Here is a 70093-nt window from a genome sequence, read left to right on the forward strand (position 1 = left end):
ATTGGAGGTCGGGAAAGAGCTTGTGTATCCCGGTATGTCCCAACTTGAAGGTGTTCAGGTCAGTGCATTGGTCTTTGCCTCTCTTTTCTTTTCTCCTATTTCTTTTTGTTTTTTTTTATTTTGGTATGTACAACTTGCTTGAGATTTAAAGGCTTTGTTGTTGTTGTTGTTGCAGGTCAGGGCTGATTGTGCTGTGGTCAAGATTGACTTAATGCATGAGTTTGCTAAGAATATCAAGCTGGATGTGCCACCAGATGACATGACCACCACTTTGCGGGATGCAGTTGCGAGAAGGGTTCAGTGGCGGAGAGCTGGTATTCATATTGATCCAGCAGATGCAGATTCAGTACCGACCACTGATCCTCAGCCACAGAGTGCTGCAGTGCCACCGACGTTTTCTGAGCCATGCCATCAGCTGCCGGATACACGGGAAGCGTTACCGGATCCGCATCCTCCTGTCCCTACTCAGCCTCAGGTTACCCCCCCTCCACCTGTTCTGACAGAGCCAGCTACCGCTCCCAAGAAGCCAAGCAAGGCTAATCCTGTGAGGAAGAAGCAGAGTAGGCCGATGGCGACGAAGCGGGAGATCTCAGAGGGTAAGAAAAAGGTGGAGCGGATAAAACAACCGGTCACAAGGGTTTACACTTCTGAGAATCCAAAGTACAGGGTTGGAAAGGCCTTGCTTAGTGTCTCTGAGCTTCGGGAAGCAGGTCAATATTGTGTGGACCTGCACAACTACTACATGCGCAATGTCAATCAAGCCGAGGAAATCATGGTGTCATACGAAGAGCGGCACTTTCTGCAGCTTGAGGGCAAAGGCAACCTCTTTATTGTTGCCTGGAGCGATTTGTTCGATCTTTTCAACCTCGACGCTTTGGATCTTTCTCTCATTCGGTGCTTTGCATTGTAAGTCGATTAAGACTTGTTTCCATTTCAATGCATTTGATATACGTTCAACAATTTAAGTCGTTTCTATTTCAATTCATATGGATCGTGTAGGCACATGCAACAAGAGACAAGGCGTCGAACCGGAAAGAAGTGTGGGTACATTGACCCACAGATGATGACGGTGACATTTATGAATTCAGATAGAGATAGCTTGGTCAGGTGCGCACATGCAACAATTAAACTTGTTTTCATTTCAACTTGTAGCCACATGTAGTCACTTGTTTCCATTTAACACATGTAACCGCTTGTTTCCATTTCAACTTGGTTAGGTACATGGTGAAGTGCATGCGAGTACATGCTGACAAGGAGCACATTGTGGTGCCGTACAACCCAGGCAACCATTGGGTTACACTCATCATCAATGTCAGGAGCAAGCAAGTCTTCTACCTTGACTCGAGCATTCCATCAGATGAGTCGGGCGCGCCTCAGATACGTGATTATTCTCTAGTCATCTCAATCCTTGACGAGTAAGTTTGTTGTTTGCTTTAGTTTTTTATCATTTGCCCATTTCAGAAGATATTGTAATATAACATCCGGATGTCTGTGTTTAGGTCTCTTGACAGGCATCTTAGGGCCAAAGAAGGATACAAAGAGCAACGTCAAGCTGCGTTTACACCTCACACCGCGTGGACGGTAACTACTATAACTAAATCGCTTTACTATTACGATGTTTTCTTGGTTCTAAGTGTCGCAAAATGCTAATTTCTATCTATCTTTGACATGTAGTGCACACGACAACTCTCGGATAACTCATGTGGGTTCTATGTTTGCCACAACATGCTTCTAGTTGCACAGAAACCGGATTTCACGGTAAGAATTCTCACGTGTTCTAATTAAAAAATATCTGTCTTCATCTTGTATTCTAACTGCTTGTAATTATATTTCGAAGGACGAAGATGATTATTTCAATCAAACGACGCTTGGTAACGTGAAGGATATCCGAGAGAGGCTAGCGGGGTTCCTCGTGATGGAGGTGATCAACACAAAGGGGGAGTTCCATTCACGATAGCACGGCAGGCGACATTGAGCTAGATTGAGAGACTTGCTTTGCATGTACTCTATTGTTCTTATCGATCATTGTTGTTTTGAGTTAGGTTGAGCCTTGTTTTGAGTTTTGGACGAGGCTAATTGATTGTACATGTGTTATATAATACTATCTTTCCTTGTGTGTATCGCACTGTGTGAATTGTATTGATGCGTGCGATGATTGCGGTGAATTCTGTGAATTGAAATCTTTTGCAGGTATTTGATTGCAGCTGCCAAATCCTGACTAGTTCCAGGATGCAGCCGGGGAAAAAAAAGACCCCTGTTGGAGGTAGACTAATGCAAGACGCGCCTCGCTTAGGCCGCGACTCTCAATAGGCTCCCAGGGGCGACTGTGTGAAGCCAAGGCGAGACGTGCCGTAAGTGAGGCGCATCTCGCATATGTGACTAATGCGAGACCCGCCTAGCCTAGAGCGCGTCTCGCATTTGGCTCCCAGGGACGCCTTTGTGAAGTCAAGGCGAGACGTGCCTTAAGTGAGGCGCGTCTCCCATCTTTGACTAATGCGAGACGCACCTAAACAAGAGCGCGTCTCGCATTTGGCTCCCAAGGAAGCCTGTGTGAAGCCAAGGCGAGACGCGCCGTAAGTGAGGCGCATCTTGCATTTTGGTAATCTGAGACGCGTGTGAGGCGTGTCTCAGATTTATTTTTAATCTGCGACGCGGTAATGCGGGACGCGACCCCTGCGCGTCTAGCATTTTGCCTAGGGCGCGTCTCAGATTAGGGCTTCTGGCGTAGTGTCTTGGCGTCAGAGTTCAGACCCACCTGTCAGTGTGTTCGTTTGTGAGTGACGGTTGAACGTCTCCCGTTCGGAGTTGCCACCAACTGCAAAAAAGAAAAAACGACGGTTTCCTCCCCTCCCAGTTCGAACTTCGAAGCCATCCATACACCCCGCCAGTTCGCGCGGTTCCAGAAAAATCCAGACTTCCAGAGCAGTTGCCCAATCCGCGATCCCTTCCGCTCCACTCCTCGCCCGCCGCCGGCAACCGCCGCCATGCCTCCTCCCCGCGCCGTCCTGCCCGCGCTCCTCCTCGCCGCGCTCCTCGCCTCCGCCGGCGTCGCGGGCGGCACGGAGGTCCTCGCCAAGTCCCGGCTCGAGCTCTGCGAGCGCGACTCCGGCGAGGGGGGCCGCATCTCCTGCGCCCAGAAGCTGGTCCTCGACCTCGCCGTCCCCTCCGGCTCCGTGAGCTCCTCGGATGTCCCATCTCTACGTACTCCCGCCGCCCTCGTCGTCCTCCTCCTCCTTCTGAGTGTCTTGGTTGCAGAGCGGCGGGGAGGCGTCGCTGGTGACCAAGGTGGTGGACGTGGTGAACGGCACGGAGCCGTCGCGGAGCCTGCGGGATCCCCCCGTCATCACCATCAGCAAGAGCGCCGTCGCCGCGGTCTACGACCTCATCTACATGATGGTAAGCCCTCTGAGATTTTTAGTTGTGCCTTGAGTTGTGGATCAGCTTGTGATCGACAGTTCATTCGTTTGCGATTTTTTTTACCATTTCCCCACCAAAACATCCTGATTCGTAGTGCTAACCACTCAGACCTTCTTGTCACTCTTTTGCCTTGCAGGATGTTGCTTACAAACCTGAGGAACACTATGTGGAGACGCGCAAATGCGAACCAGATGCTGGTGCTGACGTTGTTGGATATTGTGAAAGGTAACATATTTCGTGGCTCCTAATAACGATATAATTCATCATGACCTCTCATTTTTCTAGTTAGTAGATGATTCAAACCACATTTATTTTCATCCCAAGCACAATTTCACTAGATTCTAAAAATCTGTGACGGTCTGACCACCATTGCTTAAAGGATGTGGGCCTTTTCGGATCCCTTGCTGTACTCTGATGGTTCTATCTATGGAATATTCTTCTGCTGGACTTTACTTCTAGCATTTCTGATGTTGTACCAACACTGTTTTTTCCATGACTATGGTTAGGTTGTGGAATGCGGACGGTACTGTAGTTCCGCACACAGAGGTGAGAAGTATTCTACTTATATGTTTCTCATTGTCTCAGTATTGATTGTGATAATAATATAATATTGAATCTCCTATCCTGCACGGTTTTGTACATTCTTCCTTACTCAAAATTCGACTCTGAAATAAGCAACCATGCTTTTCCATGTGCCCATGTCATCTCTAAAACTATCAGCCCTCAGACTTTAGTTGAATTCAAATTGAATGCTAGCCATCAGATCTTTAATATTGAAAAGAGATTATTGTTAGACACATTTTGGTTTGGATGGCATAATTAATGCATGTATACATATTTTCATGAAACGGTAACTCTCAGAAAATAATGTTTCCATGGCACCATTTAAAATACCATAAATAGGTAGAGAATTGTTAAGTGGCAGTAGGTATAAGAGACCTGGCAGGAAAATGTGGGACATATGCCAGTAGTAACAAAAACAAAGGAACATATTATGGACAAGCCTTTGTTTATGTAGTTACTTCTATATCTGGATATATAATTTGTAATGGCCTTATGACGCTCACCTTTTCCTCTACTGTGGCTTGCACTAGCCTGTTTGCTGTCCCTGTGGGCCTAATCGACGTGCACCATCATCTTGTGGAAACATTTGTAAGTTTAGAAATAATTCTTATGTCATCTCTTGTTTCCTCAGTACACTACCTAACACTTCTTTCACACTCATATAATTTGTAGTTGACAAAATAGTCAAAGGAAAACGCAATACAGCTCACTGTCTACGATTTTCATCTGACTGGTACAGTATTATTTGTGATGTACTTGTATTGTATATTAAATTGTTATCATTAGTTCAATTATTCCTTGACCTAGACACCTAGTGTACCGAGTTAACTGAAATATGTTTATTGTCTTGGTTATGACTTTTGGACTTGGCTGTGAATTGTCTGAACTTGAATAGTGGCTTCCTAAGTTACCCAATCTATAATATCTGTTATGTTAGGTAGACATCATCTTGTTTGTTTCTGACGTTTCTATCATCACTGAACAATTCGTTTCAGTTCTACAAAACGGAGTATTTCTTTCATCTATGAGAACCTAGTTTTACTTGTTTTAAAGTAGGGGAATACTTCCTCATTTCAAAATTAAATACTTTCCTACAACTCTGCGGGTATCCTTTATTTGTTCAGGTTCAGTTATTAACAAGTGGCCATTATTTTAATATCTTATGAACAGGTTCCATGTTTGGGGCATAAGAGAAAAATCACTTGGATTCAGCATCAAAGTTCAAGTGAAGAAAGGATCTTCTATATCGGTAGGATTTGAAATTCTACATTCAGACACTACTACAGAATCCCTCTTCGGTTTTTGCCTTTAGTCTCGGTTGAAATTAAGCCCGGAACTAATGTTTTCATTAGTCCCGGATCCAATGGCTAGATGGTGGGAGGCTCTTTAGTCCTGGTTGGAACCTCCGACCCGGACTAAAAGCTTCTCTTTAGTCTCGGTTGGATGCTCCATCCGAAGCTAAAAGTCCAGACTTTTAGTAACCCCAATCGGGACTAAAGGGTTACCATTTAGTTCTGGTTGGAGCCTCCAACCGGGACTATTACCAACCAGGACTAAAAGATCCTCCACTTATTCCTTTAAAAGGAAAATATCCTATGTAGAGTCATATGTGCTGTGTAGGCCGGGTGGTAAGTAAGCTATACACGAGGCAAGAGGTCTTGAGTTTGAATCCTGTGGACCGTAGGGTTAGGTGTGACCAATTAATTTTTTGGACTAGCAGGTCCTTTGTCCCGATTGCTGGACCCGAGACTAAAGACTCGGGACCTTTTAGTTTCGGATTCGTAGTCCCGGTTGAGGAACCGGGACTAAAGGGCTTTAAGAACCGGGATTAAAGAGCATTTCTATACTAGTGAGAGTTCCAACTAGTGTTATTGATGATTCTTGAATAATAACCAGATGAATGCGTATGCCAATTCTTTCTTAAACATTCATTCCATAATCCATGACCTGGACCACAGAAGATGTTAAAAGAGTTTTCTTCTTCCTAACCTGCAATAGATTTTGGGTATGTCACTGACTTCAGAGGTATTTCTCTCCCAATTGCATTGCAGGAGGTTGTTGTTGGACCAGAAAATAGAACTGTCGTTTCTAATGATAACTTTCTCAAAGTAAATCTTGTTGGTGACTATGCTACTTATAATAGTATGCCAACATTTGAGAACATGTATCTAGCGACTCCACGGAAGGTACATCATCAGATCGTGATGGATACCCTGACACTTATTATAGATTTGCAATGTTCTATGATGTGACTTCTAAACATTTTTCTTTAATGTCCTATGTTGAAGGGTGCTGGAAGTGGTCAGCCGCAAGACCTTGGCGATGAACATTCCAAGTGGATGCTGCTGGAGAGAGTTCGTTTTGGTCCTGGATGCAACAAGATAGGTGTTGGTTATGAGGCTTTCCAATACCAGTCTAGTTTCTGTTCATCATCACTTTCAAGCTGCTTGAACGATCAGCTTTGGAACTTTTGGGAGGTAATTAAAGAATTAATGTAATCAGCTGCTGGGTTTTTCTTGATCTTATAGAAGACCACAAAATACTTTCTTGGCCACCATTGTAATGGAAAAATTCAATGTCGTATGTGGGCCGTACTGAACTTCTCTCACCTTATTGTATCCTGAATCATATTTTAAATTCAAACTGTTTCTGTTATTAATTTCATTTTGTTCCTGCGAGATCAGCATAACAGTGTATGTTTCAAGTGCTTACTTATAATCAATGATATACATTCTTGAATAAAAATACTCACAATATGCTCATTTGAATCTTGAAAGATTGTCATCATATGTTTCAGAGTGACAAAAGTCGGATAGACAGGAATCTAGTGCCCGAACATATTGTGGAGGGAAGGTTTCAAAGGATCAATGAACATCAAGTTATATTTCCATAACTTCTCTTGTATTAGTTCATATTTTGATAATGCTGGACAAAGCTTTTTTTTACACGTTCTACAGAATGCAGGTGCTCATACTTTTTCTGTGGGAGTCACAGAAGCCATTGCTTCTAATTTACTGCTAGAGCTGAGTGCTGATGATATACAATACTTCTATCAGAGGTAGTAATGATACTTACTCATTTCAACTTAACGATTACAGCCAGGCTTATATCGGCGGATCACTGTTCACTGCCCTACTTTTAAAATCAGATGCTTCCAAATGACTAGCTCTTTAAATGTAGGGCATGCTTGACAAACAGTAGGAAAACAAATATGTTACTCTATGTTTTTCATGTCTAATACTGCACATGCACATTTCTTATGTAATTTATTTCTGGAGAAATTTTAAATGCATATCAGGAGTCCAGGCAAGATAATGGACATTAGCGTGTCAACATTTGAAGCCTTGAGTCAAGTTGGTGTTGCAAAGATCAATACTAAGAATATTGGCGAACTGGAAGCTTCTTATAGATTGACAGTATGCATCTATCTACTCATAGAACTTACAACTTTGCTCTTCTTGATGTTGTGTTGTCAACTAATTTTCCATTTTACTAGAATTATTCAGGACCAAATACCTTGCGGTATTATTATCCATGCACCACGTCAATGCTTCTTGATTCTTTAGTGGTCCCTTGGTAGAGTGTGAACTATTGGGTCTTCTATATAGTCAAGGTTCAAAGTAGTAGCTGAAACTTATTAACCAGTGTTTCGTTTATTTGTAGTTCAACTGCGTACCTGGCATTGGTAACTTGGAGGTAATATTTGTTCTGATCTGCATATTCGGTACTTCTTTGCATTCTTGGTTTCCAGACCTGTACTCTGATTTTGGTTCTTTCCAATTTTTACTTACATGTAGACCCACTTTTATGTGATTTTAATTATTTGAAATTGTTTTATTCAATCAAGTAAATGTAGAATATCATTTGATATAATCAATAAAGACATAAGTACTATTCTGGAGAGTTTATTTTCTAAGAGGCATATGGGAACATTCTATTTCCTACTTTATTATATAAGTTTTATGCCTATCTTAACTGTTAATATCCATCAGCATGCTTCCTTTCTCTGTGTATTATCTTATTGGACGCATTCTCCTGAAATTTGCCTGACGTCATTTTCAGGAGCAGTACTATGTCATGAAACCTGGCGAAGAGATCATCCGATCATTTGACTTGCGTTCATCAACAGAGCAAGGAGAAAAATATCGATGTGAAGGTGGGCTAGAAATTGTAGTAGAGCTAAATGTTACCGTGTTAGGACTTAACCTGACTTCGCTCAATGCTCCATTTCAGCTATTCTGAAGGCGTCAGATTTTAGTGAAGTTGACAGAGTAGAATGTCAATTCACTACTACAGCTACAGTTTTCAATAATGGATCACAGGTTATGAAAAGTTTGTGCTTTCTTAATTATTCTGCTAGAATTGGTTAGCTTTGTTTCCTGTTAGAGTAAGCCCAGAAAAGCACTACTATTCCAAATTTGCAATCAATGTTAAGTATCAATCTATAAGCCCCTTTGGGCTAAAAAAGAACTTAAATGATTTACACCGCCATGTTTGCGTAAACTGATCATCTATGAATAAGAAACTCAGCTACAATATTTTTCCTTTCATTGATATAAATCTTTCATTGTGCCCTGAACAATTGAATCCTTCCATTTTTTTTACCCAGCAAAGCTCTGGCACCTTTCTTTACCCTTACAAGGGTGCCCTGAACAATACGTTGCCTTCAAAACTTTGCAGATTGGTCCGACGGATGAGCCCAAGAAGGCCAGCTTGGGTTTCTTCGACACCATCAAAGCTTTCTGGCGCAACCTCTGGGATTTCGTGACCAACTTCATTACCGGCAAATCCTGCAGGTACTTCGATCCCTTCCAGTTTGGTTATCTCGTCGCCTCCGATCAGTTCCCGTGAACAGCAAAGATTCAATTTTTGTTCCATACTAATGATCTGTGAGCAGCTGGAACAAGTGCTCGAGCCTCTTCGACATCACCTGCCATTTCCAGTACATATGCATCGGCTGGATCGTCATGATCTTCCTGGTGCTCGCTACGATACCCATAGGTACGCACGGTTTTCGCCATTTCGACGTCGAGCTGTTGAAGATCCGGTGACGTTTGCCATTTGCTCGGAGAACAAATTTTTGCCCATGTGTTGGTTTGTGCAGGCGCAATAGTCCTGTGGCTTCTGCATCAGAACGGCTTCTTCGACCCGGTGTACGACCTGTTTGGGGCGGAGACGTACGAGTACGACCGCGCGCGCCCTAGGCACAGGAAAGGCGGCCATCATCATCACCACCACCACCACCACCGGCGGCACTCGCACCACCACGGCGACCACCACCATTCCCACAGGCGGCACCACCACGCGCACCAGAGCAGCGAGCCCAGCCACCACCACGTCCTGCACAGGCACGGCGGCGAGCAGTGGGAGGCGGCGGCGGCAGAAGCCCACCGGCCGCACTGGCACGACCCGGCGCTCGGCGTGCAGCACTGGGCCGGCGGTGCTGGGCACAAGCACCGGCACGGCAAGGCGGCGGCCGCGGCCGCGCTGCATCTGGAGGACGCCGCGGAGTTCAGGGAGTGGAGGCGGGACGAGGCCAGGCACGCCCAGCACGGGCTGCAAGGCCACGACCGCCGCCGCTGATCCTTTGACTGCGCAGGCTTTGTGCCTTTGTACGTGGTTGCACTAGATATGGGGCGGATACGAAATTTATCCGTGCCCACTCTTTGTGGTAGCCATTCTTCTTGCAAAAAGCAACGGTAAAAACAGGACAGAAATACAATCGGGCTATTCAAGCAAGGGTAACATAGTGCCAATGTCATAGCAAAGAACATCCTTTTCGGTCCGAAACTGATAATGCGCGTGCCTGACGGAGCTGCAGAATAAGTCAAGCCAAAACCATAATCTCAACTGAAATGTACATGTAAGCTTCCCATTTATACAGAGGGGAAAAACCTCTGCTCTGGGACACCAAAAAAACAACAACTCAGGTGAGCACATTAGACACTAAGTCAGGAGCGTTTTGGGCATTGAAGAAGAAGCTAGAAGTGACAAAATATTTGGGGCTTCAGATTCCAATTGGTAAATCTCGAAGAAAAGCTTTTGATTACATTAAAGCATTTGTAGAAAAAGAGCTATTGGTCCACTCTTAAAATACCCATACCGGTATTTTAACCTACGGAGGACTTTAGTACCAGGTGGCCACTCGGTTCTCATTAGTACCGGTTGGTACTACCATCCGGTACGGTTGAAAAGTATCTTTCTTCCTATCACAAGTATTATGTACGTGAGATGGTAAACAAGCACCACGAGAGGCAAGAGGTTGTGAGTTTGAATCCTCGCACAACACGCGTGCATATTTTTCATAAAAAAATTGCGTAACTTGTGACCTCTTATGTGGCCTCCTCCTGGTTCAAATTTTTTTTTAGCACTTACGCTTCGGTACCGAGTGGGAACACCACCACCCGGTACTAAAGAGTCTTTTTAGTACCGGGTCATGCACACGGTGTTGATGCCTGAGACTTTTAATTTCGGCTGCGCAGTGCCTGTTGCATAATCAGTATTAAAAGCCCTTTTTAACCGGTACTATAAACCCTTTTTCTAGTAGTGAAGGAAAATTATGGGCAACAAGATTCTCTAAGGTTGAAAAGGAAATACTTGTAAAGGCTGTACCGCAAGCCATCCCAACATATGCCATGTCATGCTTTGACTTGAACATGGCGCAAAAGTTAAAATGTTATATAATTGCACTGGGAAGCAATCTTTTGAACATGCATGGGGCTTGACTATGGGCGCTTGTCCCCAAAATATCAACAATTGTCGCTTCAAAGTTGAAAGTGCATTTTGGTCCCTACGTGGGTTTTGGTTGATCATATCGGTGACTAACGAATAAGGGAATAATGATTTGAATCAGTCTATGAACAGATTGTACTCCCATTGGAGGAAAAAAATATAAACATTGGATACCCTCTAAGAATGAATGAATAAAAGCTTTATGGCATATTGCAAGAAACTCAACCACCATTGTATTGGTTGGAATTTTACTAGTGGTTGGAGCCTTCAACTCTTAGTGAAAGTTCTCTGAGTCTTTGTAGGTTTGAGCCAACAACCGGTAGTGATACATAGCATTATAGCATCACTATGGGCCTGTTTGGTTCTTGGCTAACTCCTAGCCAGGCTTCCCACAGTCGACCAGCGGATGTTTGGTTGCCTGTTTAAGCGCTTTTAGCTAGGCTCCACCAATGCAAGGAGGGGGACTTTAGCCAGGCTTGTCGGAAACTTGAAGACCGAGCGTTTCCACGGAGCCTGGCTCCATTGATGCATCTTGTCAAGCTATAGCTCACCTCCCAGTCTCTCACCCGGCGCTCTCGAGTCGAGCTCTGCACGCGGCTGCGGAGCTCGTCGGTGCCCGACCGTGGCTGGGAGCTTAGCCGCGGCCCGCGGAGACGCAGCTCGGTCGCCCACTCGAGGCCGGCGCGGAGCTCTCCCGCTGGCGGCGGCGCGGAGCTCGCCCCCGACAAAGTTCGCCCGCGGTGGCGATGCCCGCACCCGGCGGCCAAGCACGCTCGGTCACGGCGGAGCGCGCCCGCGCGGGCCAGTGCAGCTTGCCCGCGGGGCTGCTGCCCGCGCACAGTCCCGCTTGCGCCGCCAGGCAGAGCTCACCCGTCGTCGCCGTTGCTTCTGCGCTCTTCCTCTTCCTCCGTACTTCCCTTAGAAATTGATCTCTTCACGGGCTGATTTGTGCTTCCAATTGCACTTGCTCACTGATACGAAGAGCAATAGAACTGATTCAAGTCAAATCAATCACACAATGGTGAGGAGGCGGAGCTCACTCTGGCTTGCTTGGAGGAGGAAGCTGTTACCTGGTTGCTAGCACGATTTAAGCAGATGAGTGCCTTTGTGGCTGCTTGTGATAGAGCTGCTTGTCGTCATTTGTTGATTATGTAATATAGTTCCTAGGATTTGTGAGTTTGGGACCCTGCTCCTAAACTCCTTTGTACGGACTTTATATTTCTTTTTCCTCTTAATAAAAAATGTGTCCAGGCACGGTCGCGAAAAAAAAGAAGGCCGTGGACGAGTACGAGCCAGACCTTCTGGGCGCGGCAAGGATGAGCGGATGATGCAGTTGGAGACGGGCCTCCCGGCGCCGACAAGCTAACTCTGTCCCAGCTGCTGGTCGCCGCACAGCTCGGCCGTCGCATTGCTCACTGCTTGCAAACCAGAGAAGAGAGGAAAATCAGAGAAGCGAGGAGGTGAAGGACAGCAACAGCTCACATCTCTCACAAAGAAGAGGTAACGCCACCCACGAGTACAACGAAACCAAACACAACAAAATCAAACCAGGCTCCACGAATACATACAACCAAACATGAGCAAATGTACTAGTGAAGCCAGGCTTAGGCTGACCTGGCTCCAAATCCTAACCAGGCTAGGATAATCCAATGAACCAAATAGACCCTGTAGGTTCTTCCTATCTTCGTGACTGATTTGTCCTTGTGTTGATGTGTCACCACAACTAGTTAGTTTCCAACGGGTTGTGATGGGCAAGGAGTGATGCTAATAATTTTCTATTACTCTCTCCATTCCAAAATGTAAAATAACGTAAAATATTCTAGTTTTATCAAATTTATAGAAAAGACCACCATGAAATTTCATTGAATCCACCATAAATTGTACCTGATGAGGATTACCTCGGATTTATGAAATCTTGAATGGTCAGGCGCGCTGTTTATTATTTGTCCTTGACAAGGATATTTTGATGTGATCTTCTTTGGTCAGGTTTATTTGGTCATCAGGATTACCCTCTGGTGTTGCTTGAGGTAAATTACAATTAAATGAGGCCGGAAGACCTAAAGGGATGACATTGCCATCATATGACATATCATGACCTTGAATGTTCATATTGTTCTTACTCTTTTATTTCCTGATATTCAAGAACACTAACAATTTAATTTAAAGCCATAAAAATCAGCCTGTGGAAACATATACTAGCCTCACTGTTGTTAACTTCATCCATGTATCAGTTACAAAAGTAACTAACACAAAATGTAAGAACTAAAGTTGGGCCAGGACCTTCCATTAGGCCGTCAGCTCATCTTTTGAAGTTCCCAAACTTAGGGCAACCAACTTCAAGTCCTTGCTGTTTTTGCAATATGTGATGATGTCATCTCTAGGCCTGTTGTATGTTAAAATCGTGAGTTGCTTCATAGTGCATATATTTTTGTTTATCTCTTCAACTGAAAATTGAAATTTCACATGCACTTAAAACGATCTCACAAAGTTCGAAGATGATGTAGTTTCTCCATGTTCAGTTTTTTTCTCGAATACGCAAAAGATTTGCGCATCTAATTAAGGTAGAAATATTTGTTACAAACAACGCGCTTCTGGTGAGCGCCCTAGGAGGTCTACAGGATTAGAGCCATGGGCTGGACCATCCTAGCATAGAGAAACAGATTTCGATATTACATAAATGATAGACAACCAGAGAAGGCAGCGAATCAGCCTAGGAAGATGGCTTGCGCTTTTGCCTCTGCCGGCACAACTCATTCCCGACGTCGTCGTTGAAGAGCGCTGCTAGCGCCTCGACGTTGGAAGCGTTGGGCTCGGTCTCAGTCTCGTAGAGGTCCTCGTAGGCCTTCATCGCCGAGGCACATGGCGTTGACAACCCGGTGACCAAACCCAAACGCTGCATGACTAGATAGGATCTCGCCTCGCTTAGAAGCAGGCACCCGAGAGAGGCTTTGAGCCGCTTGGCGCTCGCTTCGCTGCGGTAGCACCACCTTTGCAGGAGTTTGCTTGGGCGGCTCATGGATCAGCGGGGAGGCCCTCTTACTCGTCACTTTGTTGATGAAGATTTAGAGGTGGCGGTTGGCGGAGGCATCGTTGTCCATGGTCTGGTGGGCATCCACCGGCGGTGTACTGGGAGGGTCACCGTCCGCCGTGGGCTCGACCAGACCGGAGCCAGATGGGCAGTCCTCTTCGTGCCCGTGGATACACTGACCTGTGTGCGCTTCATGTTCAGTTTTAAATGTTGCCTAACAAGTTATCCAAGTTACTTCGCATGGGTCTCCTTTGATTGAGCTTTACCAATTTCAAGTTAGGTTCAAAGAATTCAAAAGAATGCAATAAATTCTCAAACAACGACGCGGGGTATTGCCAGCATATATCTAGAAGAAACAGCTTAACCCCGGCCCATGAACTTGGCCCAATAGGGGTACTCGGGACTGGGCCTTATGATGATTAATTACACTATACTGAGATCCATAATTACCCTGTCCCAATAGCCTGGCTAGAGATCCATAATTTCAATTATTAAGGCAGCAGTCGCAACCCATGTTATTTCAAACTTTCAATAGCATTAAAAAAAAGCCTGCCAAGTCAGCAGTTTGCTGATGTGGCAAGAGAATTAAAAAAAGAAAAGGAATGGTTTCTTACATAAGAAATCATGTTTCTTACATAAGAAATCATGTCTATGCCAGGGGATACGGAGAGGAAAGGAGAGAGGAGTAAAGAACTAAAGATTGGATGATAATTTATTTTGACATGGTCAGGACAGTTTGTACTGCATGACTCACTTCTTTTAAAAAATTCCTCGACTCTCTACTTAACTGGTAACTGAGTTTAGTATGAAAAGGGGATTATTTAAGTTTGATAGTACTTCTTAACCTCCCATGTTGTTACCCTGAACGGCTTGACGTCTGGTTCAAACATAGTGTATCTCTGGAATTGCGGGAGCAAGCTAAAATTCATGATGTCCTCAAGCATTCCATACTTGTAAAGCATTCCCTAAAAAGTTATCATGTGGAGAATGTTACCTTCCATTTTAATTGGATGTTCCTCCTATTTATTCTCTATCTACGATATGAGTTTCAACTCACCCCTTAAAAAAGTTCAATACTTAATCCTCAAGTGGTATTTACGTTGTTCAATTTTAGGCCTTTATCGCGCTCTCCATGACCTAACTGTTCGACATGAGTTTTCAGTTCTAAAACAATTTTAAGCTAGCGGATTCATCAGCTCGTTGAACCCTACTTCGTAGAGATCGGGTTGTCACTACCCATCCCTCAAACAAACGTGATTAACATCATTAGAGCAACTCTATCAGAGCCTTTAAACAATCCTCTATTTTAAATTTAGAAGATTAGACTAAAAAGTGCACTCCAACAAACTCTTACTCGACCCTCCATTTCTGAAAGGCCTCCAAAATCCCTCCTCCACGCTTTATTTGTAGAGGATCTTTAGAGCAATTCCAGCAATAGTCCCTAAATCAGACTCTCCAAATGCTAAATGGGGTTGCTTCTTCATGAACTTCGAAATTTGCTTCAACTTGAGTAGTAGCTCTCAATTTTAACTTAGGCTCCCTAAAGACCCTATAGAAATAGAGGATGAAGGAGGAGATTTGGATGCCTTTCTAAAATAGAGGGCCTAGTAGAGGATCTGCTGGAGTTATCTTTTTCGTTTAACCCTCTGAAGATAAAGATCTATTTAGATGCTATGCTGGAGTTGCTCTTAGGAACTCTCTATTTATAAATTGAAAACTATTGCTAAAATTGGATCTAATTTTGATTCTTAAAAAAATAGATGCAAACTCTATTTAGTATTCGTAGGATCTGATTTTGGAACTACAGGTGGAGTTGCTTTTGAACCAGCGGTGAACCAAAATTGCACACACTGGAGCAACTGTCGCCGTTGGATCAGAATGGACGGGTGGATCATGGACGGGGCGGGGAACGGCGGACCGCGCCCGGAAGCTGCGATTGTGCGGTGCTCCCTCCACTTCCGGTTTTCCTCCTGCTTCCGTTATCCGTTAGCCGCCTCAATCTCTCTCCTGGGAGACCAAAAAACAATAAGAATCAAAGATCCTCGCTTCCGGTCGCCCTCCTGCACCGCCGATGGGCGCCGCCGGTCTCCTGGCACCGGTATCCGAACCTCTTCCTTTCTCCTTCCCCAGCTCCCTTTCCTTTTCTTTTGGTTCTGTTCGTGGAACTTAAAAGTAGCAGGCTTTATTGGTTTATTTTTTCGTCTTCTTTTTCTTTTTCTTTTTCTTTTTCTTTTTCTTTTTTGAGGTTAGAATGCCAGCCTTCTCGTGCAATGGAAAGACACAAGTTTTTGTTAGTCTTGATTCGGTATCGTAGGGATTATATTTGATAAACTTAGGAGTGAACAGTTATTTTTTCAATCCTTGATGTTGTAATCTCCGAGTACTTTATTCAGGCGATAAGCTCGTCATTGAACATCAAAACATGACTACATTGCAGGGATGGGCGCAACAGTTCAGACATAGTGCTGATATCAAAATATTTGGTTCAAATATGACTCTCCACGGAACCCACTATGCATTCAGTTTTCGATGCTTTGCTGCCAATGGGCGTGGCTTTGGCGCGGATTCGACTAACAAGAGAAAAGTAGGTAGCTTTAATGCTCCATTTCCCTCCCTATTTCCTTCCATCTGCATCATACTACACGTTTGACAAGCACTAGTTTGAGCAAAGACAGAAATAAAACCATCTTCCAACACTACTAGAGATTCTTAATTCCGTTAAATTTCAGTGATGTACGTCTTGTCCAGTTATTAGGAAAGCCAACTTGCACTGTATCTGAAGGAATTGGAGTCTCTGATGGTCTGATATGCCTTCTCTTTTCTCCCAGATTAAAAGCAAGAGGAGGCCAAAAGATGTTGCAGTGGAACCAAGGTAACTCACCTTGGGCATTCTATTATAGGATTTATTTTCTTCGCATTAGAAATGAATTCTATTCTTATCAGGAACTTTATGGTTTGATGATTGGCACATTATTTTTTTCAGAAAAAAATGTGACTTATATTTTGCAACAGCTCAGATGGTTATATGATAGATAATTGAATCATGCATCTAAATCCAGAATTTTTAATTTGTTTTTTGTCTAATGGTATTAGTTATTTCCTTTTTTTTGTTATAGTCTGTTGTTCGAATCCTGTGACTAAGGATTTGAGGAACTCTTTGATCAAATCCGTTTGCTCGAAGCGTCGGACTAATGATGTTACTTGCTCATATATTTTTTAGAACTTTAAAGTAGTGCTATGTTGTTTTATACATATAATTTCATTAGTTATCAAAATTTTTCTTTTCATGCAGTAAGGTAATATCTGGAAATCCAAAGAACATGGACCAATGTAAGTTGACTTCAATTTTCAGTTAACTTCATGTACTGTGATACTTGTCCCTTGCTAATAACTGCTCTTGCACACCTGTGCTGTTTTCTGCATTATCCTCGTGATGACTTAAGTTTTCCCTGAAATTGCAAAAGTATTTGATCACTGACAAAAGTTCATTTACGCTCAATCTTATCCATCTTACTGGCCAGATCTAGACAGGGTGATACAATTGTTGATTGACTCGGATTATTCCCCTACTATATTGTGCATTCATTGATCTCGAGACCTTTGTTTTCCATTAACTTTAACCACTAAGTTGTAAGATCCTTTATATGTGTTGGTTTATCTCTTTTTTTTCATTTAGATTATATGAATAATGGCTAAAATCATCGTTGCTAGTTTTATCATGTGGCTGTATCTCATAGACTTAGTTTTAGTGTACTCGAATTCGCTAGTATTTCATAGATTTGGCAAATGTTTCTAAAAGCTGTTTCTTATCCTTGATTGTCTTGATGTACTCATGTGCATATGCATCTGTAAATGCAGCTCCACAAACATGGTAATTTCCCGAAGGTCAACCATTATGACTTGTTAACCTTGATGTTTGGTAGATATGTCTATTTTTCGTTACCTTACCTATTTTCCCCTTTTCTCTATGTTGAACTCACCTAATTTTGCTTTTACCAGTTGTATTTCTCAATATTTGGTCATTCATTGTTCTTAGGGGTGCCAGAATTAAGAACTGGAAGTGAAAACAGATCTGGTAAACAAGTCATGGATAAGCAATTTCTGCAAAAAGTGGAAGCAGTTAGAAGGTAATGACATATATCATCAGTCATCATGCTACATCTTGTGAAAAAAAGGTTCACTTGTCATAGGATTAAGTTCTATAGCTAGAGTACTAGCTATTTTTGGAATATATAAGTACAAATGTTGCTCATTCTTGATGATTTATATATGGGACTCATAATGCACATCTAATGTATTACAAATAATTTTGCTCTTTCTTGATATATATAAGTAGAAATGTTTCTGATTATTGACAATCTATAAATGGGACTCAGAAGGCTTGGCTAATTTATTACAAAATATAAAATAATCATGTGAGGTATTTTCCTGAGTATTCCACATTTAGCCAGTCCCACCATGGCATGCTGCACTCTTGGATGTCTGACCTTTGTATTGTCAAGGCTTAGACTGCACCTGTTCCAGTTCTGCCTAGACGTCCATATGACCAATGCCGCATATTTTCAATTGGAAATTTCTTCAGTTTCTATGACTTATTCAGAAATATTCCTTACTTCAAGGCATGTGTACATCAATGCAATTTGGATAATATATCGTAATTTGCATGATAGGTGCTAGCCTGTGGTAATAGCTACACTTGTAGTTACCAAATAGGCACTGAAAATGTATTGTTTGGTATACTGCTTGTAAGCATTGTCCTACTTTAGCAGTTTCTGGTGTTCTCAGCTCGGTTGCTTGTGCTCTGTTCTTTTATGTTCTGTATAGGTCTGCACTTGAGAAAAAGAAAGCTGAAGAGAACAAAGATTATCAAGCTATTGATTATGATGCTCCAATTGAGTCAGATAAAAGTACAATTGGCTTTGGTACAAGGGTTAGTATTTGTTTTATGGACTTTCTCATGTTTCCTGTGTTAATTAATCTTCAGATCTTATGTTTATCAGAATTCTCTCAGTAGGTCGGAATTGGCGTTGCAGTTGTTGTCTTTGGACTAGTCTTCGCTTTTGGGGATTTCCTTCCTTATGGAAGGTAAATCTTCATCTACTGCACAAGTGGGCCACCAATAGTCTGTTCCTTCATTGCCGTTCTCTCCATAGCCTTTGCATTTCATATTAATTTTCTTATTTGTGCGGGTTATAATGTTCTGCTACACATTTTCTCTGTTTTGCAAGTTTCACTTGCCAAGATAGTTCAATTCATTATATAACTGGCGTTCTGTCCTTACTGAATGTCTTAGGACCATGCAGAATGGTGGTGTTATAATATTCTGCAACACATTCAAGTCATGTTTCTTATTTGGTGAATGTTCTGACAAAATAGGATTATGAACCTGGAACATTCTAATAAAAGTTTTCAAAATTGCAGTTGAAGTCAAATTTTTTAACTTGAAAATTCGAAATTGTTTATTGAAAGTTCCAGCCTCAGTCTAATGTTTGACCTACTGTTAAAACCTCAGTTGTTGTTTCTTTTAAAGTCAAAACTAGATGATTTGCATGAGGACTGAAGGGGAAGGGCGTTGGTTTCTAAGGCAACCAGCATGCGATTGTAGTAATGGAATAGAATATAGATACACATGTGAATAAATATTTTCTTGCGCATGTTGTGACTATCATGTAACTCCTACAATCCTCCTTTCAGTGTGAGCCCTAGCAAAGAAAGTGCAGTAGTTAAACAAAAGCTTTCTCAAGAGGAAGAAGCAAAATTTAAGGTAATCATTTTCGCCAAATATTGTAGGTTTCATTTGTTTACTTGAATGTGAAAAGGAAATACATTAATTAAAAGAATTATCCATGAATATATAATATTTCCAATGAGGGTGGGATTTTATTTTTCTATCAGCAGTTCACCTGAACTATAATATTGTTCAGGTAAGATACCGCAGGGGACAAAATGATTACACTCTAAATGACATATAGCTGAGTATCAAGGAGGAGCATGAGTCTAGGGCTATTTAAAAGTCTGTACTGTCACCCCTTAAGTATTCAGGTATTGCACTATTTCTGAATGTGCAATACTGCCGTATTTTGCTTCTGATGGTATGATTGTTTTAGAATTGAAGGAACAAAGAACTGTATTCCTTTCAATTATTATTCAATTGCTTTTTGATAATTTGTTATCATATTATGATATTGTCAGTTTTTCTTACTAGAGTGAACTACAAGGTTTTGAAGCAACACTGAGCAAGTCACCTAATGACCCTACTGCTCTTGAGGTGAACTGTTATCCCTATGACTTTGAACTGTTGACCTTTTGTTAACATATCAAATCAAATCAGTACTCCATGATAGAAAAACAGTTGTGATAGCCATTAGGATGTGAACAGAACACAATTGCTCCTTTTCTCTCTACTAGAACTGTTACGTTGATTCAGTGAAGGGCATGGAAGATCATCTAATTCGTGATGCAACTGCATCAGGTTAGAACTATGACCACAAGTACCAGTTGGGAATTGGGAGTGTGGGGCCGGGGGGGGGGGGGGGGCATGGTTTCTACAACTCAGGTTGCATTAAGCTTTCAGTAGGTTCTTTTCCTTGCCTTCTGACAAGCGCTCTCATCAATCCATGACTGTAAATTTCGCCACTTTCATAATAATTAACTATTTCATTTCTTTTTTTCCCTACGTGTCATTGCAATTAAAAGATAGAAATATTTGTGACATCCGCCCTTCCAGTCACCTTTCACGACTTCACCAAAGTCCACAGAAAAACAATAACACTGATGTGTTGGAAGGTGCCAGCTGCCATTAAGAGCATTCTAGACACACAAATAGCACTGATGCGGGATTCCCATTAAGAGCATTCTAGACACACAAATAGCTTGGGTGGTGTTTAGAGCAGTGTTGGTTTTTCTGGTTCAGATTAGTATGTCTGAAAGGAAATTTTCAGAATGACAGCATGCATTTGAATTTTTTTTTTAATGTTACTTTCCCCCACGACCAGCACCTACCACCGTCGAGCTACCCATCCCGCAACCAGTACCACCGAAGCTACGACCAGAAACATCTACTCCATTACCTCCTCCACTAACCTCTGACAAAGGGAATGTACGCTTTCCAACCTAAATATCTGCAGGCTTTCCTCATTAGAAAGAATAGATAGCCCTGTGCCTTTAGCATAACTATCAATTTTTTTACCATTTAAATACTTAAATTTTCTTGAGTTTTTTTAATTTAATTTCTACTTTTCTTGTTCCATCTTATGCATATTCATTTTTCATATGGCTGCACAGGGTGCGGCAGTATCATTGGTTGAACTAGGTGAGTATGAGAAGGCATCAACGTTTCTTGAGAAGCTAGTTAAGGTATGCTAATTGTTCGCTCCTTGTTGTCATTTAGATAGTCTGTCAAGCTATGAAATTATTTATCCTGATGCAGGTAATCCCTGATAAAGCAGAAGCATACCGTTTATTAGGTGAAGTAAAGTTTGAGCTCAAGGATTATGAAGGGAGTTCGTCATCATACAAAAGTGCTTTATCTGTAAGTAAATCTGTATGCACTTCTATCCCATGCACTCTTGTTTTGTAACTATATACTGCTCCCTTTCCAATAACACTTGGCTATTCTTGTACTAACACTTCTGAAACAGTCATCAGACAATATTGACTTTGAAGTTCTCCGTGGCCTGACAAATGCATTACTTGCTGCTAAGAAGCCAGATCAGGTTTGTAAGGCTCTATTTAGCATCACAATAATTCTACAAAAAACATTTCGATTTTCACCTTCTGGGACAGTTATTAGTGGACTACATATCTTTTGAAGCATTGACATGAAAAACTTTCTATAATTACTAGTGAGTCAATAACTGGGCCTAAATAGAATATGTTGAGGAGATGCCTTGGTTACAACTGAAACTCAATTATACCTCTTTACTATAGCCAAAGTCCACTTTTCTATCTGGATCTGCATTACCAGACATGTTACATTTACACTATTGTAACTGGGCGAATAATCCCCTCTCCTGGCTTCTGATCCAACTGGGTTCCATCCTAAGTATTGATAGTTCTAGATTTGGTCCAACAAATCATCCAGTAAAAATATAATTGGACCACCAAGTCAGCTGCTAAGGATCAGTTTCTATCCCTTTTTTCCGTTGTGTTCCTTCTCCATTTGCTTCTTCCTCCGTCATCAACCTGCCTCCTCAATATTGACACTGAAGCTCATGACATGTTGAGAGGGTGCCTCACCGACAGGCTTGCAGCACTACCAACCCATCTGCCTATTTTTCGAGTTTCAGACATGCCCATTTCAGTGCCGCTTGGGATGAAAGCTGAGTTTGATTGGGTGCAGGGTGCTGGGTCCTATACGTGAGGGGTGTTGTCTATGTCTGTGTCTGGCATTAAAGGTTGGTGTTGGAAATCAAACATTGGCGTTCAGGGGGTGTAAAATAAATGTTATCTGTGTGTACACTGCTTACAAGACATCTTTCTAACCTATGACAAGAATATTTTAATATAGTAAGCTTCAGATTGGAACATTAAAGCTCAACCTATCATTTTCTCAATAATTCTAGTAGCTGTTCAGAAAGATAACTCTACTGAATGATTTAGTTCTGCAAACTTCAATTCTAGTTTGATTGATTACTTCATTAAAAAACATATGCCAGTTTTCATTAATTAATACATGCCCAAATTTCTGAAGGCAGTTGATGTAATTCTGTCATGCCGTCAAAAATTGAATGAAAAGAGTCGAACACGACTTGCTGATTTGGAGGCTGCAAATGACAGTGGTGGCCAGAAGCCTCAAGATATTGACCCCATCCAAGTAAGTGTTTTGTGGTAGCATAGTATGTTCTCTTATTACCTATGCTTTCATAAAAAGAAACTAGCCAAACCCTTGTGTATTGTAACGGAAAACCAAACTCATGTATGACAACATAAGTTTTGACTGATGTTAGACAAACGGATTTGTTGCCTAACTTTTTCATGCGAGTGTTTATATATTAGATCAGGCACAAGGTCATAATGCTTATTTACTGTATAATCCTTGTGACTACAGTATTATTTGTGTAATTGATGTTTATAGGAGAACTTACACTTTAATCAGTATGATTTGTGTAATTGATGTTAATAGGAGAACTTACACTTAAGTACAATGTTCTTTTCAAATTCTATCACAGGTTGACTTGCTTTTAGGGAAGGCTTATTCTGACTGGGGCCATATCAGTGATGCTGTTTCCGTCTACGATAAATTGATCAATGAACATCCTGAAGACTTCCGTGGTTATTTAGCGAAGGTATTGATAAAATTGCTAGGGGGTTTTATGCTATATCTAGGAGTTTGAGTAAATCTTTTTAGCACAATAAATATCAAAGGTCAGGAATGCTCTTAATTATTCCAATAGATTTGAGATGCTAATCAGATATAACCAAATTTAGCAAAATGAATATGTATCTAAATCTAATACAAACCTTGAGTCAGCTCTTGGATTTGACTACTTCAGTTTTGCAGTACTGTCTTCTTAACAGATTATTGTTTCTGTTACGAACCAATGCCAAGCAAAGACCATATTCATAGCAGTGAAATTCTTATACACCAAGCAATCATAATTGTTCTGTTCTTATCCATTTTTAGGGAATTATATTGAAGGAAAATGGTAAACCAGGTGATGCAGAAAGAATGTTTATTCAGGTACAATTTTCCTTTGTGTTATGACATTGAGAATTCTTTACAATACTAGATGTAGTTCTTTCATATTTTGTCAGTAGAAAGAATGATATCTATCAAGGATAGGGATCAACATGTTTCGTCATGGTCCTGCAACTTTTTTTTTCTCGAACACGCAGGAGAGCTGCGTATCTTTGTATTAAGATAAGACCATAGGCCAACTGTACCTTTATATGCCACCAAAGGCTGTTTGGATTGGCGATCTTGATCCATATCCATAAGACTTGGTCAATTAGAATTAAATCCAAAAAATCCTAAAGCATTCTGCACCTCATCCAAACCGGCTGTAAGATGTAAAAGTGAGCTGAGATGAATATAAAAGGGAGCAGTCAATAGAATCAAATGTCTTCGTATTGCAATGTATGACTTGACCTTCCATGCAGGCGAAATTCTTCGCCCCAGAGGCAGCAAAGGCGCTCGTTGATCGCTATGCACAAAGATAGTCAAGAAGATGTTTAATGGGCAGTTTTGGATCATCGAGGTTATTCCGTCCATTTCTAGGCGCAGATGTAGGCAATTCTGAGTAATTTTACCCACTGCGCCAACCTGTAGATATTGGCATGGACGACCAGCAGCATGCTAGGAACTTCTTGTACCATAGTAAAGTTAAAGGAACCTGGGACATTCTGTATTGTACTATTGCTTTGTATGATGAAGCAAAAGGACTAAAAGAAACTTGGATAAACATTTACAAATGTTGGAACAAATTAAGTTCCTGCTTGTGCAAGATGGTATGCTCCTGTGCAGCCACGTGAAACCTGATCGTGTAGTGATTTTTACATCGTCTTGCCTTGAATAGTAACCAGGGGCATGTATTTTTATGGCTGCTGTTTAACTGCAGTTGCATACCCTGTGCAAGGTTACAGATTCCAGTTGCAACAAAGCGTGTGAACAGTATTGTTTGTGCTTCTGTGCTATTGTTTATGAAATTTGCTAATTCCCTTGCCCTTTCAATTCCTTTGCCACTCTAAATTGAACCCTGCAACTCTTGCTTATTTATCTTGATTCAATTTGGAACACGGCATCTTTTTCTCCCATTCCTTCTGCCTTGCAAAGTGACCACCTGCTGGATTGGAAAAAGCCCGACCTTACTTGTGGAGAGTGAAGTAGAGCACAAAGGCCTTAGGGCCCAATGGACTATTCTTTTGATGGTAGATGGCCGAAGAAGTATCTCACTTTGCTGTTGCTCTTTCTATTGGGCCAGATTGTGCCAAGGGTACAAAGGCTTTGGGCCAGTACCCTCGTGTTGGTGCCATTCCACCAACGGAAACATGCACGAAATATAAATACTTTTTTTTGCGGATAGAAAATATAAATAGTTGTTAAAAAAATATCACCAGTAGGCAACTTACGTGCTTTTACTTGGTTAGAATAGTTCTTTGTTAGGATTTGCAAAAAAAAAATTAGGATGAGTTAAAAACTAGTTGAACTATAGTTGCACATCTAGATAGAATGATCTAATTTAAATTTTGTGCAAATTAATAGAAGTCATAGGTTAAAGTTTTTAGATTGTTTAAATCACTTTCTTCTTTTTAGGTTACGAGCACCAATTTTTTCACTGTACATGACCAAGAGGCTACTTCAAGCAATTTTAGCTACATGCAGAAAGGATGTAGTGCTTAAAAGAAACAATGGGAATTGTTCCTACACTGGATAGGCACATTGCTCATCCTAGCTCGGAGCCTGCTGCCACTAGTCTCCAAACAAATAATACTGGTGCCAATCCAACAAGCAGTTGAGGCGCCGTATATCGCGGTTGTTCACGAGGTGATCAAACGACAAACAACCTCCGATCTTCTTTTTAAGATTACACGTAAAATTCAGCCAGTTACAACGCACGTATACTCACCTTTATAAACGCACGTACGTAAATTCTACCATATGAGTATTTTTAAAAACTGAGTCGGCGAATTCTCGAGATTGACGAAGTCTCAGCACAGGCGTCTTGTTATCGACGGGAAATCGACTACCACTGAAAGCATAATACCATTAAATTTTAAAAATATTCGCTCCAACAAAAATCGAATCTAGAACCTAAGGTCCCACTGGGTTACACGCTCTTTCGCAAACCTCCAATCCTTTGCAACTCACGGCCCGCCTAAAGTTAGGCACTGATTGACTCTGGAGTCAATCCTAGTTGGTGGGCAGCGCCTCTTGTTTGTTTGCTCCTTAATCTCTTCTTTCTCAAAATAATGCCAAGAAAAAAATTCAAAGTGTTCAGTTAAAATAATGGATGAATACAATAAGGGAGGTGGCACTTGATGACACCCTCTACCAACCGAGCGAAACGGTCCGCTGGCATCCTTCTAAACGATTTAGGAGAATGTTTGGAGTTATTGGCCTGCGGAAGACCTGAGTTCTCCTCGTTTAATGTTTAGTTTAGTTCATCTAGTGTTCAAGTTGTTTCTTATTTATGTAATATCGAAGTTGTTAGAACTCTGAACCTGCTCTTCTCTACCTTGAATAACAGAGCGGTGCCCCCGCAAACTTTTCAAAGAAAAAGGAATGTTTGGTATTATGCGGAGATAAGAATAGCTAGAGCAACATCGTGAGTTTCTCTGGTTGAAAGTGGATTGTACCTTGGTATTGTTGAAGATTAGGAGATGGAAGGCAATCGGAAAAAGTTAAATTTACTTCCCCAAACTATAATTTGGTTCAATTTACCACCTAAACTATGCTATTTAGTTCATTTTACCCCCATAATATAATTTATCTTTTTTTCTCCATACATAAGTTAAATTTTAATTTTAAATTTTGCAGGATAGTAGTGGACATCACAATGCATACTAAAAAACTGTTAGAATTTTTTCATCATTTTTTCATCATTATCGTATAATTTTGAACTCCAATGATTAATTTATTATTAAATATCCTAACCTATCAAAATAATGATAAAAAGTTTTGATGTATTTTTCTAACATGTGTTATGGTGTTAACTATCATCTTGTAAATTTCAACTTAAAACTCTACTTATGCATGGAGAAATGAAAAAGATAAATTATGTTAGGGGGTAATTTGAACGAAAGGGCATAGTTTGGGGGGTAAAATGAACCAAACGATAGTTATCCGAATTTTGGCCAGATGAGAGGAGTAATTTAGCGTTTTTTTCAAAAGCAATCTAACTCTACTAAAGTGAAGCTTATATTTTATTTGGTTAAGTTTTTTTTTAAAAATCTATCCACCAGGTTCAATTTGATTCCTCGTGCTTGGCAGGGTACTCGTAATTTCTAACGACGGTATTTTTCCAGTGGTAGTCCACATGGCTCTCGAAAAATAAAACATCTCAGATGACTTTGTTGATCTCAAAATCCGTCCATGGAGCAAGAAAATGTCATCCGGGAACGAAAATTGCAATTTTCAAGTGCATTCGCGCATGACCGTCCTCATGTTTGTAGAAAGCACATGTATATCTGATATCCGCAGTCCATGGCTCCATGGCACGGCTGATAAACAAGAGTCCAATAGCGTGGGTGCTAGGGCCATCGTGTCTCTTGTATCAACCATCAAGCTTGTCCGTGCCATGCCACGTCAGCGGATCCCGGGAAGTCTCCCGGCCACAAGTTCCCGGCCCGGTGGGCCCGGCGCACTCGCCGGCCCGGCTGGGTCTTCTTCTTCTCGTGCCCGTGAACCTGATCGCTGAGTGGCGCGCTGACATGATCAGGGTACAAACGGACAGGGAACCTTCACGGGCTGCGGCTTCGCCTGCCTGCCTGGGGATTCGCCAGCCGAGTGCCTGGGTTCTACTCATTTTACAGATAGGTACACCCATCAATTTGGCAGCCGCGCAACGGCAACAGTAAGGCGAGAGAAGGATAGTTTGTTCCATGAATTTTAATGGAGCCATGAACACATTTTGCTGGTGGGGAATTCTGAAGTTTTCTTTTGGGATCGAGCAATACATCTCAACACGTGGGTTGAAACATATGCCTATTGGACATGTAGCGTGGATCGAGTCTAGTTCCACCGAAGATGGCCGAGCATAAAATAAATATGTATGGAATGGTGTAGCTATGTGTTTGCACGAGCGTCACAATAAGAACAACTAAAAACCATTACTTTTTCTTAAGAAAATATCTATTACTTTGCTTATAAGCGAGAGATCATGGTTGCCAAAAAAGAAATAACACGCTCGCAAGTGCAACGGTTTAACCCGAGGACCATTCGTGCAAAACCGAAAACTTGTATGGGGCAAAGCCTAAAACTCCCACGTCCCCCCGCGCTACAAATACCCCCCGGCAGGAGTCATCCAGTCACAGACACAATCATTCCAGAGAGTTCACACACCCACACCAGTAGTCTAGCTGCCGGCCGCACAGTTTGCTGTCTCGACGACATGGCCACCACCACCTGCAGGTCGTCGCTGCTGGCCGCCGCCCTCGTGGTGGCCGTCCTCGTCGCGTCGGCGGAGGCGGTGTGCAACATGAGCAACGAGCAGTTCATGTCATGCCAGCCGGCGGCGGCGAAGACGACGGACCCGCCCGCGCCGCCGTCGCCGGCGTGCTGCGCCGCGCTGGGCGGCGCCGACCTGGGGTGCCTGTGCGGGTACAAGAACTCGCCGTGGATGGGCGTGTACAACATCGACCCCAAGCGCGCCATGGAGCTCCCGGCCAAGTGCGGCCTCGCCACCCCCGCCAACTGCTGAGATCGTCGATAATATAAAGCTTAGCTTGTTGCCTCTTGTGTGGGTCGATCTTGGATCTTGGGCGTTCGTTCTTTTTCTGAGGAAACTTGGGCGGCGTTCGTTCTTGTTGACTCGTTGTGACGTGCTCTCGTGCATGTGCGCGCTGCGTCGTCGGTGTGTGCTTGTGTGTGTGTGTCATCGTCGCATGTATACATGTATCCATGTCGTACGTTGTGCCTTCTATATGTAACTGTGTGGTTTTGATCCAAAACGAGGTTCTTACTGCGTGCTTGTCTTGAGCGTAGAATTACCTGTGCAAGGACTGGGGATCGATCTCTCCGTACGAGACACATTTGTTTCTTGTTGGATGAACGTACTAGAGACGCTGACAGTTATCCTCTCCACGCTTGACCACCCAGCATTTACCATAGGCACGATAGCTAGGCACACCGGAGAGAGGGAGGTGCGTTCTTCCCGATCCCTCTCATACTAATCTTTTCTTAGAAAAAACAATTATCTTTGATCTTTTCGACTTATAACAAGTGGCGGATCGTGAAAAAAAATGTAAGGGAGGGCCAAATTATTAAAAAACTATTTATCAAGAGGCTAGCTAATAGCTGAATAAATATTAGATTTCTCATAGCCAGCCCTTGAAGGGAAGCCGGAATCCAGTTTCGTCTCTACTGGGTTCCACCTCGTGTGTATAACCATAGACGATGGCCATGATTAGGAATGCTGATGGCAGTCATTTATTTGGCCTGCGTTAAGTCGTTAATAAGATGACGAGATTACGTGCCCTCGTCGTCGCTTTTACTCACCCCTGGTGAATGGAAGGCATGTACACCTGACACCCACATGCATAGACATCTGATCTGATGACGTGGGTAGCTAGCGGACATGCAGTCCGTGAGCAGGAGCAACGTACCTTTTGGCTGGATGCATGCGATGGACGTCGATTGGATGGCAAAGTACATGTGCACGTTCCGGATTCGTTCGTCCGGCAAGATCGACAACGATGCGCGCGGTCGGTGTGCAAGCCCGATAGGCTCTTAGTGGGCCGTGTACTACTTGAAGCTGGGCCTAACAATCACACACGGAATGAATTAGTAGTAGTTGGGCTACAAACTACTTACTAAGTGAATCCAGTTGGCCCAATGGTGTACAAAGCCTCTTTTAGTTTAACAAATAGTACTTGTTTGTTTCCGAAAAATGAGGTTCCATTTGGAAAATTAGTTTTATTTGTAGTCGTTGAATATGAACTAAGTCACAATGGAACTATACCATTGAGCATCTTCGTTGATGAAGTACATTCAATTTCCATAAACTAAAAAAAGTTTACAAAAATTTAGAGTAATTGTTGAATTTGAATCCAACAGTATTTTTTATTATGAATCTGATGGCACCAACTTTGTATCACAAAAATTGTGTAGTACTGATTATTTACTATGTAATTTTTAGTCGAAGACTTATCCTAACAAAATTGAATAAGCCTTATACTTTCAAAGGAACAACTATTAGAAAACACCCTATCAATCCACCTCAAAATATCAATCCACCTCAAAAGTAGTTGTAGGAAGATGGTACATCTTCCTACTGATACTTTTGAGATGAATGAAGAGGTTCAGGACCATTGGTATAGGGTGGTAAGTCATTTTTATTACCGGGCGGTATTAGTACTTGATACTAACTTTTAGTACCGATTGTTATTACCACCCGGTACTGAAGGGTCCTCCACGGTTGCTTCAAAAGGATAAAGGGTCCTCCACGGTTACTTTAAAAGGAAAGAAAAGTATATCCCTCTCAATCATAACTGATGGTAAGGGAGGAGGTCACGAGTTTGAATCCCGGCCATCACACGCACGCGTATTTTGTGTGGCTTATGCCTTTAATCAAATTTGCTTTCTCTCGTTCTATTTCAGAGTATCCATTCATTCGATACTCATCTGCTTCTAGTTTGACTTTCTGTAATCGAATCCGAGCTTTTTCGAGTTGTTCAAGGGTCCCTCTACGCAATTCTTCCGAATTTCGAATAGTACTTAAGATCCGAGACTTGCGCGTGTGCGGGCCTCTTTCTGAGTTTAATATACTTTTTTGACCCAAAATGCTTTGGTACGGGTGGAATCTTCACCAGGTACTAAAGAGATACTTTGGTACTGGATGTTTTACCCGGTGATGAAAACTGAGATTTTTAGTCTTGGCTTCGCAATACCGTTGGGAAACCGGTGCCTGAAGGCCTTACCAACCCTTACCAACCCATGCTGATTGGCCTTTTTCTAGTAGCGAACTGCTGCACTCATAGGTACCTTAAGTCGATGAAAATGTACCTGACTAACATGCTATCATTTGAGGTGTTTAGGTACATTTCAAGGATTGTCGAATTTCCTTCTAGCGCTGATGGAGAGGAGTGCAGACTACTGAACCATCACTTACAGGTCATTTGTCTGTAAGAAAAAAGGAGTCAAACTTCTTAGTGCCGAAATTCATGGTTGCTAACCAAGGACTACTTTTCAACCTTTCATATGTGCGCGCATTCACAAGTGGGGAGCAAGCTAAGCTTCCTTTTTGAGGGGTGATGCACTGGAAAACAAGTTGTGGACGAACGAGGATCACATTATTAAAATATCTGAAACGGGGAGCTAGTAGTCAGCCAAACTGCTACTAATTTTTGCCTATAAATAAGAGCCCCGAAGCAAACACTCTCTTCACAACTCCAAAACAGCCAAAGCAATAAACCAAGCCCCTAGCAATCTCGCAAAGCTACAAAAACACACACGGTAACCAAGTAATAACCATGGCAAAGGCACAGGCGATGGGCGCCCTCCTGATGACCGTCCTGGTGGTCCTCGCCACGTCGGCCGAGGTGGCGCACGGCATCTGCAACCTGTCGAGCGACGGCATCCGGGCGTGCCAGCCGGCGGCCGCCATCCGCAACCCGACCAACCAGCCCTCGGCCGCGTGCTGCGCCGCCCTGGCCGGGGCCGACCTGCCGTGCCTGTGCCGGTACAAGAGCGCCGCCGGCGTGTGGGTGAGGTTCTACAGGATCGACATCAACCGCGCCATGGGGCTGCCCGGCAAGTGCGGCCTCGCCATGCCGGCCAACTGCTGATCGCCGTCAGCGGCAGGGTCTTTGCTGCGATCGTCCTTATTACATGCGCATCAAGACATGGGTATACTGCTACGTACTGTATAAGCTAGCTACGAGATCGAATAAACCAATGCAAGCACGTCTGTGCTTCTTCTCCTGGTACAGTGTGATGCTGAGCTGAGTGAGCTTGTTAAATCACAGGGCATTAGTAAGTGTCAGAACTGTATTATATATGTAATACGTGTCCCGTCCACTGCAAAAGGTGGACGCATGAATATGAATTAACAGAGGATCGTTCACGCATCTCCAGAACTGGATTAATACTCGATGCACTATTTTAGCGATGGGAGAAGAGACAAGAGAGTATTACTGTCATTGCAGACACCTTTTTTCAAAAACATGTTTCATGGTATATTTTGATACGATCACGAGTGAAAATGTCCTTGAGACGATGACGACCTTGACAAGCACCTGTTGGTCTTGGGCTGTCAAATCCTACTGAAATTAGTGAGATTATTATATTAAAGCTTTCTACTATATGTTCAGAGGAGAGTAAGAATTAAATTACTGGAATTGTCGTATAGATGTTGATGCAAGGTGAATTTAGAGTATATATAGAAACATTGACTGCAGCTAGTGTGTATTTCTTCCGTATGTCGATTTGCCGCGCCATCTCATTTCTGAATTAGTTCGGAGACGGTTGCCACGGTTTATGCTCGTAGGTAACACACTTGGACATGATAGATTTGAAAGGAATCGGTATTCATAGTGTAAGAGTGGTAGGAGGTGAATTGGAAAATTCTAAAATATTAAACTATGGCTCAAACTACTTAGCACAAAATATAAACTAAAATATATTATCTAAATGTACAACTAGGTTTTAACTAGGTGAAAACCTCATCCCAGAGAGTTTGCAATCTATAGCCAATTCTAGCAAGATACTATACTAAGAATGTAAAGGCATACAACATTGCAATAAGAAATACGGAAGCTTAAAGGAAGAGAATGAGGGGAAGCAAGCTCTCGATATGAAGATTTTTTCCGTGGTATCGGTAAGCACAAGGCTACTCCTGGTCCACGTTGTTGAAGCATTCACTAAGGTAGTGCTTCCCGGTCACCGAGTCTCTTCCGGAACTCTTCTTAATTCGCCACGAAGGCTTAGCCACCAAGGCTCTCGCCAAGTCCCCGATCACCTTGATGTTGTCTTTACTAAGGAACTTCTCCACGAAGAAAGGGGTTTCCACGTCCCCCGCACAAAGCCGTCGTTGCTGCTCCATACCAAGCTAGAGGATCCATGACTTGCGGCGAGCCACCGAGACTCCAAGAGGCCGGCACACTGAGATACAAGCTTGAGATTCACTCAAGAACCAGCACAAGCTCACAATATTTTGCTCTCACACTCTCTCTAGAGCTAGCCTAACACTACACCTCACAAAACTTATGCTAAACCTAAGGATGTGATCAATGAGCTTTTGGGTGGCTTGGAGAAGTTCTTCAGAGCGTGAATAACTTCCCACGAACTACAGCAGCCTCAAATAATCCGGAGTGAGACCTTATATAGCCGTCGGTTTAACCGGTCACTCTAAATCTCCATACTAGCCGTTGAACGTCTCTCTGCCACGCCTGAGCTTGCTTGCGTCATTACATCGACGCAATGCGCCGACGCACTATCGGTTCAACCGGTGCTAAAGATCTTTTGTTGTTCAACTTCAAAAACCTCTCAGGCAAACTAAACAATCAATGCACCGACTCTTTATCTTGCACCATAGATTCAACCGGTCCTAAAGCACATTTTGCCCAAACCTTTTTGGAGCAAACATGGGTACTAGTAATCAACTGTACATTGCATTGGCGTCTTTTATTGCACCGTCGGTTCAACTGGTGCTGTTGACTTCTTCTTCACTTGATCGGCATTGCAACTACCAATGCACCGACCCGTTATATTCTGAGACCGTCGGTTTAACCGGCGCATATATTTACTTTGAACTTTGTCCAAATCGTCGCTGCGGTCATTTGAACACCTCAAACTTGGGTATCTTAACTACAACTTAGGTATCTTGACAGCGATTTGGACCATCTTGTATATGGATTGGACTCCATTTATAGGATCTAGAAATCCTACGAACTTGAGCTCACAAATCCATAGGATCTATAAATCCTACAAACTTGAGCTTACAAACTCGTTAGTCCCGTTAACTATATTGTGAAATATTGTGCTTGCTCGCTTCTTCTTTTTGTCTGCGATCACTAGAAATAACAAGCCCAACAAAACAAGGAACTGTACGTATATATAGCATTGACTCATAATTCGATTTAGCGCATCAAATTAGCGTTGGCTTGCACTTGGCTGTAAAAGAATGGTCAATTAACAAAGACAATATTTCACAACAACATGTTGTGTGCCTGTCGACATGGGCATCAAACTTTTGGAGGCCTGGTCCTCAAGTGCTATCACGCATGCGTGAGTAAGACCTGAGCTATCGGTCCATGAAGACTCCATCATGGGTGCTTGCCCAACCCAACAGCGCTACTGAAGTCGGCATAGTTCATTTAGAGAGCCAGACATTATTGACACGAGAACATTTGGGCAGTGTGATTTTCTTAAGAAATTCACACGGAGGCCTGATAAGTTTCTACAATGCTCCAGTAGAACTTAAACATTTATCAGCGGCTCAGCGCTACTGTACCTTAAAATCACACATGTGACATAAATATTAGCGTTGTAATTAAAGTATGCAACTGAAAGGGAATATAACATTATTATTACGTTTATTTACTGATTTTATATGCAGAGTGTATAGATGAAAACAAACAACCATGCATGGGGTGAATAAAAGATTCAGCCAAAATGTTAGCTAGTTAATTATGGAGTTGATTTTTTTGGCAAATTTTCTTATTATTGGGGGTCTTTAATTTATTTGAACATGCATCTTAGCTAACTATATTCAATAAACGAAACTGTAGCACCGTACAATGATCTCAAATTATACTGTAGCACCATATAATGATCTCAAATTGGTCCTAGATAAGAGGTACTCCCTCAATCTCAAATTATAGGTTTTTTTGGCTCTTCTAAGTACATAGCTTTTACTATGCATATAGATAAACGCTATATCTAGACATATAGTTAAATCCAAAATGACCTAAATTTGGAATAGATGAAATAATAACCATTACACTGATGATAAATTTTCTCTTAGAAAAAGCTTCTGAAAGCAATTATCCTGTCACAAGAAGGTCGTAGTTTGCCAATTAAGCAATTGCTTTTCACAATTGGATCATTTTGCCACTGCATATAATTTTTTTCAACAATAAGGCTCCTTTTTTAAGCATTTTCATGCTGCATTAACCTTCAAAAAATCATTCAAACATATTTATTATCATCATTTAATGGCCCCACACACAAACACACTACCATTCTTTGAACTTTTCACCATAGTTACTTCGCATAAAAACACACTAAGTTGTTTTTTTCCGTTTAGATTGGTCTTGAATGGCCCATCGTATTCGTTCAAAATATAATTAGGGCATTTCCCAAGAGTGAAACAGATGGCCAATAAAACAATTATAGACTAAAAGTGGCATTCAAATTCTAAATACAAAAAATTGTAACAAATGTACTATACCATCATCCACTTAATAATTTACCTCGTGAGGAAAGTCCGGTACTACGTAGCATCAAGAAATTTGCAAAATAAAGCTTGGTCTCTGAATGGTTTTAAATATGTTCATTGGAAAATATAAATTTATCTCTAACAGCAATTTTACACTCTTAAATATTTGATGGGTTTTACAAATATAATATTCCCTCCCTTTCAAATTGTAGGTCGTTTTAGCAAATCTAGATACATATTTTTTCTTTGTATTTAGGTATGCATCTAAAAATCCTAAAAGATCTATAATTTAAAACAGAGGGAGTACAATGAAAGTTTTTTGGTCCAAGTTGTCCTGAAAGGCCTGGCTATGTCCAACGAGGATGAAACTCTTTAGCAGTCATGAATTTAGTTTCTTCCTTAACAGTTTCCCTCTTTTCGAGGACTACCTCCGTTAAATTAGGTAGCTGGTCTTAGAACATTGAACATCGAGGACTACATACACACAAGTACACATGTTATCTCTCATTTTTGTTTTTGTTGACACAGAACTCATGCACAGCTGGAAATCGCAAAGATCAAAAGAACGTATCACAGCATCTCAAAAAAACACGTATCACAGGACTATTAGGAAGTAGCAATGGATCAGCGTGGGCACGGCATCTCCCACACTGCTCCTATAAATAGGACCTCGAACCAAGCTCTCTCTTCACACCAGCTCAAGGAAAACACAAAGAGCTGAAAACTCCAAACAATCGAGTCACCAACTCTAGCTAGAAAACCATTAGATCCAATGGCAAAAGCACCGGCACTAGCTTAGCTGCACTGCTCCTTGCCATGGTGGTGGCCCTCGCCACAATGGAGGGCACCCACGGCATCTGCGGCATGGCGAACGAGGACTTCAAGCTGTGCCAGACTGCCAGGCCGCGGCGTCCGTGAATGACCCGACGGACAGCCCGTCGGCGGAGTGATGCGCCGCGCCGGGTAAGGCCGACCTGGGGTGCAGCCGCTACCGGCCGGGCGTCGCCAGCATGTGGATGAGGATCTACCACATCGACCCAAGCCGCGCCATGGCGCTGCCGGCAAAGTGCGGCCTCGGGCCGCCTCACCATGCCCAGCAACTGCTCGTGATGCCATGCATCATGTCAGTCGTCACAACGACCGACGAGTCTAGGCATCCATATGGCTTGCTAGCTCAATATGAGCGGAAGGGCGTGAAAGGCGCAAACAATCGAGGTCGCGACGAAGCATCGCAGAAGGCCAGCCTTCTCTCCTTCTGGGACTTCTTTTTCCTTTTTCTTCCACTGCATCCGGCCCATGATTCCTTGATGTACGGGATTATGTGTAAAGAAAGATTCAATTGAAAAAATATATAGTTCTCGAATCAACTATCCAAATTTAATTCCGATTGCATCATCGTGCCTGTAACGACAAGATCTCCAAAACAAGAGTATACTTGACTATATTTGAAAGAAATTTAAGATGGAACAATTTTATTTGAATCGAGAATAATTGTTCCAGCTTCACAATAAAATTATTCCCCTTCAAGAAAACAAATTCCACCTTAAAAGTTATTTAATTATAGTCAACTAGGATCTTATTTTAAAAAAATTTTAATAAGAAATTTAATAATGCAATAAAAATTTGATTTGAACATTTCAGTTAAAACTTACGAATTTATTTACTTCAAATCTCTCTTTTGTACATCTTTTTGGGAGGTGCGTGCATGGGCTGGCCTACAATGATTCCGCTCCCACTCACGCGCACTACCTGGAATAGGGTCCTGTGAAAGGGCCTGTGTGTGAGTGTTATAGTGCGTATGCTGAAATAAAGTTGCTTGCCTCTTGATCCATATGCATGTATGTCAAGATAATCCATAATGTTGTCAAGTGTTGGTAAAGGTGTACCATGTAGTCCATAATGTTGTCAACTGTTGGTGAAAGTGTACCATGTAGTCCATAATGTTGTCAAGTGTTGGTAAAGGTGTATGTTATAGTGTAAATTGCGAGGGTAATAAATTACGAGTTTTTTTACTTTGTTTCTTTCCTTTTTTGCAAAATCGAAGACCTTCCTAGTTGTTACATCCTAGTTGTTACAGTGTAACTTCTGTGGAATACAATTAAGCATGAGTCCAGACTCCACAAGTATGTTCCATTAGTTTGGTAGTATTATGGGTTCCTGATCTAATGTTCAGTACATGATGTTGTGCATTTATAATAACCATGCACGGTGTCATCTTTTATTATGTAAGTTACATTAACGTCTTAGCACTAGCTAGCACTGTTTCACTCTTTAAATAATTTTATAAAATGATTTTAATGGTCCATTTTCCTCGCATTGGGCATATTTCGCCAATTTTCTACAAATATTATTTTTTGCATGACCTACAAGTTTTCCAATAAGTCATATCGCACTTTCAGTCAATTATGGTTTCGAGAGACCACAAAGTATATTGTCTACCAACTGAAGAAATAACTATACTCTGATGTAGAAATAACTAATAGGCATCTCTAGGTTTAATCTCTCTCAAATATTGCTGAAGAAAGTACATAACACGACAGGGGGATTAGTCTCTATGGTTAATTGCATATATAGTGGCTCTGCTATTTACTGAAGAAGAAAATGGGCAACTGAAACCAGAACTGCTAGAACTCTGCAAACTGAGCTACTTGCATGTTCACATTGCTTACTTTTTCAGCCTGTCCAAGCGCACTAATGATTGCTATCGTTCTTTTGAATACAAAAGTAGAAGGCCAGGGTACTAAACAAAGAAATCCATGCATTAGTTTTTCCAAAAAGTACAGTTTCCTATGGTGACAATGAACTGCGCTTTACGGCCTGGCATGCCATCTAAGCTGTTCAGACATTATGAAGAGAGGTCGGCATATATTATCTTTGTTACTTTCTGCTTTCTTTTCTTGATCGGATATTTTTGCTGCATATGTGGCCGTCCCCATCGTTCAGCACAGTACTCACTGATCAGCACAGCATGCACGTTCTATCAGCATGCAGCTTCTCGTTGAGAACTTGAGATCAATCTCAAAATGGAGTGTTTGCCATGACAGAAGCTAATGCTTCAATATCCGGACGAATTCGTCAAGGAAAGCGGCCCAGCCGCCTTAATGCATGCATGGATGTCTTAGGTGTAATCATGAACCGAAGTGGTGGTTTTAGTCGGTAATTCTGGGTCATTACTTTTGTTCATTTTGCATACCTACAAATCCATCCATCTATGTGCTATGGAATTAGTTCATATAATACAGAAGTAGCAAAAGTTGAAACCATAATTACTTTAGGTCTGGATCGATCCAATATTACAGAAAAAGCAAAAGTTGAAACCCCTGCTCCGCTACAAGCAATAAGTAAAACTTTTTGCGTGTGCTGCATAAGAGTGAGATATATTTATACTATTTTCCAGCTTTTCGGAAACTGAGAATTCGACGACATGCCTGTCAGGCTGCTTATACATATAAATCTTAGCCTGATGGACGACATATTTCTTTAAAAAAAAAAAGAAAGGCAGGACTCATACTGAAAATATAGGTCAGAATATGACTTTGATCAAATATGCTCCACACCACACTTCATGTACAAAATGTCTATCCAACAAAAGCATAGGCTGGTTTATATATTTTTTTACTCTAAATTAAGATTTCTAGATCTGTGTAAAAGAGTTGTTTGAAGCAAGGGACGGCTCATATTATATATCTCAAAAATATTTTACTGTATCTTATTCCACGTGCAGTGGAAATACCTTATTCCCTATGCATCATTGTTATTGTGATGGGTTATTTCAGTGTTATTGATACGAGAACACAATATACTTGGATTTAAAAAGTTTTTTCACCTTTCAGAATTTCAAATGTTCAAGTTATCAAGTTATGCTTCCTCTAGTAAAAAAATGAGTGATGTTTTTGGGTTGGCTTAAGTCAACAACACCAAACTTTAGCTATAAATTACTTTTACTGCGTGAAGCATTTGAGAATGGTACCAGTAAATTTACTTTATGATGTAGTTTCATAAAGGTATGCTTTTGTTCAAGAAAATTACTAGTCGAAGTGGTGTTTTTGAGACCATGAGGACGTCCAAAACGTCATTTATTTGTAACCATAGCAAGCATATATTCAAGTTGAAGTTCAAATTTTTAAGGAGATGGTTTTCATTGTTTATATTCAAGTTAGATAATACTTATAGTTAGTTACATTTTATTGGGAACAAGAACTTATTACAGTTACATGGACAAAGCTTGGAAAGTTGAACTTTTCCATATTCATCCCCTCGATCTAAACATTAGGTGCCATTTGACTAGAGGTCTTCGATATTACGCTTTGACTGCTAATTTATCTAATAATCAATAGGAAGTCTATTTTTAACCATCCAACTATCGCCTCAGTTTAGTTTTGACCATCCAACTATTGCAGATGAACATTCAAGACGAGCACACTGGTAAAATGTCTGCTAAGTTGGGAAAATTTTCCACCAAGTCGATCGGTGTAGAGTTCTCTTCACCAGAAGCATCACTGTACCTTTGATCCTTGGTACCTCCTGTGGCAGACATGATAGCCGCCATCCTCATGATAAAATTTTTTCCTATGTGCCTTGCCTCAACCGGCCAAGTGCAGGTTGTATCAGTTGACTGACCAGTTTCAGGCTGCAGCTAACAACTGGCGCCAACCGGCCAGCCTACAGGGTTAGTTCCATGACTGGTTGCGAGTAGCAGAGGCTTCAGCAGTCACAGTACATCCTAGCAAAAAGGATTCAACTCACTCGTAATTTATGGGCTTGGCATATGTAAACACAGGAAAAGTTATGTTTCAATCGAGCTTCCCCGAACGCGCTGTGTGGAGCTTAGCAATTAGAAGCGGCTCAGCTCGCTATCCCCTATATACAAATTCTTGCTCTAGGTTTACCATTTTTTCACCTTTTTTGTTTCTGCGGTGTGAATGTATGCTAATAAGAAAAAGGAAGGACATATCAGGCATGTTGTAATTGCGCCATTTCATTCTGTCTCAAAACAATGCTACGCAGTTCGCCTGCGTGTTCAATATATATAGAATATCAACTTAATCGGGCTCCTTTGTATCCAAAAACATATATCGGAATTGTTTATATGCATGGTATCTTTATAGAATTATTCAAAACTCCGAAAATGCTATGTGTGGTGCAAACTACTGATCGTTAGAAACAATGGCCACTGTACAATTGAATATTTCATTGTGAAGCTATTACGAATATCTCTAGGGGGCCAAGACACACTTAGTTAAGAAAGAAAGGATGCAATTCCACTCCTATGTACCCTACAAGAATAAAAAAAATGTACTTCACTATTCTGTTACATCTATTGAGGTGGTCAATTACCTCGCAAAGGATTGATGGATTGTAGTGACTTAACCACCTCAACCTTTTAAAAGTGAATAATGCTGAGCTTCTTAGTGCTAAAAATCACGGTGAACAATCAAGCTTTACTTTTCAGCTTTTCACATGTTTACTTCACGATTGGAAACAAACCTTTTTTTTTCCGAGGCCATAGCAATGTACTTGAGAATGCGAAGGAAGAAGGATCGCTTTGCAATATCCGAAAGAGGCAGCGTGTATTACCAAAAACTGTCATAATTTTACCCTATAAATAAGACCCCCCAACCAAACACTCTCCTCACAACTCCAGATCAACCAAATCTTCAGCCTAAACCTAACAACCACCCAGAGCTACAACATCCTTGAGCACATAACCATGGCAAAGGCACAGACAATGGGCGCGCTCCTGACCATCTTGGTGGTCCTCGCCACGTCGGCCGAGATGGCACACGGCATCTGCAACCTGTCCAGCAATGGCATCAGGGCATGCCAGCCGGCGGCGGCCATCCGCAACCCGACCGAGCAGCCCTCGGCTGCGTGCTGCGCCGCCCTGGCCGGGGCCGACCTGCCGTGCCTGTGCCGGTACAAGAACGCCGCCGGCGTGTGGGTGAGGTTCTACAGGATCGACATCAACCGCGCCATGGGCCTGCCCGGCAAGTGCGGCCTCGCCATGCCGGCCAACTGCTGATCATCAATGGCGAACAGAGCTGTGCTTAGCATGCTGTCTACGTCGGAGCATGCACATCGCTAGTAGTAATTTCGTATTATACGGCTACGAGATTGAATAAATGAAGCACTTAAAAGACTGATAATGTCTGGGCTTCTTCTCCTGGTGCTGCACTGCAATATATTTCATGAGCTGCGAGTGAGCTCATCAATCAGTGCAGAACAAAGTGTCAGGACTGTCTTATGAATATGTGTGTCTTTTGTCCACTGCAAAGTTGGACTTATTAATATGAATGTCTGAATGGGCAAATTTGGCGTGAATCTGACAGAGCTTTATATGTGTGTGTGTGTATTCAAGTCGTGGGAGGATTCTTCATCAGGTTGTTTCTGCTAGATTAACACCCAATGCCTATTGGAAAGGATGAATAAAATGTAGCTGTGACGAAATGTGATGCGGAAATGATGAAGAAATAATGGTTGTTATACATCTATATTCTGATGCATTCGCGTGTCATTAACCTAGCAAAATCGTATTACCAGCAGCTGGATCTGGACGATAGAGATAGAGAAATTGATTACTCAGATGCTTAAACTAGGAATCCGTATTGCTGGAATTGTTTCCAAGATGTCATGGGTTGTCCATCTTCAGAGGCAATACTCTCAAATTTGAAGTTAGCAAAAGTGTCCACACACCTGCTACCAATATTTTGAACACTCTCGCTTTCTTTTATATGTGATCGCTAAAATAATAAGCCTGACAAAAAAGCAACTCTCATGCGTAGCTAAATAATTATTCAGTCTGGAAATTAGTATAATAATTTGGATTGATGATACGTAACTCTTTCAAATTATTTTAAATATTAACGTATAGTTCGCTTTGAGTGACAGCTGTTCCCTCGAAATGTCCAGGTAATGTATGAGTGAAGAAATAAATAAAACCACCTTACACATCAGACCTCTTATCCAACTACCAGGTGGACACAATCTTTTGAATCAAATAATTAAATTTGTCCAAAACATACTAGTAATGTACAAATTTGTACCCTGTTACAAAATACAGTAGACTAATATAATATAACAATTAGGTAACTGTAAGTTGTTTTCATAATGGCACAAGAGAATATCATCATTGGAGGTCCTGGCTATTTGTTTGCAGTAATTGTGATAATTTAGCCATTAATAGTGACTCGATGAAATCTGCGAAGTTGAGTAATTAACATCAAAATTTCGGTAGCCTGGCCGCACTTGGAAGAAGAATTAACACAGACATACACGCCTTACACAAAAAGAATGTAGTGCCTGTCTACATCTGCATCCAACTTTTTGGAGTCCTGGCCCTCAAGTGCTATCATACATAAGTAAACCTGAGCTATCTATCCATCAACACTGTATCATGGGTGCCTGCCCAACCCAACGCACTACTGAAGTCAACAGAGTACATTTAGATGGCCAGATATCAACACTAGAACATTTGTACAGTGTAATTTAACTTCTTTTTCAGCTCACACAGAGATCTACAAATATATATCCACTAAAAATTAAATGGAATCAATGCTACTGTATTTTGAAATCATTTGTTTATCCTTCATTGGAAGTATAATGATAGAGTAACTTAATACTGATATTGTGTGGAGCAGCGGTAGTGTAAAGACAAAAACAACCAGGAAATGGATGTGATTACTATTTTTTTCATTGTAGCATCTTATAAATATGTAAGTTGAATGACAAAACTATGGTCCCGTTTGTTTTAGCTTATGGCCGATTTGAAGGTTCGATTTTGATAAATTCAAAAGTCAGATAACTCCCGAAATCCAGAATTGAGAATCCATAATCAGTTGGATTCTCGACTATGAAAGTCTGACTTTTTGATTTTCCAAAATTGAACCTTCAAAATCAGCTATAAGCTAAAACAAACGGAGCCTATAGCACCCATATGGTAATTTCACACTGGCTTTCGATAGGAGAAAAATGCATGGTGATTTACCGATGGTAAATTTTCTAGTGGCAAAATCATATTTTCAGCAGCGCTTATCCAGTTGCACGCCAATATATAGTTTCTGATCTTCCAATTGACACGGTACTCCTCATCGGTCATTTGACTGGCTATTTTATTTTAATTTCTTCTTGACAAGGAGTCACACTTTAGTCCTTTGCCTCGCTCCTTAGCCATCTAAAATATCAGTCATAAATACACATGAAGATACACACTAACTTCTGACTTTTCACAAGAGAGTTTGTTATTTGTGGGTGGTTGATGATTTAGTGTCATCATTTAGAATTTTTTGTAAATAGACCAAGTCGTAAGATCTGTAGCTTTTATGGTTTATTCAAAGAAGACATGCTGAAATTACTCTAGGTAATGATGTATGTAGTCACTGCAGAGGGCAAGGTCGTTGTTCTGAATGTAGTTTGGACTGACCGATGGTAAAAAAAAAATTAACACCAGCAGAAACATATTATACTAAGTAAAACTTACCAACAATAAGTTATCAATCAAAAATAACAAATACACTACACTCAAGAAAAAAAATAGATATCTCTTATAGTAACATATGCAGCCGCAGTTAGAAACATGATCTATCTGCATCTTTTTAAGTATATAATTGGAACATAAAATTTATTTATACATATTTATACCAAAATGTACTTTATTTCACAACTTTGAGATTTATTGAGTTTGTTATCATAACAATGCTAGTTTCTGGTTCAATATGTGATTACAAGGCGGATGTCTATGGAGGATGAAACTGCCTGAAATTCTCCCTCAATCTGGGTAGCTCGTTTAAAAAATAGAATAGAATCCAGGAGCACATGTTAATTATCTGTCAGTGTTTTTTTAAAATTTTGACATAGAACCTGCGTACAGCTGGGAATCACATAGATCAAAGAAATATATCTAGGGACAATTTTAATTAGCAATATATATAAGTGTTATATGAGTGCACCATGTCCCACACTGTGCTCCTATAAATAGGACCTCACACCAAGCTCTCTCCTCACACCAGCTCAAGCAAAATTAAACATAGAGCCGCACACAATCAAAACCAAAATCACACCAGCTCTAGCAGCTAGAAAACATTAGATCTCCAATGGCAAAAGCACAGGCACTAGCTGCACTGCTCCTCGCCATGGTGGTGGCCCTCGCCGCAATGGAGGGCGCCCACGCCATCTGCGGCATGGCGAACGAGGACTTCAAGCTGTGCCAGGCCGCGGCGTCGGTGAATGACCCGACCGACAGCCCGTCGGCGGAGTGCTGCGCCGCGCTGGGCAAGGCCGACCTGGGTTGCATCTGCCGCTACCGGGGCGTCGCCGGCATATGGATGAGGATCTACCACATCGACCCCAACCGAGCCATGGCGCTGCCGGGCAAGTGCGGCCTCACCATGCCCAGCAACTGCTCGTGATCGATGAGCAGCAGGAATCACAAGTACATGGAAGCCGGCACAAGTTGTGCATCCCGTATGGCTAAGTAAATAAGTGGAGCGCATGAAAAGAACTTGTGCTCCATGATGGTTGATCTATTTTTCTGTGTGAGTGTGATCTTATTTTTGTGCCTGTGTGTGCGTGTGCTGAAAGCTCAATCTGTGCTCGTTTCAGCTCATCAGTTGGATCCAAGTAAGTGTCGTCTGCAAGCTGTTGTCATGGTCACAGTATGAAAGTGTATTGTTAGTGAGTGTCGGTAACATTGTACCCTATATATAGTGTCAGTGCACAAAATGGAAATATATAAGAGCTTGTTCTTGGCAAACATCTGGGTTAAGCATGCATGGCTCCAGAAGTAAGCTAGCATTCCTTCGTTTCTATGATACTATTGTGTGCTCCAATAGAGAGACTACGGATTCTAGCATTTCAAATTACATCCTCGTAGTATTAATATTATTTGCGCTCATAGCATTTTATGTAGACATTTCAAAATACTTCCTCCATTTTGAATTCATGCGAGGTAATATTTCAACTGCACGCAATAGAAATACGGGCAAAAAATTGGAACCTTCATGATTGATCTGGGATTAAAGGTCATGTCGCAATCCCAGAACTCACCAGTTTCGATCACCAGTGGAGATGTTCCATGAGTACTGGAAAAAGGGAAAAAAAGAAGTAGAGAGGTCCATCAACCAAAAATTATCTCAGCAATATTCTGGTTTAATATATAATAATGACAGAAGTATGATTCTTCTCTTTTGTGAGGCAGATATGTAAGCCAAGGGATTGTTCTTTGTTAATGTATCTTAGTATATAGACTATCCTAAGGAAAAAAAAAAGCACTAGATTGTGGAAGCCATCTGTACCCCATATACGGAAGATATTATTCAGCTCTCAGTCTGAAGAAAATAATTAAAACTATCTGTGCTTTCATCGTAGTAAATTGTTTATGTGTTATTCTGAAGTAAACAATAGTTTGTGACTGTGGAAGCATTGGGATTTCCCCACCTCTCAATGTTATAGCAATATGGAATTGTTATGAACTACTGCTGTTCACATTTTTTTTCCATGCTGAATTCTACGGCAAATTATTTAGGTTACATTTGATTGTTTCTTAACCCTTGTAGCATTATATTGTATTTTATTTGTTTTAAAGATAGTTTTAGGGACCATTTTCCTCTCAATAGGCCAAATTTTATGACAGCTTGTACCAAATCTTATTCTAACAACAAATTGGCCAAGACATTTAATTTGGTATTCACTAAAAACACAAGTTAGCGACTGAACCAGCGCCTCGTGGCCAGCTAGAACTCTGCAAACTGAGCCACTTGCATGTTCCCATTCCTCAGCTCATCCAATCTCTGAAAGTGCAATCATCAAAGTTACCGTTCTTTTTCAACAAAAAGTAGAGGTAGTAAAAAAAACAAAGGGAGATCTCTCGCATGCTATGTCAGAAAAGAACAGTTTTCTTTGGTGACCAAGGACTGCACTTTGCGGCGTGGCATGCCATACAAGCTAGGGCGCAAGCATATATGGCAGCTGTGCAGGCACTATGGAGCTAGATGTCGGCAGATTGTTTTCTGTTACTTTTCGTCTGCTTTTGCTCATCAAGATATCTCTGCTACATGTGGCTGTCCCTATCCTTTAGCACAACATACAGACTGATGGCCGGCGGCGCAGCACACGATCTGCCATTTGCTTGGAGATCGATCGAGCTCAAAACAATGGAGTGTTTGCCATCATGGTCATAGCGCTTCAATCCCCGGATGAATTCGTCAAGGAAAGCGGCCCGGACGTTAGTGCATTCATGCATGTCTATGGCGGAATTAGGTCGGCAGATGATTACGCTCCTTACGAGCACTAAGAAGAAAGTTCGCCGTACCTGTGTGTAGCTTAGGAGTGTGATACCTTTATCTTGTTCTATTCTAGGTTTGTAGATAGTGTGTGTTGGATATGGAGATCTTGTAAGATATTATTAGCAAGCAGAAAAATGCCTGTCAGGTCTGTGTATGTGCTACTCATGATGGACAAGATAATTCTATTTTACAAATGCGGCAAAAATGCGTGAAACTTGTATTGCACAAAGTATATGTGCCAGAAAGATTTGATCAAATCCACTCAAGGACCACACGTCCACACTACATCATATTAAAAACATGTAAATGATCCGCCTTTCAAAAAAAAACATGTAAATCCGATAAAAGGGCAGGCTGGTGTATATCGCCACCACTGAGTATCAGCTACTACCGATGCTTTGCTTAATAAGATTCATAAATTGCTCTAAGGTCCTGTTTGCTCCAAGAATTATTAGATAGTCATGGATTTAAGGAAATATGAAATGGACTCAAATTCAATTTGGATGTTTAATTGTTATTATTTTGTATGAATGACTCTTGAAGAATAGTATCATATTATATATCTGGAAATCACAGTAACATTTGATTGAAGAGTTTGGCCCAGATTTGGGGAATTGAATTTGATTCGACTAATTTCAGTCTGTTTTGGCTCATTTGGAGCAATTCCATGGGAGCTTTCCTCAACTATGGTGTAAATTATTATGATTGACCGATGCTTCCGAATACCGCTACTACCATTACCATTGTTAGTTGGCGCCAACATTGAAACTGCTCTTCTACATCAACTTTGATAGATCACCATGCAAAGTTATTCTCTTGAACAAACTCTGCGAAGGAGTAAATTACGGGAAGCTGGATTTTTCAACTTCCAGCATATTTAGTTCATTTTAGGAAATCACTCCCATAAACTCACTCTGGGATTGCTTCCCTACAAAATGTTGTTTGGTACAGCTCCCCCTGTGGAATCTTTCTGGTAGCTACTTTGGGAATCTACCAAACAGCAAATTATGAAACCAAAGGATTAACAGTTGCACAACTGTTGAATCAGAGCCCATTTCTAAGCAGATTTGAATTTTTGCTATAAGAAATATGCAGGGTTATTAGTATATCTTGCCATATAATATTAAATGAAGAATAGTAGACCCATTACCATATGCAACCTGTTCCCATGCACCATTTTTAATGTTGCAAAAATAGTCAGCCCAATTTGTAAACAAAAGGCAAGGGAGTCATTAACGTATATCAAGCTCAACCACAACATAATATTTTTGTGTTTGTTCATGATTTATGGTGTGGGTCAAGATTCTTTATTGAAAAAAACTTGTTTTTTAAAAATACCTTCCAACCTCCTTGATGAATTCACCACCGAAGAATTTGGTTCACCTTAGCTTGTAAAGTTACATCATCATATTTATTTGATTGTCCTGTTTGATTTGAATTGATATAGAGATCGGTAGGCCTTGGAAGCAATGTGATATAGGACGAGCTTAGATCTCCTATCCTATCAGGATTTTGATTGTTCTAACTGATATCTAAAATAATAATTTTAAAAGCACTGCCCTAGAGAAATTGCCAATAAACTCCATTAAAAATTTGTCTATCTCATAGAAGTTAAAAATAAAGTTATCTTATGCATATATTATATTTATTTTGAATTAAACAACTATTTTGTATAAAATAAAAAGGCTACCAGAAAGAAAGAACATAGATTTCAAATCCCAGGTATAAAAAATCCAAATAGAGTTCAAACTAGATAGGGTATTTCTATATGTGATAGATAATGTAAATGCAAAAATTTGTCTTCTAAAAAGGGAAATATTGAATGAATAGATTGTAAATTTTGAAACTTTGGTATTTCTTTTTCTTCCAAACAAGATGGTTGCCCTAGCGAAAGTGGGATTTCTACAACGATCGCAAACCCCTCAGATAGAATCTGAGAATAAAACTCTAAATAAAAATAATTGCTGTGATCCAACAATCGATCTTGGTTAGGCTGATTAACCAAATTAATCCAAAAATTCTGCTGATACATTCGAATAATTAAACGTTTCACAAGTAGTGAACTAAATTTCTTGTTATTACAACCAAAGTCTCTCTCCCTTGCCTTCAAACTCCCCTCTATTATTTTTATTTGACCTTATAGACCGGTTCGTCATCAAAATTTGTAAATTATATCATTGTTTCTCTCTTAGAAAATTACATTGCGAAATTACGATTAAGTTTGGGGCTTCCTATCTATCTTGCGGAAGATAGATAGGGGTTGTATCTTTAAAGCCCAAAGCCCAATTAGCGTATGGCCAGGGAGTCCATCACGGCCTGCTGTTTTTTTTTTCACGTGGAAACAACAAAGCAGCAGTGGACCAGCAGTTCCCACACACGAGAACTAGCTAGGGGCTCCTACAACTACAACGATTCGATCCTTTTTAAGTAATAAGTATGCTATTCTTTTTAATTTTTTTTGTTTTAATATGTTCTCGCAATTTGCTAGTTTGCTAAATATTTTGTGACCTGATATGTTCAGAATATTACATTAATATACTCAATATTTTTTAATAGTAAATGCAACATTTATTCAAACTTAGTTCAAGAACTTCAACAACCCAATTCAACATTTTATGTGAAAATGTTGAAGACTACATAAAAAATGTCAAAACTGCATATCAAAATGTTGAATAAGTACAACTCGAATTTTGTTTTTTTTAAAATAATAGAAAATATCTATATTGGGTCTTGTTTTGTTGCATAAATTCTAAATATCACTGTAGTTCAAATGGAATACAAGATGCATTTACGGTTTGAGAGAAAAATTGAATCAAAATTTTAAACCCAAAAGAAACTCATCCGGTCACTCCACAACAGCTAATCAGACTTTAACACGTGTCCCTCTCCTCCCCAATACGCACGCGCTTGTACACCGAACAACTCTACTGCACTTGATATGGTCCATTCATTTAACTCTGCACGGATTCCAAACATCGGAAGATATGAAAGCCAAGATCTTGTGGAAGATGGATTGGATATCCGACTAAGTTTGAGCTTTGCTTGGGCCCGTAGGCCCAACGTACGTTGTCTAGAATAAAATGGGCCAACTCATTCTATCGAATTGAGCCCGTGAAGGAAAACTCGCCCAAAAACCCTTGCGCTCGTCGTCTTCTTCCCCGTCCAGCCGGCGCTCCCCCCTTGCTTGCTCCCCGCTGCCGTTTCCCACCGCCGTCGCCATGCCTTTCCAATTCCAGTTCCCATGGCTCAAGAACCCCACTACCACCACCACCGCCGCCGGCTCCTCCAACCCCAACCCCAGCCCTAGCCATAGCCCCAGCATCCCAAACCCCTTCCTCCCCATTCAAGCCCACCTCACCTCCTTCCTCTCCTCCCTCCCCCGGGCCCTCCCGCCGCCGCCGCCCTGGGTCCGCATCCCCTCCCCCTCCCCCTCCTGGGCCTCGGCCACGCCCCTACCGCCCGCTGAGATCGAGGAGCGGCTCGCCGGGGTGCCCGTATATGCGCTCGCCAACGCCGCCCACGAGATCGTGCTCGTGTCCTCCGCCCGCGCGGGAGGACAGCAAGGGCGCGAGGGCGCGAGGCCTCCGGCGGCGCTCGGGCTGCTGTGCTTCCGGAAGGAGGATGCCGACGCGCTGCTGGAGCAGATGGAGGGCGACATGCGCGCCGGCTCCAGCGTCGTGCCCGTCGCGCTCAACAAGGTCCGAATGCTGTTATCTCCTCCTTGGTTTTTAATGCCTTTCACTTCCATGTTTGGGATGCCATGTGAATCAGGTTCTCTCAACCTCCACAGATTAGGTAATCATTTTTTTGGTTGGTGTAATCATGTTTCTCATAAAACCGTGCGCCCTGAAATTGCTCGACAGAATGCCTGAACGCGACCATGTAGCCTCAGTCGTGTCTTCGGGCACATGTTCAGTTATGGTTTGTCCATATATCTCTTTTGTTGCATTTAGAGATCTTGGGTCATTTGATTGTGTGCTTCCGTATGACATGACTCTTATCTCCTGAAAGCACCTATGGCATGAGTCCTGTGGCTCTGGTGAGGTTTCCATGATAATAGTGGTATCTTGTCTGGTTAGAAGTCGCTTGATGAAATATTCGGGAGTTTACTCTCAATTCTCAAACAAATCGCACATTCATGGTACATGAATTATTTCTTCTATAAGATGCTTACAGAGGAGTTGATGGACTTCATTTTAGTTGCTTACGTATTTGTAAGATGAAGTTACGGGTTACACATAATACAAAAGCTTTATTTTATGTGATTTCAAAAATACTTTAGTATAATGAAGTCAATGGCTGAGCTGTCCATGAGTCCAGTGTACTTGTGGTGCTGAAATGTTACAATTAGTTGTAGAACTTTATAGGCCAAGCATCCACAATGTTGGTAAAGAAAAAGAGCTTGAGAAGTTGTCTAGGCTTTAAATTCACTGAACTGCACTTGTCTTCTATTGAGGTCTCTTATGCCTTTAATCATACATAACCAGTGGCTGGTGTTGCACATCTTCTGTTCCCAACAATAAGTGTTTTGAAACTAGTAACTGTTTTTTTCCTTACTAGTGCTACAAATTTCTTGAGAGGATACATCTTCACTTTTCGTCTTGATACTTCAAAATTTTTCGCATTTCTTCTCCTAAACTGAATTTGTGAGTTGTCTTGTTGTAATACGTCTTTTGTTTTCAGGTTATCCAACTGAAGTCTGATGGTGTGGCGTTTAGATTCCTTCCTGATTCATCTCAGGTGGCTAATGCAATTAAGGTGACAGTCTTTTGTCCCTAATTTTTTTGTTCTGTTTTATATGTACAATAAATGATTTTCTGAGAAAAAGATATCCTTCGTTCATTGTAGAACTATACTGCGTCGTGTGTACTGCAATTTTTTTCTTGCATGAAATAGCTAGCCTGTACAACTTTAAAAATAGACATGAGCTATATTGATGATAAATCGTGTTCGACTGCTTGTTCCTGCAAATTTCTGTGTAAAGTATATACAGTATGTTTTTTTCCCCTCAAACGTGCAAGAGCTGCACATATTATATTAGGAACAAGTAAGTACAATGTGATTCAGAGGCTTATCCATGAAAATGGATAGTTCACCTGTGCTTTCTTGGATGGCTTGGGTACAATGTGTTAAAGGGAAGTAGGGGACCTAGAGTTTAACAGATATCAGCAGCGAAGTTGAGATGACTGACATATTCTGTCATTCGTGTTGTGTACTACTATGACAGATCTTTTTGCCGTAGCTTGTGGAGTTAATCTCTTTCTAACAAAATCACAAATCCTTTTGCCAATTTTCAATTCCTCAATGGGTGGCCTAGTAATCCAGTAGAACCTTAGGTGATGTACAATGTAGTGCCAACGGTGTAGTGGGTTTTGATTACAGCTCCTGTTCTGATGATTCAACATTTTGATGACATCCTACATAAAAAGTTTGCATTGTACCTAATAATCCAGCAGAGCCCTAGGTGAGGTACAATTTAGTGCCAACGGTTTAGTGGGTTATGATTACAGCTCCTGTTCTGATGATTCAACATTTTGATGACCTCCTACATAAAAAGTTTTCATTGTACCTTTGCAGTTGATGCAAGATGAAGGGCTGTATGCCAGGGAGGGATTTCCAGGAGTTCCAGTTTTTCAGGTTTGAATAACTTCACCTAATTTGCAATAATATTTGATTAATTGATTCTGTCATGCAGTTAAGAGAACTGGAAGTAGTGTTGACCTGGAGAAAACAAATATGGATTAACCTTATACTCTCTCTATCAGCAGTTATGGTACCATGTAGTGTACAAAGGAAAATATAACTTTTATACTGAAGATATGAAAAACATTTTTTTTTTTGTGGGTGGGGGAGGGGGGGGGATATACTTATTGTACTACTTAGAAACAAATAAGTTAACAGTGAACACTTGGTCAACTGAATCGATGTCTTCTATGGATATACGAGTTTTCAATTCCTTGATGACTTTGGAGGTCACAAACCTCTATCCTGCAAGCCCCTCTGATCACATTGTCTCTTTCTTTGTTTTGATTTTTGTTCTTTTGAAATTATTAGAGGGATTTTTGCATCGATCAGCCCTCTTGTAACTTGCTCCTAAGCTCAATGCTACTGATTAATATGTTTCTTTACGTTTGGCATTCCTTCAAATATTTGTGCATGACATGTTAGTCAAGGAGCTTGGTCCTGATGAGTGACAACAAGAGATATCGTCCAGTTTTCTTCAGAAAGGTAGGGGATCTTCTTTGTTTCTTTACTCTCTTGAACATTTTCCTGTCACCCTGTTCTGATATTGAATTTCTTCTCTAACATATATTTAGGAGGACTTGGATAACTCACTGTACCGGACCTCTCGTGATCAGCAAAAACCTAATCCTGCTGTTAGGCTTGGTGACACTCAGGTAGTACATTATTTGTTATCTTATTTGCCAAAGCAGCAGACCTGAAAACTGAAATTGCATATTGGCGCACTCTACTTTTCAGGTTTCTTCTTTGGAAGATATCATCAAATCTATGAAGGTATGCTAAGCTCACTAAGACATAATTTAAGTTTGAGTTTCTCGTATTTCGTACATATCAAAATCTGGTTTCGCTAGCCTTCAAACTAGTTTAATTCCCCGCCACTATCATTATTCAGACTCATTCTGCTCCTGAATTTTGCATAAAATAATTTGGTATTATTTGCTTGTCCTTGGCACATTGCACATTTGAGCACCTTTGTATGTCATTGTGCACACAAGTAGTATATATTTTTTGACTTAAGATTGATTTGTTAACCATTAGTTGCCGTACTCTATTTACTTCCCTGTAGTCCTACTAAAATTTAAGGCATATTGCAGGATAGCTCCTCCTCAAAATGGGATGACGTTGTGTTTATTCCTCCTGGATTTGACCTTGCTACTGGGTCGAAGCCATCACACCTCAACAAGTAGATGCTTCTGTAGAACGTTGTTAGCAGTGCTATCCTTAGGCAGGCGACAATATATTTGACAGTCTGGACACTTTGATAGAAATAGAATGTATATACATGTCTTGGACAAAATATGTGATTTTTTGCACCCAACTTGCACTGCTGTTAATTTCTGTGTTAGTTGTATGTAGCATGCCATTAGTTAGCAGGAAATTGAAATAGAATATAGATAGCATGCAATGCAGTTATGCTATTTTGATATGATTTAAATCCTGATATCTTCAGATACTATCTTGGTCTGAGCCCCTAATTATTTAAGTTATATCATAAGCATATCTAATAAAGAGTTCTCCAGGCACAGACTTGCTCTCATTTTTTGCATTAGCATTGATGCCGTCTACGACAGCCAATAGCCTCCCCTTCAAATACATAAACTACACCACAATTTTATGATTTTTGAATTTCTTGAAGCCAGAACAATGCATAGATATAGCAGGTCCAATCCAATCCTCCAAAAATAATTATTGCAATTACACACAGCTATTCACAATCACACAGCTACTCACAAAGCATAGAGTGAGATGCTCACACAGCACAATAATCACACAGGAACTCATACACCAGAGGCAACCCCATTTAAACATCACTCTTGACTGAAGAACTGTAACCATCTTGGTCATCATAGTACTTGGACCATAGCATGATTCCACCATACTTCCCAGAGCTCTTGATCAATGGTAGAACCTGAGACTTGAGATCATCAGCTGGTATAAACCCGCTTCCAGCTGCCTGAGGTGAAGCAGGCAGGCCAAGAAAGATCTGCTTTGCCGGAATCGACAACCACTGCTTCCATGCATCTGCAAGATCAGTGGTGCTGCCTGAGCTGTACTGGCAGGGAGGGTTGTTGTAGAACTGCACCCAGACGTAGTCAAACAGGCCAGTGTTGAGGGCACCACCCACCCAGGCATCAGGAAATGGGCACTGAGGCGCAGCAGTCAGGTACACCCTCCTGCCAGAGTTGCTGTACCCTTTCAAGTACCTTGCAAGATCATCCCAGTGCTGGTTGGTGCCGCCCTCGATGTCGAAGTCTATGCCATCAAGGACTGCATCACCCAGGGGGCGAGATGAGGATTGCCCACCTAAGAAATTGTTCCACAGGTACGTGGCTACATTCTTGGCATCCTCAGCTGATGAAAGGTAGTAGCTGCCTGCACCGCCTCCAATTGATAGCATAACCTTGACACCATTGCTCTGGCACGACTTGATGTCAGCGCTCAGACTGGTGCAGCCACCATTGGTCGGGTCACAGTGGCCTGCCAGGTTGAGCACTGGGGGCTGGCCATTGCCAAAGGCTGCGAGGAAGGCTAAGTTGACGAACTTGTAGTTGCCGGTAGCACAGGTGTCGGCCAGCTTGCCCTCACCACCATTCTGACCCCAATATACAGAAATGGCGCCAGCGTGTGACCCAACAATCTGGGCAACAGCTACTGCTATGAGCAGCAGCTGCACCAGCGATGATCTGGTTGCCATGTCTGGAGCAGTGTTGCTTCCTGTTGTTATTGTTTGCTTGCAGTGGTGGTGGTTTTGCTGTGTGTTGTGAGATTGGGGTGAAGGGGCCATCTTATATACTGGACGGATTGGAAGTGTGAAACTGGTTACCTGAATCATTGCTGTTATTTTTTATGTTCCTGCGTGACTTTTAGGGCGGTCTGGAGTGCATTTTCTCTTGATGGAGACTAGTGAACACATCTGAAAGCAGGCAAGTTCAGACTACCGTGAACGTTATGCAGTTATGCTGATTTGACCGAGTTTGAAACGCGCTGTATGTGAAATCGTTCTGTACAGAACCAACGAAAATTTTGTATGATGAATTTCTCAATTGGATAAATTTGAATTGCTTCCATCGATTAGAATAATGGATGGCACAGATCTGGTTTAACATCAAAGGAAAGAACAGTGAGAGGTGGGCATCGTAATCTTAGGGAATTCCGTAGTAGGCTAGACTGGCCTGTGTGGCTAGTACAACGAGCAGCAGCTGCGGCAGTGGTGATCTGGTCGCCATTGCTGCCATGCGTTGGGCAATGTAGCTTGGATTCAAGTGTTTTTTCTTGTACTGCTCTTGTTTATACCGAATTAACTGGAAATGTGAAACTGGCTAATACTACCGTCTACCGGCAGTTGTTTCCGTTATTGTTTCAGTTTTTCCAGCGTGCCTTGCGGGGGTGATCCATGTGATTGTACACAGTTTGATTGAGATCGATGAACACATATGAACACGCGTTGAGCTTGCAGCTTAGGATCAACGTCGACGGAGTCCTGATCTGCATTGGAGATTTGGAGGTCTCCAAGAGTTGATTTCTTATACTGTTTGGAGGTTTCCAAGAGGTCTCCATGGCCGTTCATCGAGGTACACATCGTAGAAAGTGTCGAAAACTTGGATAGCGCGTCGAGTCTTGAGCATAATATATTGGATGTTAATAGGATCAGGTTCATCAAGGTACCAAGTTTGGGCTATCGAACAATGCAAGAGATATTGGATGTTAATTTGTCGGCTTTAATCCAAAATTCAGTTACCATATCTCCTCTATGTAACCATAATATGTCTCTTTTTTACCGTTGTTGTCCGTGGCATCCATATGGAAATCGCTATTTTGGTTGGTGCTCTTTTTATCTTGCCCTCTCGTATAAAATGTGTTTCTATTTATCTCGTACCCTTGGAATGTTAGAATATTCCAAGATGATTCTCTAGCCAACCACGCCAGCTGTTCTGCTATATCCATGTTATGCATTAGATGCTTCCGCAACCAAAGAATCCATGTGTCGACGTGTAATCCAGACCTTAGACTTTTCTAGGAATTCGGAGCACAAAATCTTCTTATGTTCATCGATGTACGGATCCACCAAGAAGGATTGTTGAAGAACTGCGTAATATGCTTTTTTCAACGAGTCATCTATACATGCATATGCTTTCTTTCCTAGTATGCCCTTTCCACGTAGTCTCCCCTCATATCGTGATTCAGGAATCCCGATCGGTTTAAGGTCATCAGTAAAGTAAACACAAAACTCGATGACCTCCTCTGTTCCATATCCACTAGCGATGCTTCCTTCAGAATGAGCACGATTACGAACATATTTCTTTAGTACCGCCATGAACCTCTCAAAAGGGAACATATTGTGTAGGAATACAGGTCCGAGAATATCAATCTCTTTGACAAGGTGAACTAGAAGATGTGTCATAATGTTGAAGAATGATGGTGGAAATATCAACTTAAAGCTAACTAGATATTGTACCATATTGTGCTGCAGATTTATGAGATGGTCTAGATCAATTACCTTATGAGAAATAGCGTTGAGAAAAGCACATAGCATTACAATGGTTGATCGAACGTTTTCAGGCGGAATCCCCCGAACCGCAATAGGAAGAAGTTGAGTCAAAAGCACGTGACAGTCATAAGACTTTAGGTTTGTAAATTTCTTCTCTAGCATATTTAGGATTCCTTTTATGTTCGAGGACTATTCAGATGGGACCTTGATACTGCTCAAGCATTCAAACATGCTTTCCTTCTCTTCTTTGCTTAGAGTATAGCTTACAGGACTTAAGTAGTGCTGTCCATTTTCTCTCATTTCTGGATGTAGGCCATCTCGCTCTTCCATACGTTGCACTTCCTGTCGTGCTTCTAGTGTATCTTTTGTCTTCCGGTACACTTCCAAGAATCCTATCAGGTTGATGCAAAGATTCTTCATGACGTGCATCACGTCAATTGCATTGCGAACATCTAATACTTCCCAATATGGTAGCTCCTAAAAAATAGACTTCTTCTTCCATATGGGCGCCATTCCGTTTTCGCTTGGAATAGGTTGGCTACTAGGTTCCTTGCCAAATACTACCTTCTATATCCTTTATCATATCAAAGGTTTTCCTACCACTTCGTTGCATCGGCTTTGTACGGTGGTTTGCTTGCCCTTTGAAATGCTTGCCTTTCTTTCGTACCTAATGTTTGATGGGGAGAAACCGACGATGACCCATGTATACAACCTTTCTGCAGTGAGTCAAGTACATACTATCTGTTTCATCTAAGCAATGTGTGCAGCCTCTATGTCCCTTGTTCGTTTGTCCTGATAGATTACAAAGAGTAGGCCAGTCATTGATGGTTATGAACAACAATGCTCGTAGCTTCAAGTTCTCCTGTCGGTATTCATACCACATCCGTATACCTTCTTGGTGCCACAACGATGTCGGTATCCATACCACATCCGTACACCTTCTTGGTGCCACAACGATAACAGTCTTTCTACCAATCGTCTTAGGTACACATCAATATCATTCCCAGGTTTCTTTGGACCTTGGATAAGCACCGGCATCATGATGAATTTTCACTTCATGTAGAGCCATGGTGGGAGATTGTACATACATAGAGTCACATGCCAAGTGTTGTGGCTACTGCTCATTTCACCAAAAGGATTCATGCCATTCATACTCAAAGCGAACCTTATGTTCCTCGCATCCAGTACAAAGTCTTCGTAAGTTCTATCTATTTTTCTCCACTGGGAGCCATCAGCTGGGTATCTCAACATTGTGTCTTTCTTGCGTTCTTATTTGTGCCATCGCATAACTTAGTATGCTCTTTGTTTCTAAATAGACGCTTTAAATATGGAATTATAGGAGAGTACCATATGATCTTGGCTCTCTTCTTGGGACGACGCTCCCCCTCGACTTCCCTAGGTCCTCTCTCCTGATCTTATACCGCCACTATTCGCCTAAACGGCCGTTTAGCCCGTTTACACACCGTTTAAACGCTACACAGTGGTACAACATTTCTGTTTAATCGGTTGTTTTGATCGTTTAAACAGCAGTTTTGCCCGTTTAAACATCCATTTTGCCCGAGTAACAGACTAAACGATAGGTGATCGACTGTTTACCGTTTAGCGTTTAGGATAACACTGTATACCGCAATGCACCGCATACGGGGCATGCATCCAAATTCTCGTACTTATTACCATGGTTGAGGATGCAGTCATTGGGACATGCATATATCTTTGGTACCTCCAATCCTAGAGGTAAACAAGTTATTTTTCTTCGTATGTTGTGGTAGGCAACTCTTTATCCTTAGGAAGTATATTTTTTAAAAGCTCCAGTAATAAACCAAATCCTTTATCGGATACACCATGTGTTGCCTTCCATTGTAGAAACTCTAGAGTGCTGCCAAACTTCTTCAATCCATCTTCGCATCCTGAGTACAACAATTTTTGGTGGTCCTCTAGCATCTGCTGGAACTTCATCCTCTCCTTCTCATTTTCACAATCTTCACTCGCATCGTGCAACGCCTGCCCAAGATCGTCGCTGGGATCATCATCTGTCGCCTCTCCTTCAGGCGCCTCTTACATTGCAGTATCATCATTAGAGGCACCGAATCCAGCGTGGCAGGAAAGTTGTCTTCACACCCTTCTTCTTTATTTTCCTCCATTATAACCCCTTTTCTCCGTGACTTGTCCAACAAATGTAATTGGGCATGAAACCATGGGAAAAAATATGGTTATGAAGGGTCCTTGAAGAGAAGTGATCCTTCTTATTCTTGCAATATTTGCACGGGCAGCATATGAAACCATTCCTCTTGTTTGCCTCGGCCACATTCAAAAAATGATGCAGGCCATCGATGAACTCCTTGGAACGTCGGTCAACATTGTACATTCATTGCTGGTCCATCTGCATTGCACGATATGGTATTTATAAAATCCATCACACACCATGAATAATAAATTAAGAGGTCCAAAATACAACATTATTCAACAATATCCAGAATTAAAAGGTCCAAATATCCATCACACACCATCATTACTTAAAAGTCTATTACACAACATGATTAATTAAAATATCTAAATTATTCATTACAACATGCTAGTACAAAATACTAATGAGACCTATTGACCGATGCCTTGTGAACCGCCTTACAAACTCTAGACACTAAAAGGTCTATTTCTGCCATCCCAGATGCTTCGCCCCTCGCATTGCGTCGAGCCATCAACTCGCGATCATCATCCGTACCGTGCAACTCGACATCAAATTCACACGCAAATTTGCGTCTTGCATTACGTAGCGCGAGGCAATCAAATACTTTTACAATCCAATGACGAATACGACACCGAACAAGTCCAAGACGCTCTTCCATGCGAAACTTAAGGGAATGTCCGGTGCGCTTCAAATGGTTGTGTACCGATGCCTGAGCGGACGCACGGTGCTCTAATTCATCATGTTGCAAAGCCATTTCTATGTATTAAGCATTAATTACTTAGTCAGGGTTCACAACTTTGCAAGAGGTCCATTATACACATCATTAAAGCATCAAAATAATTATTATAAAAATAATAAACTAAATCACTTGCTAACTACATCTTGTTATAAAAAATAAAACTAATTTTACCACTAAAATTCTCATATTGAGAGTTGAAATGGATACATTTCGTTACACGTATCAAATAAATATGAAAAAATCAATATATTCTCATAATTACAGTAACATGAATAATTAAAAAATCAATATATTCTCATAATTTTATTTCAAGCGAAATATGCTAAGACCATCGAAAAGTAAAAAAAAATTCGGAATATGTAACTATCGTTAACCTTGACCCTGCGATGATGATATTGCCATTCGAGACCAACATTGATATCCGCGACACGGTGCAGTATAAGAAAGTGATGAAGGAGTACGGTCTTGGACCGAATGGTGGTATCCTCACCTCGCTCAAAGGTGAGCATTTCTTCATTGGGACCAAGGTCGTACTCCTTCAGTACCTCCTTATACCGCAACATGTCGTAGATATCAATGTTGGCTCCGAATGGCAGGTCATCACCGCAGGGTCAATGTTAACGACAGATATATATTCCGAAATAAGTTTTTTTCTCTCGATGGTTTCAATGTGAGCCTAAATAAATACATCATTAGAGTGTCAAAATAATTTACTCATAATACAAAATAAATACCAAGTATACATTTTTTCACTTTCAATAATGACTCAATTTGAAATTTCACATTCACACATTCACATTTCACTTTTAAAATGAGAGTATGTATGTATGTATGGTCATATATACATACTCTCATTTTAAAAATAGAAAATTTCTAATATACTCATTGTCATATCCATATTTCTTCCAAATAGTATTCCCCTCTCTCTATATATACTCCCATTCCAAAAAAATATCATTCTACTCTATATACTCATTTTTGATGAACTAATACAATAAATCACATTTACACATGCAAACCTTAAGTAAATTTGAGCTCAAATAGTATATAAATCACAAAAATTCCAACATTTAACCCAACCTAAAAAACCTCAAAATCTCTATTTCTAAACCATGAATGAGCTCCACTAGCAGTGAAAGTTGAGAGGATGAAGTTTCTAACCTTTAGAACTGTTGGATGGAGTGGAAATCAAAATCTTCACAAATCTTGGAGAAAATGAGCATGAACTCCCCAAACCCAAGCCAAGAACGAGAAGAACACGACTGGAAGAATAGCTCGAGCAGGGGGAGGAAGAAGGGGCTAAAATGGCCTAGAGAATTTAGTCAAGGTTCGAGCCACCAACCGAACTAAAGGATCATCTTTAGTCCCGGTTGGAGGCTACCACCGGGACTAAATTTGCCGCGCGCCATTAGTCCCAGTTGGAGCCACCAACAGGGACTAATGATGGATCTTTAGTCCCGGTTGGTGGCTCCAACCGCGACAAAAGGCCTCTCCCTGCTCCCCACGTCCCTAGCCATTGGATCTGGGACCACTACTTTCATTAGTCCCGGGTCCAACCCCGGCCGGGACTAAAGGGGTGGATGAAAGACATGTTCTGTACTAGTGGGCCTTCCCCTCTTTAATTTCTGAACGTTTTCAAAATATCATGAAATTGATATGTCATATGTTTTTCATCACTAAATGATTATTGCATGTAAACCTTATCAAAATTGTAAAGCAGGGAGCTGAGTCCATTCTCGGATTTTTTTTAAAAAAATAAATTTTCAGCATTTCTTAAGACGTGAAATGAGAGAACAAACTAGGATTAAGATGGAATCCTGAGCACAGTAAATGAGAGAATCCGATTGCAGCCCAGTCCAAGGCCCAAGCTAGCCGAATGCGCACCATCAGTGGACCCTTTAAATTTTGATGTGTGGCCTCAAATGAGCCCACCTATCAACTCTTACATTTCCTTCCGCTATTATGTGGCTTGACAATATATCCTCTGCATGCTGTGAGACGCCACAAATTTGCTCTGCACCACATTATTGTTTCTCTCGAGTCTCCTTAATTGAAGTAGAGCCATATCAAGATATCGTAGGGACTGAGTTGTGGGTCTATTTGCATGGATTAAAGTTGGGTGCTAAATTTTAGCACATATTAGCACTCATATTTTTACTAAAGTTTTTGAATTTTGGCTAAAGTTTAGCCCACTCATACTCTTGTTTGGATGGACTAGTGCTAAACTTTAGCACTTGGATCCAAACACCCCATTACGATTCCTAAAAGCTTACAAGCAATAAAGTCTAAATACTAACTTAACCAAATATGTTCTAGGTTTATCAAATCTTTTTAGGTAAATGTTGGGGAACTGACCTTCAGGTCCCTCTTAATGCCTCGATCAAATGTTCTTGTTTCTATGCACAGGATGACATGCTAGGTCAGTCTTGTAGCAGGGCATGAAATTTAGGGCTAGGTCAAAGCCGGACTCATGGACAACCACATGAGCCCTGGACCTCTGACCCCACCAAACAAGATAGTACTGCATAGTGGTCCAAGAACAGAGCAAGGCAATAGGCATTTAACTTGATGATTTGATTTCGGCTTTGGTAGTGATTTGTGTGGATTCAGCATGGTACTGATTTTATCTTGATTCTTCCTCAATTACCACCGATTTGAAATTCCATTTTCTCACTGATTTTTGTGGATTTCTCATGAGACTTCGATTCAACATTAAATTTTTGTGGAAGGCTTCGATTTGGCCCCCAAGTTACGAGTTCTACGAAGTCAAACATTATTATTGTGTACGTGTTCCGTTTACAAAACAGTAACCCAATATATATTGTATTTTTGCACTAGTAGTAAACATTTCCCAGCATTTTACAGTTTACTTTTCAGTAGATACGCATCATGCAGATTTTGCAGAATCAAGAGAGGCCATGAGATTATTTATCCTTTCTTTACACAAAATGGATGAACTTACTTTGTATTTTGTTCCATCAGTTGACATATATAAGACCATGAGAGGTTCATCTTCTACTCAACCAAATGGATGGACTTTAGTTATGTATTTCTTTCAGTAATTGCTATTTTAGCTTGTATTGCAAGGGATTTTGGAGTGGATAGTACTAGCTTTATTTGTGTGGCACCGTGAATTGCATTAAACATGGGTTCATTTACAGCTCTGCTTACGGCTGGGGTCGGATGAAATCTTGAAACTCCCTCCCAAGATAGCCTAGCTATATCTTTGTAACCAAGCCCTTGTGCAACTCGATTTCTTGGGTCTTCCATTGCAGCTGTTGCTCACAAGCCAGCTCAGGAGACTTAGCTAGCTCTGTTTCGGCACGCCCTTCCTGTGAACTGCTGGCACCCAAGCTGGCTCGGGCCACTCATTTCGTCTCCATCAACGAGCAGAGAGGTAATCTTACATTCTGGATAATGACTGAGTATAGGCAAGATTTCATGTCACTGGATATCTAGAGTCATCAGTTGTAGTTCTATAGGCATTTGAAGTTGCGCTTCTTCAAGGTCTAGTGACATCGTACCTTCCTCATACCTCCCAAGCCTAAAAACTAGTAGTATTGGTCATCGCGTATCACTGAGGTGAAATCAAGGGGATGAATTTGGAGATGCATGCCCAAAAAGAGATGAGCTTGAGCATTGCCCAAAGTGTGTGAACTAAACATGGAGACAAGTGCCATGCCTGTTATATTATAGGGCAGAAAGTGTGAGTAATTGATTGGAAATGTGAACACACGACAGCACTATGAACCTAACCGCTTTAGCGTCCAGCCGTGTTCTTAATGATGCAGCTATATTAAAAGTTAAAACTGTGCCAGCCTCAAAAAATGTGTGCCTGTGTGCATTGTTGCTAGGAATGTATGGATTGAACAAGGAGAGAAGTAGCATGCGTGTCTTATATAGGGAAGAAAGAGTGAGTAATTCATTGGAAATACAAACACGGCAGCACAAGGAATCTGATGGACAATAGTGTCCATGCCAGAGAAACTCATGCAAATTAAAGAATACTTTCTAACTTAGTACTTATTGTACCTACCATTCATATGCCTATATAATCTCACGCACGAAGGTCAGCTGGTCACAACAAAAGGAAAATGCTATAGCCTCTCAAAGAAGTAGGAATATGGCCAGATAGACTTGGAGGGTAGGTAATACGCATGCGAGGCATCTGGAATTCAACTGTTTCTTGTTTGCAATCTTCTTCCCATACCTTTTCACCTTCGAGCTGGAGTACATTGAAGGATTGAAACAATTTGGGACGTAAGCACAAGTCACTCCATGTTTTACTTTTTATATGAGTTAAATGCATCGTTGGCACACGAACTTGGCAGGTGGGTGCAGTAAGGTGCATCATCTCTCTAGTTATTCATTTGGGTGCAATAACTTGGCAACTTGGCAGACGGGTGCGCTTAGGTACATGATCTCTCTAGTTGCTCGTTTTTGCACAATAATTTGGTAGGTGAGTGATGAGTGCACATAGAAACACAATCTTCTTCCCTATCCTCAAAATCCCTAGCCATGTCAAATAAAGTCCTCAAACTGGCTCTCTTCTCATAATCGAACAATCCTCAAAATAAACACCTCTGACTCCTCCACACCCCAGCATCGTCATTTTGAGATGTATGGTCCTAGAACACAACAACAGACAAAGTCATGTCGTCGGGTGCATGCCATGTTCACGAACTACGGCATGATGCATGACACATGTTGCATACTAGCTAGATCAGCTACCAGCATGTCAAAAGTTTGCCCACATGTCATGTCCGTGAGCAACCATGCACCCACTTGCCAAGTTACTGCATCCAAATGAGCAATTAGAGAGATGGTGTAGTTATATGCTCCCACCTGCCAAGTTACTGTACCCACATAAGCAATTAGAGGGATGATGCACCTAAGTGCACTTATCTGCCAAGATTATGTATTAATCATGTATTTAACTCTTTTTATATTGTACTAAAAAGGTCATTGACATTGTAGGTTCTACTTTATTTAACATTTTTTCTTTTTCTAACTCAGCCACGATTGCCGGTTGTTTACACTCAAGGCAATACAATATTGGGATGGATGCAAGCTGCTAAATCTTGTGGAGTTTGATGAATTCAAGTCGAGGAAGCAGGTTCTTTTGGAATGGTTTCATAGCCCAGCTAACCAGATAGAATGTAAGAGTGATTTCATCTCCAAGGGAAAGGAAAAGATGGTACAATAGTAGGCAAGTAGGAAGGAGGGGGTGGGGGAGGGTGGAGGTGGCAACACATTTGATGGTTTAATGAATGATTGTGTGGCTTTACGATGTATGCACGCTGTATGAACGGGCATCATAAAATACCTAGTTTCTTATTGTAATATATACAAATGGTCATGGGCTTCTACATATGTTTCATTTTTTGTAATATATGGGGAGTCGAACTAGCAACTTTGTGTGGAAACTCTCTCTCTCTCTTTTTAACAAGGAACTTCTCTTTTACATCTGCATATGTTCATGCCAGCTTATATTATGAAAGATGCTGGCACCAACATGTGAGCTACCTGTCAATTTACTTTATGAACATGTAGGTACAAGCTAGAAATATTTGTTTACATCACCGCACACTATGCACAAAAATATTTGAATACATAATTCATACCATATCAAGCAAGACATTGTTGTAACATATAACTTGTCACACCATAAACGTTGAATAAAATCAAGTCGCTCAATCGTGGTTTTGTGCAAAAATGTAAGCTGCGTTTCTAACAGATCATCATACAAGAGTAGCATCCTTTAGTGATCTAACTAAGAGCTCTTTTGTATGTTTCCTAGCTGGCTTGGCTGGGCAGCCTGATGCGATATGCTCACCGGAACCACAATAGTCATATAGCGGTTTCTTTGGTGGAAGGAGCCCCAAACCAGTCTTGTATCTTCTCGACCTCGGACGCCTCTGCTTTTTTTTGTTATTGGCGGGTCTCCAATCTCAGCACCAGCAACATGCGAGCCTGTAACAAGCTGCTAGGCATAGTGAGTACAAATGCTAGGTAAAATGAGTACAAGTTGGTAGACATAATGAGTACACGTTGCTACCTAGAAATAAAATATGCTGAGACTGTTGGGTTCAAAAAATTTTATACGTACCACTAGGCTGCTGAGACATATTGGGATCCCCACCATTTGCAGCTAATGAACTTGCTTTCTTGCATGACTTTTTCTATGCCCTTGCTGCCGCGAGTTGTTCAATATAAACTTGTTCATATTGCATCCTTGGAAGAACACTTGATGCTCTCCTTTTCCTCAAAGCGTTAAGCTTAGGTTGCAGGGCACCCACATGTTTTGAGACAACGCCATACCCCTCGTCATCAGCCATGAATTAAAGGTCTCATAATCTTATTAAAGTTGGTGCACATCCTGCTATAACGAACAATATGCTTCCCATGGCTTGTAACCTGCGCTTCTTGAAGAGGCTCGGTAGTGACTTCCACTTCATCCTCAACCACTGGCTCAGTTGACCATCTAGGTAAAATGTATTGTAGGCACCTCATGGACTGCAAGGGCGTCAAAAACCTTTAGTATGTGGCGACACAACTTGAAATCTATCTAAAACTTGAAACAAGTGCAGTTTTACAATTCCCCCACCCTTGACACTGGGATCCTGAAGGTTTGTGTGCCATACAATTGCTTTAGGAAACCCTTGTATGGAACATCTATCAAATCATCCCCTTCGACACGAACAAATATAGTAGCTAGAGCTTAGCTGGAGCTCATGTTGGAACACATCATTAAACAACTTCCTTGTGTAAACTTTCTTCATTTGCCGCTTCATAGGGTGCCCTATCAAGTAGTGCGAAACCTTTGTGGTTGTAGTTACCTCCCGCAAATCTTGCTTGCTGAAAAAACTTTATTGTATCTTCTTATATTGCTGAATAAAGTTGAGTATTGAGTTCTTTGGATTGGCATAGCGCTTTAGGACAGCATTAAACTCTGCACCAACATATAAAAGCACTCGGTACTGACCTGACTAGGTTGGCTCAGAAAGTGAATTTGAAACCATGAGTGAGAGCAGATGCCATTGCTAAATATAACTCATATGAATCACTGCACTTGTATTTTTCATGGATCAAAGCATCCATGGTCCCAAGGAACGTTACTTGTCAAAGGTACAGTGCTACTTTCCATTCTCGTGGATGGTTGAAATTGGACATACATTTGTTTGGTTATAGCACATGTTCCTAAACTATTTTCTTTCTCTTTTGAAGGAATAAATTAGCATTGTTTGGGTAACACCTAGAGGCCTACAACATTAGCTAATGTTTGTCCTCCATCTTCAGATATGTGCCAGTAAGAAATTAAGTTTCAAAATTCTGCAGTCTATTTGAAGTACATACATGCACATGTATACAGAAATAAACTAGCCATTTTCACACCATTTGTTCCAGTGAAACCCTGGAAACAATATTACATGCCAAATTTCTTGCTCCTTGAAGATGTATCATTTGGCCAACAACATAACAATTAACCGAACTACACATAGGGTGGGCAAAGGCTTAAGAATCGTGGACGGTTGGAAACTTATTACAGCTCCAAGCCTCCATCCGCATACCACCACGCTCAACTATATCAAATCATAATACACTGATCACCATGATCTTTCTTTCAAGTTGCCAACTGATGTCTCCTATACATGCAAAAATCTGATGGCTAACCAAGCACAAAAATTTGAGAAACAAACATGAGAAGCTAGCTCATCTGAAATTGCCGGACCACTTAAACTGAAATTGTGAAATGTGATGAATCAGAGATTTGAAGACTTGTCCCTTGGTCATCAATTGTTTGACTATTGTAGCTTGTATTAATGTGGCTCTTTGGCACTGGTGAATTGCATTAAAGATGGGCTCATCACTGCTTACACCTCTTCTTACGGCTGGTGTGGGTGAAAAGCTTGAAGCTTTGCTGCGCAAGCCAGGTTAGAGGATTAAGGCCGGATTAGCCAAGCTCAACACAGACAGCTGACATGTGGAGCCTCAAGCTCTCAAACAAGGCCTTCTCGTCACCGATTTCCTGCCTCGCGGCGCCGAAGAAGCGCAGCAGCCGGAACGGCTTCTCCGCGGCTTCTCCCAGCTCCGACCGGCAATACGCGAAGAGCTCCGCCACCGCGCATTGGCTCCCAAACTCCTTGGCGACAACCCGGCCGTCGGGCAGCCGGACCCTCAGCTTGCAGACCTTCGCCACCGACGCTGCCGGCTGCTGACCCGTAGGTGCCGCCGCCACCGCTGCGGCGACAGGCTCAGCCGGCTTGTTCACCGCCGCTGCCTGTTGTTGTCGATTCTGGCCTGTAGGTGCCACCGCCACGGCGGGCTCAGCCCGTTTCCTCACCGTCGGTGCCTGTTCATGCCGGCTCGTCGGAGCAGTAGTTGTTGCCGGCGTTTGTTTTTTCTTCGCGCCGGGTGATGCGCTGGGTTTCTTGGCCCTGACGACGGGCATGTTCGGGTTCTTGTCCGTGTAGGGTCCCATGGACACGAGGAAGTCGTTGGGGTCGGTGCCGTGTAGCCTGTCCACGGCCTGGCCGGTGACCGGGTCGACGACGACGACGACGGGGAGCCTGTCGCGGGGGATCTTGTAGTAGCCGAGCACCTTCTCGGCCTCCTCCCGCCCGCCGCACGCGCGTCGGCGTCCGCCTGCCAGAGCACGAAGTGGACCCGGACGCACCGGGCCACCATGTCGCTCGCCCACATGTCGCGGTTCTGCTCGAACGAGGGAAACTCCAGGCTCTGCTGCACGTTCACCAGCAGCCACCGCGCCCGCCGCGCCGCGCGCCTTGGCGTCGTGGAAGCCGCCCTTGTACGTCAGCTCGTGCGGCACCTTGAACAGGCCCTCCGCGGTCCTGCTGTTCGGCGGCGGCGGCGGCGCCGCCTCGTAGACCATCATGTCGTCGGAGGAGGAGATGTTCTCGCGGAAGCGGGGGCCGGGGTTGTTGCTGCTACCGTCCTCTTTCTTCCCGCCGCCGCTAGACTTGACAACAGTGCCGCAATCGAGGCGGCGGCCGCTGTCGTTAGCCTGCACCTTCTTGTCGCCGTCGGAGGAGATATCTTCAAGCAAGCGGCGGCGGCGGGTGACCTCCTCCTTGTCACTACCAGAGGTGGAATCTTTGGGATCGAGGCGGCGGCGGCGGCTTCTGTTGTTGGCTTCCGCCTTCTCCTCGCTATCAGAGCTGTCAGCAGAGCGCCGGCGGCGGCGGCTGCCGCCCGCCTCCCTGCCTCCACGAGAGGGGCCATCGTCCTCACGGACGCGGCGGCGTTTCCTCTCGCCGCGGCTGTGTTCACCGTCAGCAGCCTCCCTCTCACAGCAGCGGCGGCGATGGCGGCTGCTCCTGCTGCCGCCGCCACCTCTCGCCTCGCCATCCTGCCTCTTGGACATATGTAAGTGTAACAAGGATGAATTTGAACCCACCAGTGGTCCAAGTGTAAGTCGCATGGCATGTGCAGGGAGTCGTCCCACCTTGCTAGTTGAGAGTGAGACTCACCAATATATAAACCCAAGTATCAAGTGCATTTTAATCTTTGAGTTAACCCTTTTACGCGAAGCGAGGAAGAAAGCGTAAGCGGGGTTGGTGATACTGCTCTTGGGGCGGGCCGCCGCAGCCGGTGATGTCCTTATAGGGAGCCCGAGTCGGTTCCGACTTTCGAGTCCAACTCGTGGCTGATTGGTGATTTCCTTTCTGATAGAAATTCTATATTCTATTCATTTTGATCGCTCCGGTTTTTATTTTTATCTTTTTCTCCGGATGGTCACGATCTTGTGGTTGCTTTTCTTTTCGTTTATCTCTAGTAGTATACTTGCGTTGCCAACTTGCCATGTCAGCTTGCATCCGGATGATATCTGTACGTAGCAACAGAACCTGCAGCCTTGCCGGACAAGAAAACTACGGAACCGCTTCAGTATGGTGCGCCCTCATGATTCCCTTAAAAAAAACCTGAAGTAGTACGAGTAAGAGGCTGTTTGATTATAGATGATAAGATCTATCACATCGAATATTTCGATACCAATTAGAAAGACTAAATATAATCTAATTATAAAACTAACTGCATAAGTCTATGGCTTATTCGCGAGACGAATCTATTAAACCTATTTGATCTATAATTAGCACATATTTTCTGTAGCATCACATGAACTAATTAGGCTTAATAGATTCGTCTCGAAAAAAAATCTAAGGATTATGAAATTTATTTTATCGTTAATCTACGTTTAATACTTCTAATTAGCATTCAAACATCCATATGACGGGGCTTATAATAAATAAACACTGTAGTAACTAAATCTAACCTAAGTGGAGGAATAACCAATCACGTACTCGCATGCTCCTAGATCCTAGCATATGTCTCTAAATCTATCCCTATTTATTATTTTTAAAGAGCGGATCATTTTCGTGCTTTGTTGTTGACTGTTCGTTAAACGGGATTCGGAAGCGGACGGATCTTGCATTGGGATTGAAATCTCCTCCGTCTTAAAATTGAGGCCGCCTTATCTTCTTCCTATAAGTAGCAAGTAAGATAGAGGGAGGCTCACTATGAGGGGAACGGTGGATTATCTTAAGAACAAAGTAGAGTGCACAATCAACATGAAGGCAGCAGCACTAAGGCAACACTGGCAACGGGCCACGCGAGTAAGCTGGCGATGACATTAGTGAGCGAACAGTCTGCGGCGGTGAACAGTGAGACAACGCTAGCTTGCTCGCTCGTCGGGCCATAGTGTCGGGATTGAGCGCACGCTAACATGGTGCGTGTCATAGTTCAGTCGAGATCGTGGTGGCCGGCGTCGTGAAGGATGGCGAGGAGATTGGAGAGGTTCAGTGACATGTATGGTACGGAAGATGTCAGGAAGTGTCGGAGACCGAAACTTCATTTAGAATAAT

At 41.8% G+C, this 70093-nt stretch overlaps 8 protein-coding genes, 1 long non-coding RNA gene and 1 pseudogene across 11 annotated transcripts; 9 read left to right on the top strand and 1 right to left on the bottom strand.

Moving 5' to 3' along the window:
• Nucleotides 1-827: 827 nt before the first annotated feature.
• LOC112879918 lies at nt 828-1252 on the top strand. Its single transcript, XR_003226214.1, has 3 exons — nt 828-906; nt 1000-1107; nt 1218-1252. It is a non-coding gene; the product is annotated as an uncharacterized LOC112879918 (long non-coding RNA).
• A 1732-nt stretch (nt 1253-2984) lies between these two features.
• LOC112880845 (protein HAPLESS 2-A) lies at nt 2985-9564 on the top strand. Its single transcript, XM_025945587.1, has 18 exons — nt 2985-3173; nt 3256-3396; nt 3554-3642; nt 3924-3963; nt 4512-4569; nt 4654-4714; nt 5152-5230; nt 6033-6167; nt 6270-6458; nt 6779-6859; nt 6939-7039; nt 7280-7397; nt 7645-7677; nt 8044-8137; nt 8215-8303; nt 8662-8777; nt 8879-8982; nt 9086-9564. The coding sequence occupies exons 1-18, from the start codon at nt 2985-2987 to the stop codon at nt 9562-9564; spliced, it is 2196 nt and encodes a 731-aa protein (XP_025801372.1).
• Nucleotides 9565-15680: 6116 nt separating this feature from the next.
• On the top strand, nt 15681-24209 carry LOC112881463. The gene is made up of 16 exons (XM_025946162.1): nt 15681-15839; nt 16179-16325; nt 16570-16613; nt 17034-17071; nt 17778-17868; nt 18566-18671; nt 18756-18826; nt 19436-19505; nt 19947-20009; nt 21026-21097; nt 21171-21272; nt 21382-21456; nt 22434-22556; nt 22912-23028; nt 23367-23423; nt 23843-24209. The coding sequence occupies exons 1-16, from the start codon at nt 15813-15815 to the stop codon at nt 23900-23902; spliced, it is 1263 nt and encodes a 420-aa protein (XP_025801947.1). The 5' UTR covers nt 15681-15812; the 3' UTR covers nt 23903-24209.
• A 3516-nt stretch (nt 24210-27725) lies between these two features.
• Nucleotides 27726-28371, top strand: LOC112882452 (putative lipid-transfer protein DIR1). Its single transcript, XM_025947516.1, has one exon. The coding sequence runs from the start codon at nt 27793-27795 to the stop codon at nt 28099-28101; it is 309 nt and encodes a 102-aa protein (XP_025803301.1). The 5' UTR covers nt 27726-27792; the 3' UTR covers nt 28102-28371.
• A 2419-nt stretch (nt 28372-30790) lies between these two features.
• Nucleotides 30791-31468, top strand: LOC112882037 (putative lipid-transfer protein DIR1). Its single transcript, XM_025946999.1, has one exon. It carries the CDS (start codon nt 30872-30874, stop codon nt 31184-31186), a length of 315 nt encoding a protein of 104 aa, XP_025802784.1. The 5' UTR covers nt 30791-30871; the 3' UTR covers nt 31187-31468.
• Nucleotides 31469-33576: 2108 nt separating this feature from the next.
• LOC112880846 lies at nt 33577-36147 on the top strand (annotated as a pseudogene).
• Nucleotides 36148-40423: 4276 nt separating this feature from the next.
• On the top strand, nt 40424-41100 carry LOC112882431 (putative lipid-transfer protein DIR1). Its single transcript, XM_025947499.1, has one exon. The coding sequence runs from the start codon at nt 40490-40492 to the stop codon at nt 40799-40801; it is 312 nt and encodes a 103-aa protein (XP_025803284.1). The 5' UTR covers nt 40424-40489; the 3' UTR covers nt 40802-41100.
• A 2694-nt stretch (nt 41101-43794) lies between these two features.
• LOC112882552 (putative lipid-transfer protein DIR1) lies at nt 43795-44527 on the top strand. The gene has a single exon (XM_025947631.1). The coding sequence runs from the start codon at nt 43869-43871 to the stop codon at nt 44181-44183; it is 315 nt and encodes a 104-aa protein (XP_025803416.1). The 5' UTR covers nt 43795-43868; the 3' UTR covers nt 44184-44527.
• Nucleotides 44528-49161: 4634 nt separating this feature from the next.
• LOC112883472 (protein TIC 22-like, chloroplastic) lies at nt 49162-55513 on the top strand. Of its 3 annotated transcripts, XM_025948777.1 has the most exons (8): nt 49162-49309; nt 49346-49756; nt 50742-50816; nt 51636-51695; nt 52227-52286; nt 52376-52456; nt 52539-52574; nt 52895-53235. In XM_025948777.1, the coding sequence occupies exons 1-8, from the start codon at nt 49277-49279 to the stop codon at nt 52985-52987; spliced, it is 849 nt and encodes a 282-aa protein (XP_025804562.1). In that variant the 5' UTR covers nt 49162-49276; the 3' UTR covers nt 52988-53235. The 3 variants fall into 3 exon arrangements, with proteins under 3 accessions (XP_025804562.1, XP_025804561.1, XP_025804560.1); XM_025948776.1 differs by lacking the exon at nt 52895-53235 and adding an exon at nt 55258-55513 and having other exon boundaries at nt 49162-49756; XM_025948775.1 differs by having other exon boundaries at nt 49164-49756.
• Nucleotides 53399-55241, bottom strand: LOC112883470 (acidic endochitinase-like). Its single transcript, XM_025948774.1, has one exon. The coding sequence runs from the start codon at nt 54631-54633 to the stop codon at nt 53602-53604; it is 1032 nt and encodes a 343-aa protein (XP_025804559.1). The 5' UTR covers nt 54634-55241; the 3' UTR covers nt 53399-53601.
• Nucleotides 55514-70093: the final 14580 nt, after the last annotated feature.

This window comes from Panicum hallii, chromosome 2 (assembly GCF_002211085.1).
Source record: "Panicum hallii strain FIL2 chromosome 2, PHallii_v3.1, whole genome shotgun sequence".
NCBI classification, from domain to species: Eukaryota; Viridiplantae; Streptophyta; class Magnoliopsida; order Poales; family Poaceae; genus Panicum; species Panicum hallii.

Bases quoted from the DNA above. Each gene is read 5' to 3' on its own strand.
- LOC112882552 (XM_025947631.1), top strand. From the start codon at position 43,869: ATGGCAAAAGCACAGGCACTAGCTGCACTGCTCCTCGCCATGGTGGTG.
- LOC112882452 (XM_025947516.1), top strand. From the start codon at position 27,793: ATGGCCACCACCACCTGCAGGTCGTCGCTGCTGGCCGCCGCCCTCGTG.
- LOC112883470 (XM_025948774.1), bottom strand. From the start codon at position 54,633: ATGATTCAGGTAACCAGTTTCACACTTCCAATCCGTCCAGTATATAAG.
- LOC112880845 (XM_025945587.1), top strand. From the start codon at position 2,985: ATGCCTCCTCCCCGCGCCGTCCTGCCCGCGCTCCTCCTCGCCGCGCTC. The intron at 3,964-4,511 runs GTGAGAAGTATT...GGCTTGCACTAG, and splicing joins CTGTAGTTCCGCACACAGAG to CCTGTTTGCTGTCCCTGTGG. The intron at 8,138-8,214 runs GTGGGCTAGAAA...GCTCCATTTCAG, and splicing joins AGAAAAATATCGATGTGAAG to CTATTCTGAAGGCGTCAGAT.
- LOC112883472 (XM_025948775.1), top strand. From the start codon at position 49,277: ATGCCTTTCCAATTCCAGTTCCCATGGCTCAAGAACCCCACTACCACC. The intron at 49,757-50,741 runs GTCCGAATGCTG...TTTTGTTTTCAG, and splicing joins TGCCCGTCGCGCTCAACAAG to GTTATCCAACTGAAGTCTGA. The intron at 52,287-52,375 runs GTAGGGGATCTT...ACATATATTTAG, and splicing joins GTCCAGTTTTCTTCAGAAAG to GAGGACTTGGATAACTCACT.
- LOC112882037 (XM_025946999.1), top strand. From the start codon at position 30,872: ATGGCAAAGGCACAGGCGATGGGCGCCCTCCTGATGACCGTCCTGGTG.
- LOC112881463 (XM_025946162.1), top strand. From the start codon at position 15,813: ATGGGCGCCGCCGGTCTCCTGGCACCG. The intron at 21,457-22,433 runs GTTTGTAAGGCT...AAATTTCTGAAG, and splicing joins CTGCTAAGAAGCCAGATCAG to GCAGTTGATGTAATTCTGTC. The intron at 23,424-23,842 runs GTACAATTTTCC...CCTTCCATGCAG, and splicing joins CAGAAAGAATGTTTATTCAG to GCGAAATTCTTCGCCCCAGA.
- LOC112882431 (XM_025947499.1), top strand. From the start codon at position 40,490: ATGGCAAAGGCACAGACAATGGGCGCGCTCCTGACCATCTTGGTGGTC.